The 72,089-nt window shown below is 44.0% G+C and overlaps 1 protein-coding gene across 5 annotated transcripts; it reads left to right on the top strand.

Annotated features, from left to right (window-relative positions):
* The first annotated feature begins 30,227 nt into the window (after positions 1 to 30,227).
* Positions 30,228 to 64,640, top strand: MAPK6 (mitogen-activated protein kinase 6). 5 transcript variants are annotated; one of them, XM_083411997.1, is made up of 7 exons: positions 30,273 to 30,474; positions 49,775 to 49,868; positions 57,375 to 58,537; positions 58,837 to 58,981; positions 59,983 to 60,147; positions 61,047 to 61,248; positions 62,275 to 64,640. In XM_083411997.1, exons 3-7 carry the CDS (start codon positions 57,983 to 57,985, stop codon positions 63,365 to 63,367), a joined length of 2,160 nt encoding a protein of 719 aa, XP_083268123.1. In that variant the 5' UTR covers positions 30,273 to 30,474; positions 49,775 to 49,868; positions 57,375 to 57,982; the 3' UTR covers positions 63,368 to 64,640. The 5 variants fall into 5 exon arrangements, with proteins under 5 accessions (XP_083268122.1, XP_083268123.1, XP_083268124.1 ...); XM_083411996.1 differs by lacking the exon at positions 49,775 to 49,868 and having other exon boundaries at positions 30,228 to 30,474; XM_083411998.1 differs by lacking the exons at positions 30,273 to 30,474; positions 49,775 to 49,868 and adding an exon at positions 49,597 to 49,699.
* Positions 64,641 to 72,089: the final 7,449 nt, after the last annotated feature.

The following is a 72,089-nucleotide window of genomic DNA, read 5'->3' as shown; positions in this document are numbered from 1 at the left end:
ACAAAACATGTCTCTCCCGTATCGGTCTCTACAACCACAGCAGGCACTGTAATGCTCCAACAGTTCATTTTCACCTGCGAAGGCACGCTCCTCCATTATCTCCCGAGACGGACGGATGCCAACTAAGATAAAATGCCAGACATGTTTTTTAAAGCCAAAAATTCAGGGAATGGGCCTGGAATATCGGTGATGGAGCCAGAATCTCACAACTTCCCCCTGGCTGCAACCTTGCCTTTGATTGAATTCAGAGAGCTTGAACGGGACCAGCCATAACTCAAATGGCGCTCGAGGCAGGAAATGACTTTGGCACCTCCTCCATTTGTTCAACATTGAATGCCTTGTTTCCCCCCTGTTTCACAACTTTGATGCATGATTTGCATGTGTGATCTATCCATGTCATAAAAGACTATATATTTGCATACGGGGATCTCTGCACCTGTATTTATTCATGCTATATGAACAGTTTCTGCTGTTAGTTTCTGCTGTTGAGTTGATAGGATGTGCTTGCATGACGACACCGACCTAAATCAACACACAAACACACCTGAGCTCAGCACCCTCGCAAATTGGCAACCCATGCATATCTCACAGCAGTTGTGTTATATGCTGGCAAGGCCTCACTCCTCTCAACAGTTGTGCTGCAATATTTGGCACTAACTGCAGCTTCCAGATCAGGCACGAGGGAAGCCCCACACTGCAGTAATCCAGTCTTGAAGTACCCAATAACTTGTGTACACGCAGTCCCTGACATTGTCTGTTGTTCAAGTCCTCAATAAACACATACACCTGTCTGTGTTTACCAAACACGTGAATAACAGACAATTTATGGAAGAATAGAAGCCTTTTTTGGATTATTTTGTGGGGGCAAATGAAATCGCGGGCAGGATTTGAAATTTGAGCAATGGGAAGTAATGATAATAGAGGAATCTATATGAGATGAAATGTGTGATATAAATACAGTGGTGCCTCACAAGATGAAATTAATTCGTTCTGCGAGTTTTTTCGTCTTGTGAATTTTTTCGTCTTGCGAAGCACCACTGTGCATCGACGGTTTCCCATAGGAATGCATTGACGGTTTTAAGAAAAAGGCGCAAGACGTTTTCGTCTTGTGAAGCAAGTCAAAAAATGAAAAACTCTTTCGTCTTGCGAGTTTTTCGTCTTGCGAGGCATTCGTCTTGCGAGGTACCACTGTAGAGGAATTTGAATTAGGTGAAAAGTGTGATATTATGCAGTATGTAAAAAGGGAGGGGTATAAGGACAGCATAGAAGGGAAGACGAGAAGGCAAATTATAAGACAGATGTATGACATACGGTATTTGAAGTGTGGATAATTCAGATGGAAATTCCCAGCTGCCCAAAAAAAGGTTATTTTTGTATGCCACTACTGTGGCCCATGTTTTGTCAGCCAAAAAATGGAAAATGAGCGAAGTCCCAACTAAAGAAGAATGGCAACTGAAACTGATGGAATATGCGCAGCTTGTGGGTCTAACGTATAGAATAAGAGAACAAGAAGAACATACGTTTAAATAAAATTGGAAAATGCTTATTGATTATATGGGGGGGGGATTGTGTACACTTGAAAACTTTGGCAGTATTAAGATAAATTCAAAAGTGTAAATAAGTTTTGATGGATGTAATAATGGAACACTGAATGGTTTAGTTTATGTAAAATATGCAGGGATTCATATTATGCAAAATGAACCATGGAAAGAGAAGATGGGAAGTCATTGATATTTTAAGGTTGTTTAAATTAATTTTCTAAAATGTAAAACAAAAAATTTAATAAAAATTACGGGGGGGAAACAAATTTGAAGTGTGAAATTAATTGGTTAAAATTATGAAAATCTAATAAAATTTTTGATTAAAAAAATGGCACACACATGCACTTGTCTGATTTCCCCCTTTCTTCCCCTCCACCTTTCACATCATCAGCTTTCCAACTGCACAAAATTTGTGGCCACTTGCACTCTAAAAACACACACATTGTGCATTTAAAACTGGTAAGAGTCTTAAGAACATAAGATGAGCCTGGTGGAGCAGGCCGATGGCCAATCAGGTCCAGCTTCCTGTTCTTACAGTGGCCAATCAGGTGCCTGTGGGAAGCCCAAGAGCCCTCTGCCCTCCTGCATTTTCCAGCGGCTGGTATTCAGAAGTGTGGAGGCAGAGCACAGCCATCATGGCTAGTAGCCACTAAGAGCCTTTATCCTCCAGGAATTCATCTAATCCCAGTGGTGTCCAAACTTTTTTCAAAGAGGGCCAGATTTGATGAAGTGAAGGGCCCTGAGAGCCAACCAAAGGGCCAACTTTTTTTAGGATTGAAGTTGTTGAGGTTTTTTTAGGGTTTTACCCCAGGAAATAAACTGCCACAGGTCGGATTAAACTGACCAGCAAGCCGGATTAGGCCCCCAAAACGAACTTTGGACATGCCTGATTCTAATCCTCTTTCAGAGCCATCCAAATTGCTGGCCATCCCACTGCTTCCTGTGAGAGTGAGTTCCGTAGTTTAACGATACGCTGGGTAGAGAACTGTCAGGTATCTTCCGACAAATCTACCCCACCTCAGTTTTCTAAGACTTCTCACCCACACAATGTTCTTTGGAAAGAGAAGAAACAGAAAGGGGATTTTATGGCATCTAGTTCCTGTTGTTACACACCAGCCAGATGTGTAGTTGCAGGACTGTGCGTTCTGTATGCACGTTTCTCCTACACATGTTCCTACACATTGCGGTTTGTGCCGCAATGACACCACAGTGTTCTTGGCAACACAATAGGCAAAGATTGTGATCTATAGACCAGTTACACCAGAAGTCTTAAGTCTGTGCTAACATGCAGCATGTTGAACCCATGTCTACTCAGAAGTAAGCCCCACTGGGTTCAAAGGAGTTTACTCCCTATAATGGAGCAATAAGGAGCACAATTTCTTGGAAGTAAAACCCACTGTATTTAATGGGACTTACTCCCAGGTAAGCACATATATAGGATTGCATAGAGTTAATTCCATTGAACTCAAGAGGATTTATTTATGGAGAGAATTGCATAGGATTGCATTGTTTGTGTGTGTAGGTCCACACTCCACACATTCTGTATATTGACATCCTATGGACTTTTAAAATGTGTTTTTTTTGGGGGGGGGGCGTTATTGGGTTGTTTTTATATATTTTGTGGTTTCCTGTTCTGGTTTTGTTCTGTGAGCCGCCCTCAGACCTTTGGGTATGGGGTGGAACATTTGTTGTTGTTGTTGTTTAGTTGTTTAGTCGTGTCCAACTCTTCATGACCCCATGGACCAGAGCACGCCAGGCACTCCTGTCTTCCACTGCCTCCCGCAGTTTGGTCAAACTCAAGCTGGTAGCTTTGAAAACCCTGTCCAGCCATCTCGTCCTCTGCCGTCCCCTTCTCCTTGTGCCCTCCATCTTTCCCAACATCAGGGTCTTTTCCAGAGAGTCTTCTCTTTTCATGAGGTGGCCAAAGTATTGGAGCCTCAGCTTCATGATCTGTCCTTCCAGGTGGAACATATATTCAATAAATAAATAAATATACTGGAAGTAAGGCCCATTGAACACAACTGGGCTTGCTTCTGAACAGCTGCATATAGAATCACTTGATGGAAATGAAAGCCAGGCCCAATGCATCTGTTTAAACAGCAGTGGGGCTGAGGAGGGACTTGTCTCACTGTCTTGTAGTAGGCACAATTATATGCCAAGGAAACATGCCAGGGGTGAGCAGTTCTGTTCTGCTTCTTAGGGAAATTCCAATTGTCCCCCGTTCTTATTAGACTAGAACAGCTTGCTGTTTGTCCCTGCGGGCGTATACTGTGGTGTATTTAAGTAATTTAAGACTCAGGACCTAATGGACTTACCATGGAGGTACTCTTTAGATCAGGGAGTAGAGAACATCTTGGCCATGGGCCATATATGCAAGGGCATTTCCTCTCAAACTGCCCCCAGCTGCCCCACACCTGACATCATAGGTGACTTCAGGTGTGGGGCAGGTAGAGGTGCAGCTAGACTGGCTGCACAACTGAGTTCATTGTGGATCTCAGTTGCAGAAAGCAGGGGCGAAGTCACACCCACCCCTCAGTGGATGGTTGGTGAGGTCACCTTAGAGAACCAGTATAGGGCTGGCAGAGCCCCTCACACTGCAACTTTGAACAGCTTTGGTAAGGGGCTTCAGCAGATGGGTGGGGAAGTTCACATGTGAATCATCTGGCATCATAAGGACATTGGGTGGTTGACAAGGTGAGGTGTCCTGCCCACCTGTCAAATTTGGTCTCTGCGGTTGTTGTTGTTTAGTCGTGTCCGCCTCTTCGTGACCCCATGGACCAGAGCATGCCAGGCACTCCTGTCTTCCACTGTCTCCCGCAGTTTGGTCAGGCTCATGTTTGTAGCTTCGAGAACACTGTCCAACCATCTTGTCCTCTGTCGCCCCCTTCTCCTTGTGCCCTCCATCTTTCCCAGCACCAGGGTCTTTTCCAGGGAGTCTTCTCTTCTCATGAGGTGGCCAAAGCACTGGAGCCTCAGCTTCAGGATCTGTCCTTCCAGTGAGCACTCAGGGCTGATTTCCTTAAGAATGGATAGGTTTGATCTTCTTGCAGTCCATGGGACTCTCAAGAGTCTCCTCCAGCACCATAATTCAGAACCATAACTCCAGCACCATAATTCTCTGGGGTTAGGGGCAGATAATGATCGGGCCTGCCCAGCCTGGTGGCATCGGTGGTGAAGGCTGGGCTAGACTGGCACAGTGAGTTCTATTGGCTCTCTGTGCCCTGCCCTTGCCCGGCGTACGCATCCCGGGTGCCGAAAAAGGATGCAACACCTCTGAGCCAATGATGGTCCCCTCCTCCTTGAAGACCATTCTGCAGCATGTTACTATCTTAAGAGGGAGAGGGAGGGAGGGAGTTCTAATTAGGTTAGAGACGATGCTTGATGCCAAAGCTAAATTGCAGGAAGGCACGCCAGGACAAAGAAGCGATGGCCTACTTCGAAGGAGGTGCGTTTAACTTTGCAGAGCCCTGAATATAAGCATCCACTCAAGTCTTATGGCTTAATTGATTGGTAGATCAGGGCAGACGACTGCAAAGCTGTTCGCGCTCCGCCATAAAGTTTCCAGGTCGACTTCGTATGGAAAGTTTTAGAGTGCCTTTATTGAAGCAGGGCAGAGTGAAGAACATTTGTGTGCATTCACACCTAGGTCAAAAAACGAAGCACACCCTTTAACGACGTTTAATTTTAGTCCTGGAACATTGACATCTACCTCCCTGAGAGAGGGAGACAAAGGGACAAGTTGAGAGAGAGAACATTAAAGCTCAGCATTGATCTGAAGCCAAGCGCTTCCAAGTACCACTGATTTTAATGGGAAGGACTGAGGCACATCCTTCATTCTCTCTGCTCGATTTACAAGCATACATTTGGGTCACGCTCAGATATTTTGGGCCCCTCCCCATGGGCAGAGCCAGGATTTATGTTGGAAGGGCGGGTAGTCAGGATTTGTTTTGGGGGGGGGGCAGAACACCCACCTGTCATCATCCTCTGTCTGGCTCTGTCTTGCAGAATTGGGATGAAATGTCTCAGCAATAGTTGTTTTTGATTACTTTCATTCGACCCCAAGTGCTCAGAAAAACCTGTCAAAATCTTTCTACAATTTCTACTTTTAGTTAAGTATTTTTATGTATTTATTTGATTTCGGGGGGCAACTGCCCCACCCCCTGGCTATGCCATAGCTGTCAACGTTTCCCTTTTCTTGCGAGGAATCCTATTCGGAATAAGGGAATTTCCCTTTAAAAAAGGGAAACGTTGACAGCTATGGGCTACGCCCATGCCCCTCCAAACTGGGGGGAATGTTGATGGGTGCGTTCTGCAACATTTCACTGATACAGTACAAATGATGGATTTATCCTGGGGTGTCCACACTTCATTCCAATTGACTAAGTTGTTCTACGGTGCTTTCCTGGTATTGCCGCATTATTGCCAAATGCACTACAACACAATGAAATCAAGACAAAAAAATCCCCAGAACATTTCTGCTAAGAAAAGTTACAGAATTTCAGCAGGAAACTTGGGGACATGCACCGTTTGGAAATGAGGCAGTATTATTATATTGTTGCTGTTGTTGCTGTTGCTGCTGCTGCTGCTGCTGCTGCTGCTGTTGTTGTTGTTGTTGTTGATATCCCACCTTTTCGTCCAAGGAGCTCAAGCTGGCACAAATGGCGAATCAGGTAAGTTTGCATTAAAATCCTAACCAAACCCAATTTCTACCCCATCTCTTGTCTCCGGTGTCCTGCAACCAACCCTGAGACAGAGACTGCTGTCATTGACTTAGTAGCTCTTTGACCTCTGGCGGGAAGCCATGGTGTCCATTTCCCTGGCTTCAGAAGTCCCAAGGCAACTAGCAATGGGAGCAGAGAGTGTTCCTTCTTGTAGGAAAAGAGAAATAGACCTCCCAGCATCTCCTCCTTCTCTGGCTGCTGGGTGGAGCCACCCTGGTCTCCTAGATGTCCCATGAAGCCAGGGGTACAACTTCTCAGTCCCTCGGCTGGTGGCAGACGGAGGTCAGCATTTGCTTCTGCTCTGCTCTCCGGTCCCAGAGCAATTTCCACTGTTCCTGTGAAAAACAGAGAATCAAGGCAGCTAACAAAAGTAACATAACATCTCTGCCCCCCACCCCCCAAGTTACTAATGTGGGTTAAAATTAGGCCATATCCAACGTTTCTCTCTCTGCTGGCCAAAAACCTTTGTGCCAGTGAATGGCAGAGTTTAAAGGTGTTGTAACAAAACAGGCCAGCACAACAGTTGTGCTAGCAGAAGCTTGTCGTGCGAGAGCTGATTCTTGGTATATATACTCGGAGTCAAGAGTGGATTTCATGCTCTTTATTCAGCTCATAGTGGTGAGGAGGAATGGAAGTTCCCCCAGAATGTCTGCTTTACATACATTATTTACACAATGGGCCCCACGTGATTGGCTAATTCCGGGATTCTCCTGTAGGCCAATCAGGTTGCAGATTCACTTCCACCTGGAACTGGATTGGGTGGCTCCTGTGGACGAATCAGACTGCTGCATTCTGAATCCAATTGTTTTAGGACCAATCAGACTGCTGCATTCTGAATCCTATTGTTCTAGGGCCAAACAGACTGCTGCTTTCTGAATCCTATTCAACTCAGTACATAACAGTAACGTACCTCTGTTTTCACTTTTGCAGCAATGTTTCCCCAGCAGAACAAGTGTGCTGCTAAATGACTTTAACTTAGCACTGCATTGAATACAACCCAACCGATCCCCCCCTTTTTTTGTTCTGCTAATCTTTTTGCCAAGGCTTTAAATGCTAGTTTTAAATTGCTTTATAAATGGGAAGAAAGAAAGAAAGAAAGAAAGAAAGAAAGAAAGAAAGAGAAATGTGGCATTGCTGCAGGAGGAGAGACCTATGTGGAAAAAGTAGCAACCATCCATTTCTTACACACACAGTTGGACACTGTGCTCATTTCCCACAGGAACCAGGAAGCTGGCAACCATCGCAGGTAGCAGGTGAATTGTTCATTACAGTCAGCCCACGTCCCTTGGACTCTGTATCAAGCCTCAATGACATCTGCAGCATTCATTCATGGCTAAGGAAAAGCTGGAGGAACCGGAAATGTGTAGGTGTGTGTCGTGCGGCAAGAAATATTTCCTGCCACTTCCTGGGGAAGAAGGAGAAATCCAGACCGCTGGTGCATTGTCCTCCTTTTGTTCTTAGATGAGATCGGGTAGAAATGTTTGCACTGGTGCCTTGTTTTGATGAGGCTGTTTCTGGTGCCCTGCTGTAATATGCCTGCCCTCAGTGGTGCCCTTGGATAAAAACGGAATCACTGATTTTTCCATGGGTGGAATGCCTTTATTCTCCTTAAGTGCCACTGGTGATGCTCAAATCCAAGCAAAAGAAAACAAAACCTAAGCGCTCCTGCGGATGATCTGTAGAGTGGTACCTCGGAAGTTGAACGGAATCCGTTCCGGAAGTCCGTTCGACTTCCAAAACATTCGGAAACCAAGGCGCGACTTCTGATTGGCTGCAGGAGCTTCCTGCAGCCAATCGGAAGCTGCGGAAGCCCCGTCAGACGTTCGGGTTCCAAAGGACGTTCACAAACCGGAACGCTCACTTCTGGGTTTGCAGCGTTCGGGAGCCAAAACGTTCAACTCGCAAGACGTTCAGGATCCAAGGTAACTATATGATTTATTATTTGATTATTAAATTGATATCCAACCCTTCTTCCCAGGGCATTCGTCCTGATTTGCTTGCACAAACCTAAAGCAGAGGCTAGATTATGTCAGGTCTATCCCAATTTGTTTACTGGGAGGTTATACGGCAATGAGCATTCATCCTGAATTGTTTGTGCAGTCCTTAAAGGTAAAGGGACCCCTGACTATCAGGTCCAGTCATGCCCGACTCTGGGGTTGCGGCGCTCATCTCGGTTTATTGGCTGAGGGAGCCGGCGTACAGCTTCCGGGTCATGTGGCCAGCATGACTACGCCGCTTCTGGCGAACCAGAGCAGCGCATGGAAACGCCGTTTACCTTCCCGCCGGAGTGGTACCTATTTATCTACTTGTACTTTGACATGTCTTCAAACTGCTAGGTAGGCAGGAGCAGGGACCGAGCAACAGGAGCTCACTCCATTGCGGGGATTCGAACTGCCGACCTTCCGATCGGCAAGTCCTAGGCTCTGTGGTGTAACCCACAGCACCACCCGTGTCCCTTGTGCAGTGCTTATGCATCCTCTAACACATCCTTCATTCATCCCACACTTTTCAGCGCATTTGCCCGCCGCTTCCCTAACCACCAAAAATCCTTTAAAAGGAGAAGCATGAGCCTGAATCCTTGCCACCAAATTCTGTCAGTCTGAAGTGGATCCAAAATTAAGCTCCATGCCAAAAAAAGAACATGACTAATAATCTCCCTGCTGGGGTGTGTGTGTGGGTACACAGGTGGCTCCTTCTTTAACTAGCATTATTCTGGTTTGTGGGGTTTTTGGGTATTGCAAGATGATGTTTTTTGTGATATGGAGCACGTAGAAGGTAGCATCTTTGCTTATCCCTTTCACGAATGTTCTGACTGGACCTGACGACTCTCCTTCTTCAACCACAATTCTAGTCCTTCCTCTGCGATATTTAAAGTATAACCTTTGTTATTATTTGGTTCCTTTTTTTGTTAGATGGATATATTAGTGAAAATAACACACACACATATCCAGTATGGTAGAGGGAACTGCATGCAAAAAAAGGTATAATAATCAGTCAAAACTACAGTGGTACCTCAGGTTAAGTACTTAATTCGTTCCAGAGGTCCGTTCTTAACCTGAAACTGTTCTTAACCTGAAGCACCACTTTAGCTAATGGGGCCTCCTGCTGCTGCTGCACCGCCGGAGCCCGATTTCTGTTCTTATCCTGAAGCAAAGTTCTTAACCTGAAGCACTATTTCTGGGTTAGCACAGTGTGTAACCTGAAGCGTATGTAACCCGAGGTACCACTGTACATGCAAAAATGTGCTGTTGTTTAAAGGAGAAATTTGCAATAGGACGCTGACCATTTTTTCATGAAAAATGCAGATTGCTGGAGAAATGAGGAAAACTGAATTTAAGAGTGGGTAAAGAGAGACCGGGGGGAATGGAAATGGACAGATCTGTGTATTCTGTACTCCTGTAAAGGCAGTGACTAAGCAAGAACCTTCGTCCTGGTGAAATGAACTCTCTTGGCCTCCTAAACCCATTTAACTACTTGAGTCTTTGGTGGCTATTCAATCGGTTTGATAGCCGAGAGAGTACATTTGTGCCATCATAAATGGTCAAATTCCAGCTTCATCACTCAACATTTTATTGTTTAACTGCAAAGCAATCCTAATACATATATGCCACTGACCTCCTTACCTGACTTGACTCTTTGGCTGGTACACATTTCTGTGATGTCGACAAAAGTAAATGAACCAGTAACACGATATGTGAAGTCAAATGCCAACATTTTCAAGTCCCCCCCCCCCCCGCCCTCTGATTAAGAACAGCTTGGATATAAATTCTGTATCAGGATATTCAGTGCCCATAATATTTGAGCGCAGATTTAAGCATGGCTAAGAAAAATTAAATGATGGATCAGTTAGATCAATCAGTTAAAACAACAACAACCCACTAAGAAGTTCCCTAAATTAATTTTATAGGTATAGGCAGTGGTGTAGCGTGGGGGGTGCAGGGGGGGCCGGCCGCACCGGGCGCAACATCTGGGGGTTAGGGTTAGGGGTGCAAATCCACGGGTTAGGGGGCGCAAGTCCACGGGTTAGAGGGCGCAAATTACTTGCCTTGCCCCGGATGCTGACAACCCATGCTACGCCACTGGGTATAGGTTTACCTCCTTGGGGAAGAACAGTGGCTGAGTGACAGGGGATCTTCTTTTCCATGCAGAAGGCATTTAGTTCAATCCCTAGCACCCCCTGGGAATCTCCCTGGCCTTAAATTCTAGACAGTTGCTGCCAATACTGACCTAGATGGGCTGCTGCTCTGACTTGGTATAAGGCAGCGTTCTATGTTGTGATTCGAGGACCCGATCCCCGCTTGGGAATAATAAAGACATGTGGACACAGTATATAAGGTAAATGGGCTGGAAAAGGCCACAACTTTATTGATTACAGTATGTGAGAGGTATTGGCTTATTCATTGGACAACAGCAAATTTTGACTCCACCCACTCGGAGAGAGGTGAGTCTGACTAGGGTTATCCACCAGTAAGGGGGAGCCTGTTGATGCAAATACAACTATAAGCTCTCCCCTGATGTCACCGGGGGTTGTGCCATGGCCCCCAGCCACACAGGGCATCGGACAGGATCCACGACTGCTGGATTCTTTTAACGGAATACCCATAAGTGAAGGGGTAGGCGATGGCCACACCTTGCCCTTCCATACACCAGCAACACATGCCAATGCTTAACTGCAAATACCGAGAAAGTTGTGACGATTGCTACAAGGTAGGTGAAAGAAATCCGGCAGTGCAATGGAGGGGAGAGCTGACGCGGCCGCATTTGAGCGGCCAAGCCACGCCCCTGAGCTGCCCTCTGATTGGGGGCCATTCGGGCCGGAACGCCCCCTGCACAGCTCGGGAATCAGTTTCCCATTCACAACCCCTCCCCTCCGGGAGGAGGAGAGACTTTCTTAACAAATTTGAAATACAATGAATTATGAAAACTGGAGATGGCAAGCACTATCTTAAAGGTCTTCTATTAGGCCACGGAACACCCAGAAAGTGCTTTAGAAAATGAATTACCGGTGTTGGTGAATTGAAAACAGGGAAGCATGCCAGTTCAATTGTACACAAAGTGACAAAGGGAATGTGGGTGGCTGCCATCCTCAAAAATGACCTGGGAGGTCCTTTTCAAGGTCACATATCACTAGGCTAGGCTATTTTGGGGGGGAAATGTCAGACGTCTGAAAATAATTAACGGATTTTGACATGTTATGCACGTTATGTCACTTGAGACTTTGTAGCGTATCACCTGCCAAAGATAGATTTGCACTGCTATTATATGCTTGGTAACAGAGCTCCTTAATTTGATTTTTGTGTATAGTATGTCCAAATCTGCTCATAATTATTTTCAGAGCTCTGACATTTGCAGAGGGTTGGACTAGATGACCCTTTGGGACCTACAATTCTATGATTCTCACCCCCCCCCCAAGCAACAGAACCCATAAAACAGCAATATAAACCAGAATTATATTTAAAAACAGCAATCCAGAAATATAAAAATAACAAAAATTGGAAATTACAAGCAGTTCAGCAGCCAATTATCTCTCAACCAGCATCATAGGCTTGTGAACACAGGTAGGTCTTCAACAGACAATGGAAAGCAATTAGTGTGAGCAATATTAAAGTGCCGTATTTTTCGCTCTATAAGACGCACCAGACCACAAGACGCACCTAGTTTTTGGAGGAGGAAAACAAGAAAAAAAATATTCTGAATCTCAGAAGCCAGAACAGCAAGAGGGATCACTGCGCAGTGAAAGCAGCAATCCCTCTTGCTGTTCTGGCTTCTGGGATAGCTGCGCAGCCTGCATTCGCTCCATAAGACGCGCACACATTTCCCCTTACTTTTTAGGAGGGAAAAAGTGAGTCTTATAGAGCAAAAAATACGGTAGCTGCATGCTCAGTTGATCTTGTGCATTGCTCATGGCTGGCTGGCTATGGGCAAGGACCCAAGATGCATGTAGGGACTGTGCTGTAATTTCATGAGCTACTGTGTGCTGAGTGGTCGTGTGAGGCAACCTTTATTGACTGATCATGAAAACGACAGCTTGAAGGGTATGGCTGGGTGAGGCTACCGGCAGGTATTTCTGAGTGGGTGAGATCCTTCTGGGACTCGGGAGGGTTGCGTCACGCATTCCGAAAAAACTAAATGTTTTCAGCATCCCAGAAATTAATTATTATATGAATATCAACAGCAGGTTGTTATTTTGAAAGGATTTCCATTAAAATATTGTAGGAACCATGCTGTTCCAAAAAGTTCGTTTGACTTCTTCAAGCCAAAAACACAGAAACATGAAATTATTACACTTAGTGCGGTTGCCCGAAATTATTTATCTATCCCTAATCCAAACAACATCACTTACTTTCCTCCCATTTCTACTATATTTAGAATTGTTCTTAACAACTTTGACATTTTTACCAACATGAAAATGGGCTGATGCTAAGAGAGCCTAATTTCTTTGGAAGAGACCAAATATCCTTGAGTTCAGCTCCTTACTCAGAGGCAAGACGATTTCTGCCTCCATCCCAGTACAGTGGTGCCCCGCAAGACAAATGCCTCGCAAGACGGAAAACCCGCTAGACGAAAGGGTTTTCCGTTTTTCAATGCGCTTCGCAGGACGAATTTCCCTATGGGCTTGCTTCGCAAGACGAAAATGTCTTGCGAGTCTTGAGATTTTTTTTCGCTCCCCACCCCCTTTTTCTAAGCTGCTAAACCGCTAATAGCCTTTTAGCAGCTAATCCGCTAATCCCTTAAGCCGCTAATAGCCGCTAATAGCCGCTAAACCGCTAATAGCACTAATCCGCTAATAGGGTTGCTTTGCAAGACAAAAAAACCGCTAGACGAAGAGACTCGCGGAACGAATTAATTTCGTCTTGTGAGGCACCACTGTATTTTTATATCCATCTTCCCAGCCTGGATCAGTTGCTGGGCAGACATTAAGCTTGCAGTATCCAATATGTTCACCAACCAGAGCCACGTACTGTACAAAACAGTGCCAGAGGCGGAGCCGGGTGCAAGACAGGATGGAGTCACTGGAAACCATTGTTTCCCATGACTACCCCTTGGGATAACTTTAATATGCAGGTTATCAATCTACATCTGGCTTACTGCAGATCAAGGATTCAAACACAGAACTCTAAACTGAACATCAGCATTGCACAATTTCATGATTCAATGGTAAGCAGCACAGAAGCCCTTCTAGCCTGTCGCTGTTTTGCTGGCAGGATTCAATCACGTGCCAGCAGATTCAGACTGGGCATGTAAGGTTTGGTGCTCTTCTGCAAGCAAATCTGCTTCTTATGTTTAAAAAATGGGCTTAGTGGTAAGGAAAGTGATGGGGAAAATGCTGGGAGGTGTAAGGATACCATTTGCTCACGTTAGATATTACCTCCCGGCAAACAAATCAGAATGAACTCTCAATAAACAGAAAGTGCTGAATAACCTCCCCATAAACTTTTTTGCAAACAAACCAGGGTAAATGAATGCTAAAAAGAAAATCAGTTCATCTCAAAGCTACTTGAGATTGAGAGATAAGTGACTGGCATAGGCTGTTTTCGGGGTGGGGTTAAAAAAGAAAGAAAGCAACTTTGCAGTTTTACTTACTATTGTTAGGTTGTTTTTTACACTAGTGCCCAGCATTTCTTCCAAGAAGCTCAGTGTGCATTGTTTTCCCCCAGCAGTGGTGCACGGGGGGGGGGGGGGAGCTCTTGTGCGTAACATCACCGACACTTTGTTTGATCAAACTTACCTTTGTTGATATCTACTGGAGGCTGGCTAAAGTTAACTTTAAAGACTGAATCTTCCTTTTGGACACAATTTGAATGAGTTTTCTGTTTGTGGCTTCTGTAGTAGATCTTGTACATAGCTCTCTCAATTTTTGGATTATGAATATAAGATTTAGTACGTAGAATGGTTTGATAGTGTTTTGTGTGCCGCTTATGTGCTGCTTACTTTATACCGGTCTACTATGAGAATTGGCAGCATCGGTTCATTTCTTCATTACTTGTATTTCCATTCCTAACCTGGCAAGCAGAAATACTGGACTGGTGGGAGGGTGCCCCTCTACTCCATCACCACCCACAAGCTGCCGCCATTCTCCCTTTTTATCTTCGCAACACCCTGCGAGGGAAGTTAAGCTCCCTGAGAGAGTGACTGGCCCATGGCTTCATAGCTGAGAGAGGATCTGAACCCAGGCCTCTTCAGGACACACTATGAAGCCCATTCAAAGCATGCTCTTTCCATCAAAGAATTCTGGGGACAGAGTTACAGTTCCTAGCAACTCTTGACAAACTATTCTTTGATGGGGGGGCGGGAACATACGAAGGCCTAGTCCAAGGATCTAACCCATGGGTAGGCAAACTAAGGCCTGGGGGCTGAATCTGGCCCAATCGCCTTCTAAATCCAGCCTGCCGATGGTCCAGGAATCAGCGTGTTTTTACATGAATAGAACGTGCCCTTTTATTTAAAATGCATCTCTGGGTTATTTGTGGGGCCTGCCTGGTGTTTTTACATGAGTAGAATGTGTGCTTTTATTTAAAATGCATCTCTGGCTTATTTGTGGGGCCTGCCTGGTGTTTTTACATGAATAGAACGTGCCCTTTTATTTAAAATGCACCTCTGGGTTATTTGTGGGGCCTGCCTGGTGTTTTTACATGAGTAGAATGTGTGTTTTTATTTAAAATGCATCTCTGGCTTATTTGTGGGGCATAGAAATTCGTTCATTTTTTTCCCTTCAAAATATAGTCCGGCCCTCCACAAGGTCTGAGGGACAGTGGACCGGCCCCCTGCTGAAAAAGTTTGCTGACCCCTGAACCACTACACCACACTGGCTCTCTGGAATTCAGAAACATTTACCAATCTACCACAAATCACTCAGAAATCTGCCTTCTGCCCAATCTTGGCACCGTGTGTGAATCAAGAGAACAAAAAGCTCCAAACGACCCCAAAGAAATTCATAGCCACAGGCTAAAGAGAAAGGGAAGGACGTGGGGGGAAATCACCTCCCAGCGCCCCTTGGCACTGAGCCCATGAGCATCCCCTCCAGGGTTGCGATGGCATACCAAATAGCGACTTCTGCTTGCCTTGAACAATTTGTCCATTGCATAACTGGTCCCCCTAAGCACAGCGCAGCCCAGTTCAAAGGAAATTCAGCCGGCTGCGTTCACAGCAGTGAGGCACGTGGGCTCTGAGCCAGGCAGATAAATAGGAAATGTGGTATTCCCATTGAGTACAGGAAGAAAGCTTTTCTGCATCTGCTCCCACACAGAGAAGGAAATTACAACTGCTCTGGGCTTCCGTGGGAAGAGAGCGTCAGCTCCTTCCGTCTGATCTCATTGGCCCAACGGCCTTTGTTCTTGCAAACTCGCTAAAAGGGATAAGCCTTGGCAGGGGCGGGGGGGGGGCAATCTCTTGGGAAACTGCCCTGCAAAAGGCCAAGTGTAATAAATAGAAGACCACAATGTTCAAAAGCAAATGTGCAATACATGGTAAATGTGTACCTGAGAGCAGGGGATGGCGTCAGGTTTGAGGGGACCCCCCTCCCACCTCCATCCTCTTGTTTGTAGATCTGCAGGCTTACCGGGTGGCAGTGCCAGGATCTAAAAAGATGCCCACCACTTTAAAATGCCCCCAAATGATGCAATGTTGGGAGCTCCGGGGAAATGTGGTTATGCCAGGTGCTTTTCCGGGGTTAGCAGCTGTTGCGTGATAAGAAGAATGAGCAGGCCTTATGTAGATGGGCCCAAGACCTCCCTGTCAGGGTGGGGGAGGGATGTCCCCGAGCAGGGATGGGGAATAAATTTAGGTCTGTTTTTATGTAACGGTGAACCAACCTGATTTGCACTTCTCAAAGCCACACACAAAGCGAAACACAACTGTCCTTTGAATTTTGCCCTTCTCCAGATTTTGCAATGCCGTTCTCCAGCCAGGTAATGCGTTCAGAAATGCACCTGCCAGCAAACTATAGCTGTCAACTTTTCCCTTTTCTTTCAAGGAATCCTATTCGGAATATGGGAATTTCCCTTTAAAAAAGGGAAACGTTGACAGCTATGCAGCAAACCTTTTGGGGAGCGGTACTTACAGAATTACAAGGGATGCAGGTGGCGCTGTGGGTTAAACCACAGAACCTAGGACTTGCCGATCAAAAGGTCGGCGGTTCGAATCCCCACGACGGGGTGAGCTCCTGTTGTTCGGTCCTTATCCTGCCAACCTAGCAGTTTGAAAGCATGTCAAAGTGCAAGTAGATAAATAGGTACCGCTCCGGCAGGGAGGCAAACGGCGTTTCTGTGCGCTGCTCTGGTTCGCCAGAAGCGGCTTAGTCATGTTGGCCACATGACCTGGAAGCTGTACGCCGGCTCCCTTGGCCAATAAAGCAAGATGAGGGCAGCAACCCCAGAGTCGGTCACGACTGGACCTAATGGTCAGGGGTCCCTTTACCTTTACTTACTGAATTAGATGGACTCAGGTGGCACTGTGGTCTAAACCACTGAGCCTCTTGGGCTTGCCAATCAGAAGGTCGGTGCTTCGAATCCCCGCGACAGGATGAGCTCTGTCCCAGCTTCTGTCAACCTAGCAGTTTGAAAGCACACCTAAAAAGTGCCCATAGATAAATAGGTCGTGCTCTGGTGGGAAGCTAAACAGTGTTTTTGTGCACTGCTCTGGTTTTGGTGTTCTGTTGCGCCAGAAGTGGCTTAGTCCTGCTGGCCACATGACCCGGAAAAACTGCGGACGAACGCCGGCTCCTTCGGCCTGTAAAGCAAGATGAGCGCCGCAACCCCAGAGTCGTCTGTCACTGGACTTAACTCTCAGTGGTCCTTTACCTTTTTTTTAACCTACTGAATTGGCCCATGTAAGACGTGAAATGATTTGAATCAGTAGCACAGTTATCTCTGTTAGCAGCATTTGGAGGACAGAGCAATGATATAAACAAAGAACTTCCTAACGTTTCTGTTAGTTTCAGCAAGATTGTCCATAGCTCAGAAAGGAGGTGGCAGGCACTGCCTGCAGTTCTGCTGCGCGTGTTTTATCTTGGCAGGGATTGTTTCTCTCACTTTGCAGAGACAGTTAGTTTAGGAGAGGATCTTCTGCCAAAAAAAAAGGTTAGCCAAGTAAATAGATCAGATGTGTGTGACCAAATATGACAAGGCTCAGGGCCAGAGCTGTTAGGGTCAGAGTTCAGAGCTGTGAGAAGCGACATACGTCACAGCAAAAGAGCAAGGGTGTAAATAAAAATAGTCTAATGGATTTTTAAGTATTTTATGACTTGGTAATCGAAATGTAAAAAGGAGGTTCAAGTGCTTCTGAATCACTCGATTCTGAAAGACAGCAGGACTTTTACTTAACAGAGCTGTTGAGTAAAATAGTCACACTTTCCTCATACAACTTATTATGAAATAATAATTTTATTATTTGTACCCCACCCATCGGACTGGGTTCCTCGGCCACTCTAGGCAGCTTCCCACAAATACAAAAGCATAATAAAACATCAAACATTAAAACTTCCTTATAGAGGGCTGCCTTCAGATATATTCTAAAAGTTACTTATCTCCTTGACATCTGATGGGAGGGCGTTTCACTGGGTGGGTGCCACTACTGAGAAGGCCCTCCACCTGGTTCCCTGCAACTTCATCTTCATAAGCAAGAGACCATGGGTTCCTCTGGATTGCCTGTTTATCAGTGGCGTAGCGTGGGGGGTGTAGGGGGGGCCGGCCGCACCGGGCGCAACATGTGGGGGGGGGCGCGCTCGCACTTGCAGCTTTCTGCCCCTACCTGGCTCACTCACTCTAGGGGGCGCAAATTACTTGCCTTGCCCCCGGTGCTGACAACCCACGCTACACCACTGCTGTTTATTGCTCTTGAATGGAGGTGAGACCATGTTTGGTCTTTACTGAACATTTATTCTGCCTTTTTTATGGGGAAGTTAGGTGACAATGAGCAGTGACAATGAGCGCCCATCCTGATTGCTTGTGTTGTGTTCATACGTTCTCCCATGTTCCCACATTTCTGCCCATCACTTTTCTAACCACTTTAGGTCTGCCATTGTTTCAAAGCGTTGCATTGTGCAAGGGCAAAGTCGTGTTTTACTCCACAAAGAGCAGAGTGGCATAATGGGAGGGCCAGAGACCTTGACTTTTTAAATTTTACCAATTTTCCTGGTAAATTTTGTGACTTAACAGGAAAGGAAGAGACTGAATCTTCCCACCCCCCACCCCCTTCTCGTTTTCCTTACTGTGTAAATGCTTTGTAACATAATATTGAGCGTCTGGTTGCCGCAATGAAAACGAATGTCTATTTTTAAAACTGGGTCATTTGTGGGTCAGGGAAGCAACAAGCTGGGTAGCCAGCAAGTCATGAGATACGTTTTAATGGGCAAGCAGAGCATGCAAGCAGAGAGCACAGAGAGAGGGGTCTTGCCTGCAGATACTGTCAACGTTCTGTATGGGGACTGCAATGGGACTAGCAATCTTTGGTTAAAGATGGGAAGGAGTTTTGATGGAGTCAGGGGGTGGCATTCAATTAGCCTTCTCCATAAAGAACCACTGTATCTCGGCACCTTGAAAAAGTCTTGTTTGTTTGTTTTAAGGACTTCAAGCCCGGGCCGGCTCTACCATAGGGCAGAGTGGAGCAGTTGCCTCTTGGAATCAATGGGTTGTATCCAACTAAGCTATTCTTAGAATAGACCATTTGAAATTAATGGACCCTGATTTTTAAATTATTACTATTATGATGGTTAAGCACCTTTCTTTCTTTCTTTCTTTCTTTCTTTCTTTCTTTCTTTCTTTCTCTCTTCTTTCTTTCTTTCTTTCTTTCTTTCTTTCTTTCTTTCTTCACAAACAAAAAAATGGAAAATAAAAGTTAGGAATTAATGGGCCTAAATTAGTAATGTCCTTTACCTTCAGTGGGTCTCCTCTGAGCAGGACATAGCTGGATAGAACCCTCAGGCCGCAGATCTAGGGTTTCATGACAGGGCAACAAACAGTAGTTAAACTTACTACAATTATACTTTTATTGCCAAGGACTGGGAGAGGAGATTTTAGGATTTGCTCTGACTCAGGCAACAAAATTTATTGGCTGGCCCTGTTCCTAACTTACCTCAGGGCAGCTTATATGACATCTTACAGCATCCTTAGCACAAACTTATGCATACATGTACCCCAGCCAGCAAGTGATGAGAGGTTTCAGGTGTTCCAGTACATGATCCGGAGTTGATTTCCTTTGAATGAGATCACTGGAGACTTCTTGTCTTGCTACGAGATACAGTTTTATTTACAAAGAGAGAGAGAGAGAGAGAGAGAGAGAGATGATAGATAGTAGGTAGATAGGTAGATAGATGATAGATTGATATAGACAGATAGATGATAGATAGATAGATAGATAGATAGATAGATGATAGATAGATAGATAGATAGATAGATAGATAGATAGATAGATAGATAGATGATAGATGATAGATAGATGATTATGATAGATAGATGATAGATAGATAGATAGATAGATAGATATAGATAGATAGATAGATAGATAGATAGATAGATAGATAGATGATAGATGATAGATAGATAGATGATAGATAGATAGATAGATAGATAGATGATAGATATAGATAGATAGATGATAGATAGATGATAGATGATAGATGATAGGCTGAGCATCACATGAGGGATCACAGTATTAACACCCCAAGAGATCCTGCTGCCCCATTAAGTTACCAGGGGATCCCCTGTGTCACAGCACTCAGGTCAGGCCCACCCATGAGGCAAGGTGAAGCTACCGCCTCAGGTGACAGGATTCACAGGGGCTGCAGAATGCATCACTGCCTGCTTCTGCTGCTGCTGTAGTGGCAGTGACCCTGCTGCCTGAGGTAAATCTCCTCCATTTTGTGGTTCATCTCAGGTACCAAAATGCATTGCGCCAGCCCTGACAGCACTAAATTCATCACAGAGAGCAATCCGGGCCTCTATGCTTTTCTTAGACTCGGGTTGCTTCCAGATGACTTGTTTACGGAGCGGTTATCCTGATTTGTCTGCACAAAGTTTGCAGCGAGGTGAGACAGCGAGGTGGCTGTTAATTTGAGCATTCATTTGTCTGCGAGAGGGCTTAGCCGACGTCACATCAGAAATTGTTATCCTACACTTCCTTGTCACTTTCCTTACTGCAAACAGTCTAGTGGATTTCTTAAGGAAAGTGGGTTTGTGGCAGAAAAGCACCGAATCAACTTTGGCAGTGTCCCCTGGATTTGCCAGTAGGTGATTGAATCCCATGCGAAAACAGTGACAGTCTGGAAGCCACACATTTCTAGGACCATAGCTTATTGTTCTCTTTCACACAGGTTACCCTTGGTGACATCCTCAGAAGCCATGGGAGCTGGGAACAAAGGCTTGCCCTCTTTCGTCAGGTTGGCTATTATTACCTCCCTGAAGTGTCTCCAGATATTTATTGTCCCAAACTTAGATTACAAAAGGAGATACTTAACAGACTTGGTCAGGGCTATTGACTCCCAAAAGAAACTGGTTTGACCTACCCTCTTTTTACAGGGCTGGAGGGGACAGAAAAAAGCCCTCCACATTTCCACATACAAGGGGGTTGGGGGGGAGAAATGGGGTGTTTGGGGGGGGGAGTCCAATAAAAATTCATTCATATTTTAGAGTCCTTGACTGCTAATACATTATACACATTCTTGCATGCATTTTTGCCAAAGACAGACATTTTTACAAGCAATTCCCCCTAACACAGTGTGTTTTTTGCATGTTATCACTCTAATAATAATAACAATAACAATAATAATAATAATAATAATTTATTTATACCCCACCCATCGCCACTCTGGGCGGCTTCCAAGAGAATATTAAAATACAATAACCTATTAAACATTAATATATGCATTTCAAGGCACACTTAGTTTATGCAGTTTTTGCACACATTATTTGGCTGGAAAGTTGCATTGCAAAATTTGGAAAAGTGCAAATTTCAAGAGCTAGCTAGGTTTCAGTTGCTTCCTGCTCTTTCAGGAAGTCAGAATGAGGTAGCATCACCTTGAAATGTGAGCTGAATAGAATTTGTTCCCTATTTGTACTCACAATGCAAACAGTGCCCCCCCACCACACACTTGTATTAGCACCGCTGCATCTGAACACAATAATTTAAGAAGATCAACTTTAAAAGAGAATTATATGAAAATGATGTATCAATTGTATTTAACTCCTCTCAAACTGGCAAAAATGTATAGAACAAGTGCTAATAAGTGCTGGAAGTGTAAAGAGAATGAAGGCACATTTTATCACATGTGGTGGAACTGTAATTAAAAGTTATTGGGAAATGATATATAACGAACTGAAGAAGATGTTTAAAATAACCTTTGTTAAAAAACCAGAAGCTTTTCTGTTGGGTTTAATAGGACAGGAACTACCAAAAGAGCGGAAGAAGTTGTTCATGTATGCTACAACAGCGGCTCGGATTCTACTAGCGGAAAAATGGAAGGACGACAAGAAACCAACGAAAGAAGAATGGCAAGTCAAGCTTATGGAATATGCAGAAATGACAAAACTGACGGAAAGAATGAGAGACAATGATAATGAAGAATTTTTAAAAGACTGGGAACCTTTTATGTTGTATTTATGGAAATACTGTAAAGATATGGACTCACTAGCAGGCTTTGATTAAACACTCACAAGTAAGAAAATAAGATCAAAGGTTAAGTCAGGACAACATGGAATGAAATTGACTGTAAGATGTAATCATGAAGGAAGATTTGGTATAAAACTGATAAGAAAATAAGAGTAATAAGGTGTAAGATTATAAAAATAAGATAATAATTAAGCAGAAGTAGTAAATATTTAAAGAACCAGAAGGGAAAGTCATGAGAAGAGTCTGGCTGTTGGATCAGGCCAGCTGCTGGATCTCTTCCAACATTCTGTTCCCAGTCTCCAACCAGATCCCCATGGGAAGCCCACAAGATCTCAGCACAATAGGAGCCCCAGCTCCTGGGGCTTCCAGCATTGGACCCCTTTAGTCAATGGACCCTTTGGCAATGGACCATTTGAGTCCAGGATTTCTAAGACTAGTTTTATTGTGACCCTTTTCCCAGTTGTAGCATTTTAGTTATGCCTTTCTTCTCATTTGCTGCTAAGTCATGGAATTATCACCATAGTTGGTGGGAGTGTCTTAGAACCAGCAGAACTGGCTGGGCTATTTTTTTCCCCTCCACCTTCCTCCCTTTCCCTGTTGACTTTTAACCCTGGGCATTTGGGAGTGGTGAAGGAAGTATCTGTCGTTTGATTTCACTTGTGAAGTTTATTTAATTAAAAAAAACCATACTGAATGCACACTTGCGCACCAGAGCACCTGTGCATAAGGTCAAAGCCCATTATTTCCTTCAACGGTATAGTTGTTGGAGGAGCTGAATAGTGTATATTCATTATTATTAATTTCCATTTAGGGGGCTGTACATAGCAGAACCCATGAATCTCTGGACCATTACTGTCCAAACCATTTATTGATATGAGAAGAAGCATTACTAGGGGGTCACTGAAGCATTATTTGTCACCTGTAATTATAGGATGATAATAGCACAATGTGCATTAATGCACCACTTCACCTCCTGCCCCCATCAAAAAACACAATTTCCATTATCACAGTTTTATTTTAACACACACACCATACCACAATCACATGTTTTATTTGCATTTTTTGTTTCCTTGAAACATTATTTCCTCAAGGGCATATTTAACTGTTTCTCCAGCTTCACAACTCATCTGTCTAGTGAAATCACCAGACCGGTATGGGGTGGTGGTGGTGGTTACAGTGTGGGACTCGGACTTGGAAGACCAGAGTTCGAATCCCAACCCAGTCATGATGCTGAGCCACAAAACATCCAACCAGCCATGAAATCCACTCCTTGAAGACCCATATAGGTGCAACAGAACCTATACAGGTCCTGGATGTTCAGCAGAGCAAAAATCCATCCCTGTAAATGATCCAAAACTGTTGCAGCAAATGTAGCACACACAGACACACAAACTCCTCAGTACAAGAATTTATTGGCCATCCTTTGAATAGGGCGGGACACTGGCTACAGGTTCATTATGTGCAATAGATGAGCATAGTGCTAAGAGAACGTTGCTGGGGTTTTATTGGCTGGAAAGGCCCTAAAGCATTTTGCAAGGGTGCACTTCACAATAATAAAACCTGCCTTGTGGAATACAAAAAGAGATGAGATGGCCGCAGGGACGACTGCTTTCCCACAGTCCTTTTGGAGAAAGCAGTCCTTTGAGGTCATATTTGCTTGGTGTCCTTTCTCAGAGCCTACTAGAATGGCTTAGCATTCACTGCACAGCTCTTAATTGCTTGTTACAACAACTTATTATTGTGAAGACCAGCTGGAAGGAGGTCAGCACTTGTGTGGGACACTAAGATGTTCCAAAGAAAGGCTCTTCTGTAGCATATTCATAAGCCTGAAATGAGAGAGTGGGGATTTGCATGCGAGGTGAAGAACAAAGAGTTGGCTTCAATTCATGGTTGTGGAGAGGAAGATGTCAGGCTGACATCCAAGATCAAATCAACCTAATAGCTTGCTGCACTTCTGAGATGGAAGGAAACAACTGTATGTGGAACTTGTCCACGCTGCAGCTCAGATTTGCTTGCAAGGATCGGTGCCTCGCCTTGGTAGCATCTTAACAACTGCAGAGTTGGAAATCGATGGGTATAAGACAGGCATAGGCAAACTCAGCCCTCCAGATGTTCTACCCGGACACTGAGGTCCAGTGCCGAGGGCATTCTGGCGGTTCCCTCACTGCGAGAAGCCAAGTTACAGGGAACCAGGCAGAGGGCCTTCTCGGTAGTGGCGCGTGCCCTATGGAATGCCCTCCCACCAGATGTCAAAGAGAACAACAACTGTCAGACTTTTAGAAGACATCTGAAGGCAGCCCTGTTTAGGGAAGCTTTTAATGTTTGATGTATTGCAGTATTTAAATATTTTTTTTGGAAGCCGCCCAGAGTGGCTGGGGAAGCCCAGCCAGATGGGTGGGATATAAATAATAAATTATTATTATTATTATTATTATTATTATTATTATTATTCGAAAACCAAGGCACGGCTTCTACAATCCCATCATCCCTGACCATTGGTCCTGTTAGCTAGGGATGATGGGAGTTGTAGTCCCAAAATATCTGGAGTTTGCCTATGCCTGGTCTAAGAACATAAGAAGAGCCTTGCAGGATCAGGCCAAAGGCCCAGCATCCTGTTCCCGGCTATGGGGATCCTACAACAAAGGAGGTTGTCCACATGAGTACAATAGCACTTTACCTGGAAATGATGTCATATGTATCCAAAATGGCATTCCCAGGCAGTGTGTCTCTGGACCACCATGGAGAAAATGTCAATTTCAGGGGGAGCTTTCCCCCAAAAAAATTAGGGAAATAGCATGGGGAAAATGAGTCCTTCTATCCTCCCAGGACTGCAGTCTCAATCTGATTCTCCCAACCCCTGTGTGACTACTATTAAATTTGAGGCTTCTTGTGCCATTTGGCCCTCCAGTGGCAAGTGTGTAAAAAGATAAAGGTAAAGGACCCCTGACTGTTAGGTCCAGTCGTGGACGACTCTGGGGTTGCGGAGCTCATCTCGCTTTACTGGCCGAGGAAGCCAACGTTTGTCCACAGACAGTTTTTCTGGGTCACGTGGCCAGCATGACTAAGCCGCTTCTGGCGAACCAGAGCAGCACACGGAAACACCGTTTACCTTCCCACCGGAGCGGTACCTATTTATCTTGTGTGTGTGTGGCCCTCCACAATTCTGTCTTCTTCTTTTTAAGAAAAAAAATGGTGTTAGGCTGCATACACACTTCACCTTTAAAGCACATTCCAAGTGCATTCTTCTGGGCACTGTAATTTGTGGGCAGGTGCTGGGAATTGTACCTCTGCTGTTATGTACTGAGTTGAATAGGATCCAAAAGGCAGCAGTCTGATTTGTCCTAAAACAATAGGATTCAGAATGCAGCAGTCTGATTGGTCCTAGAAAAATAGGATTCAGAATGCAGCAGTCTGATTGGTCCTAGAAAAATAGGATTCAGAATGCAGCAGTCTGATTGACCCTAGAACAATAGGATCCAGAATGCAGCAGTCTGATTGGTCCTAGAAAAATAGGATTCAGAATGCAGCAGTCTGATTGGTCCTAGAAAAATAGGATTCAGAATGCAGCAGTCTGATTGACCCTAGAACAATAGTATTCAGAATGCAGCAGTCTGATTGGTCTACAGGAGCCACCCAATCCAGCTCCAGGTGGAAGGGAATCCGCAACCTGATTGGCCTACAGGAGAATCCCAGAATTAGCCAATCACATGGGGCCCATTGTGTAAATAATGTATATAAGGCAGACATTCTGGGGGAACTTCCATTCCTCCTCACCACTCTGAGCTGAATAAAGAGCATGAAATCCACTCTCGACTCCGAGTATATTTCATCTGCAATGGGTGCCCAGAATTCTTTGAAGGAAATAATGAGCTTTGTGAGGCTGGGGTTGAAGGGCACGTGGTTGTTGTGTGCTCCTCATCCCATCCACTGGTGTTGGGGGGATTTGCCCACCAAAGGCTGTGTTGGCCAGCTGGCCTCTCCCCCTGCACAGACCTGCACAGCCCTGTTTGGCTGGGGGGGGGGCACTCCAGCGCCGATGGCAGTGAGGGCTGAGCTGGTGCAGCAGGCTCCTTCACCCTCCATGCCCTGCCCACCCCCCACCCCAGTGCACACGAGCGTGTGCCCGCCGCAGACACCAGCAAACCATGCTACACCACTGCACAAAATTAATAAAAAATATATACATGGGAAATAGGAGCTTGTTCTTTTCATCGGCAGCAGCTGATGTTGGCCTCCTTGCAGCTGCTTCATTCTCACCTACTGGCATGCAGAATGGGCAGGGATGTGGCAGTGAGGTCAGGGAAGTTTACACGCACCAGGGGAACCAAGGCAGGCCTCCTGATGGTGTCCTTGAACCACACCAACCTCACCACTGCCCTGCGCCGCCCCCCCCCCCCCCCAGTATGGCCAGGTCTGTGCTGGCAACCCTTCCCAGCAGCTGCTCCTAATTTATTCCCTCTGGATTTTGTCTTTCCCTGGAATTATAGCTCTGTGAGGGGGCAAACTACAGTTCTCAGGTTTGGGGTGGGGTGTCATGTGTTTTAAATGCACGGTGTGTACTGCAGCCCTGCACTAGCACTTTGCCTGTGCCGTTTGCAGTTTGACAGAGAGGAGAATCTTCACATCCCCAGGGGGGGAGAAAGAACCCTCCTTTCCCAAACATTAGAGGCACAGGAAGCCAGTTTGCTTTTCTGCATCAAGGCCACCCAAAGTGCGTTCACAGCAGCCCCTGTGTGAAGTTGATTTAAACAGGTTTGGCACGGCGTGTTCTGTTGTTGTTCCGCGGTTATGAGCACTTATCAGACCTCTGCAATGGTACATGTTTCCCTTTCCCCTTTTAAAAAGGTAAAGAAAAGCAGCATATTGCTACACCTCTGCTTAGGGATGCCTTGGCAACGTCATTTTCTTGAGCAAAACAAGAAGAATCTGTACCAACACAGAATCGGTGGTGGGCGGTACCATTTACGCAGAGCAGCCGAATAAAATTATGCAATCCTATAAATGGCTCAATATGGTCAGGTTTACTTTCTTCAACAGGCACAGTACCTATATTTGTCTCCTTCCCTTTGGCATCGTTTATCCCCCTGGCTCGGCACTGATTTTTCCACTGTTAAGAGAGAAATCCGAGGGCTCCCTTGGACAAAAAACAAGGACACCAACCAGGAATACCAGAGCAAAACAGCAGCCAGTAGGCTTGGTCTTTATTGAAAACTGTCGCGACAGGACTCCCACCTGCCACCAGGTGAAACAAAATGGAAGCCCAGAAAAAAAGAAGACCCCAACTTTTATTAGTTACTAATCCCCCAAGCTGCACCCCTAGAACTACATCACAACTGCATCATGACTACATCATTGACACATCACAAAAAGGAGGGGTTGAGGGACGAGTTGTGGAGGTAACCTGAATATCTTGTCACCTGGCTGGTTCCTCCTTTCCCGCTCCCCATGAGTCATTTCCAGAAGACAAAGGGGAGTTGGCAGTTTCCTGCCCCCAGAGGGAAGAGCTGATCATTGTCCTTTGTTCCAGTCCGTGTTGAATCCACTCCCGTATGCAAGTCCTTTGTGACCTTGATGGTCTTCTGTCTAGGACCATCAGGGTTGGCATAGCAACTGGGCAGGGCTCCTGTGTATGTGCTGGTATGCTCAAGGGATTATGGCTGCCCTGTATCAAACCTTCCCCATTTTGTAGTCCTTCCTTCATGGAGTAAAATAAAAGGGGAACGGTGCAGATCCGATGTATGGTTGATTTTCTATGAATTTATAACAGAAGTGTAGCGTATGTCGTGTGTGTGTGTGTGTGAGAGAGAGAGAGAGAGAGAGAGAGAGAGTGGAGTTTGTAAAAAATGAATGATGGGGGGGGGGATTGTTGAACACCCAAGCTCAGAGAAGAGGGTTTTCTCTCTGACTATCTTCTGTGGGCCCCGTCAGGACGTGGCTTGGTTTGGCAGTCACAGATGGAAGAGAAGGTGGAGGAGGAGGAAGGAGGAGGAGGAGATGGGGGCTGGAAGGCTTGTGCTAGAGCTGGAGGGGGGAGGTCATTCCTCTTTGCCCCTCCCCTGCCCCTACTATGGAGCACAGAGCCTCACCAAAGAGGATGGGTGCCTCTGATCAGACAGATGGAGGAGCTGGCTGAAGAGGAGTGGGTGGCTTTGGAGCTGGAGGCAGAGAGGCAGGAGACAGCCTTGTCGTGAGATCCAGGCAAGAGGCGATCTTCCAAATTTCAGCAGCGCCCTGCGCGAGCCCCAAATTTGGCACTCCCACCTCTCGCCTTCTGTTCTGCGCATGTACTGTGTCATAGCTGTGAAGCCCTCCATTGCCCCCCTCAGTTTGACAACCAGTGAGGGGAAACTGGTCACGCTGCCCTAGATCTGCCTCTGACCACCTTTGTAGGTGGGATCAGATACACTAGGCATGTCCAAAGTCCGTTTTGGGGGCCTAATCCGACCCCCCAGCTGGTTTTATCCAGCCCCTGTGGCAGTTTATTTATTGGGGTCAAATCCTTAAAAAAAAACACCTCAAAACTTCAATCCTAAAGAAAGCTAAAAAACTTTGGGGTAAAATCGTAAAAAATGGTTGGATCTCATGCATGTTCACTTCATCAAATCTGGCCCTCTTTGAGAAAAGATTGGGCACCCCTGAGATACACCCCCCCCACACACACGCATGCATGAGCGCAGCAGGACTGTAGAGGGAGAGAGTCTTTAAAAGCTTGGCTGGAGGGACGTATCACCTATTGGGACATTCTACTAGTTCCCCCTTGGATCTGAACTTCTTGCCTTGCTCCTGTATCTGAGAACCTTGGCTTCTGGCCCATGCAATTGCTGCTGAGCCTGTATTGTTATTAGCCTGAATAAAGATCCTTCCTTTCAAGCAAGGGGCACCATCGCCATGTTTTGAAGGGTGGGAGTCTGTCACAATCACTGATATCCCAAATAAAGACTTACCACAAGTAAAAGTGTGGCGCAGTGGTTGGAGTGTTGGACTATGACCCGGGGAGACCAGAGTTCGAATGCCCACTCGGCAATGAAGCTCACCGTGTGACCTTGAGCCAGTCACACACTCACAACCTAACCTACAGTACAGTGCTACCTTGAATTACAAATGCTTCAGGTTACAAACTCCGCTAACCTGGAAGAGTTACCAAGAGTTGAGAACTTTGCCCCAGGATGAGAACGGAAATTGTGTGCTGGCGGCGCAGCGGCAGCAAGAGGCCCCATTAGCAAAAGCACACCTCAGGTTAAGAACTGTTTCAGGTTAAGAACGGACCTCCGAAATGAATTAACTTCGTAACTAGAGGTACCACTGTACCTCACAGGTTTGTTGTGAGGATAAAATGGGGAGTGGGAGACCTACGTACACCTTTTGAGGAAAAGTGGGATATAAATGCAAAAAATAAATAAGTAAGCATATTAGGGGAAATTTTCTAGTTAAGCCCTACTGTGTTCATTTCTGTTTTGCAACAAATCTTTCATCCAGAGGGGGCGCTCGGAAGAGCCTCCCCTCCCACTGCAATCTGCCATCTTATTCCCACTGCCCCATTCTGCTAGACATGCTACTTGGAAGTATGTCTTGTTGAATTCTATAGGAGATTTTGTAGTAAGCATGAATAGGCAAAGGGTTGGCTATTAATTTCAGTGTGTTTTTTCTGGGGGGACACAGGGGGACACGTACCCCTAAACATTTTGTGAATCTAAGGTTGGCCTCATTGAGGAGCAGTATTTCGATATGAGTAGGAAAATGAGAGTACCCCTAAACATTTTTTTAGGGGGAAAAGCACTGAGTAATTTCAGTGAGTCTACTCTGAGTACAACTTAGTTGGCCAAAACCCTCAGGTTGCATAATGGAGGGCATGTCACTCATGTCATTTGGGCACCAGCCAAAGACCTCTTCTGTTTGCCTAGAACATTTTCAACACTGGATCTAATTTGCCTGGATTATGGTTTTTAATCTTCCATTAAATGTATGGCTTTGATTTAACTGCTGCGCATGCATGTGTGTATTTGTGCGTTTAAAGAATTGCTGGTTTTATTCTTTCATTACCTGTGGCAGAGAAACCTTGCAAATTAAGAAGCAAACCTCAACTGACCAACAATAAGCACCCTATTCATTCTAGATGTAATTTAATTAAGGTTTGAGGAAATGAATAACTGTGGATTAATTTAGCCCACTGTGTCTGCCTCTCAGTAGGATGGATCCCTGAACAGAAATATAGGATCGTGTTGGTTATTTGTGGCTCTGTTCTGAAAACTGCAGCTTTGATTTGCTCAGATTGATTTCTACTCACTTTTTGGGATTGGTTTGAGTTTGCTCTGTGTAAGATCTGGGAGGAACCTAAACAGTCAAATGGCCGCTCCTCCTCTCTCATTTAAATATTATGATGAATGACTGCTAGTATAACAGCTGTAGACTAGCAGGGCTCATATCACAGCAATATAACTTTCCTCTCCTCTTCTAGATCACTTCTATTTTTGACCGGCAATCTTTTGGTTGAAGATTTCATTTGCTCAGGGTGCCTGCTTTAAAAATTCACTTCCAGTTCAAATCATTTCTTTTTTAACTCTAGGAAGTCGAAATGCAATCCAAGAGCTTGCAGGATAATCGCAATAATGGTAAGGAGGCGTGCATGCTTTTTTCTTTCAAAAGCCAAAAGAAGAACTGTCTGGGTGGGAGGTTCATAGTTGTTATGACTTGCAAAGCTTAAATCAGCTAAAATTAAACTTATATAGGGAATTGTTGAAATGTGTCAAATGTACCAGTGTGCTGAAATAGCTCTAAGACTCATTTTCTGGCATGTGGGAATTGGCAGTTAGTTCACCAGTGTCTCTTTAGCATGATATCAATGGGAAAGGATATACTGCTTAATTATTTGAGGGCTTTTATTCATGAAATAAAATGGGGGGGGGGGTGTTCTGAAGTCAAGCCAGTAGCATTTTATTGCCAAGACCTGTCAAAGTATGAAGGAAAAACTGTGTATGTTAAAATGTGCATGATGCATTTGGAAGCTACTACATATGATTACATATGACATGTAATCTGACATTACTCTCGTCGCTCCTGTGGCAATTAGCCCACTCAGTGCTGTGGCACTGGAACTTGCAAGACTTGAGAGGATCCCATATTATTCCAAATTAGTTTGCTTATCTGAGACAATATGCAAAGAGATATCATGTTATCTAGCATTATCATGTTTTAAACCGAATTTAATATTGTATTTATAAACTGCTGAAACCTGCCCTAGGATCATATGGTGAAGGGTGGGAAATAATAATAATTATTATTATTTCAACACATTGAAAAAGATTTTTTAAAAAAAGATTTCTGGGCAGAATCCTGTCCTGTGCATTGTACTGAGATATATACATATGCAACCCCCACTGAACCCATTGAGACTTACTCCCAGGTAAGCACATATAGGATTGCAGCCCTGGTTATTTTTATTTGCATGCCTTCGTTTTAATGTGTCTCTTAATCTCGCCCCCACCACAATGTGGCTATTACATTCTGTTGAAAGCTTCCCATTTAAACTGAGCTTACATCATCAGGATGTACTTAATGCAAGTAGTAACGCAGTATAATCTCTCTTCCGGGGTTGGATCTTAAGGTCAAAACATATGATGCAAGAGATCTCTGTTTGGATCTCTCTCTTTTTAAACAGCCAATGGGGGCGGGGGGGAGCTCTGTGCGTGTTTAACCCTTTTGCTTCATCTGTTATTCCTCATTGAAAATCCCAGGTCTTGCATTGGTGTTATTGGCCACCCACAATTTCCACCTTGATTAATTCTACCTTATTGTAACTCCATAAATTATAGGGAGTCTGGCCCTGCAACTCATTCCACCTGTATTCCACCTGACTTTGACCTCTTCCCAAAGCAGAGTCAATAAATAGCTGCATTAAGTGGGTGGTTTTGATTGGGAAAACTGGGAAACTCTCCCTTTCCCTGGTGCCACTGATTCAGTCATGATGGAAGCCCTCGCTGGCTGCTTTAATGTTGCTGTTTTAAATTAGGTGCAGTGTGGTGCAATGGTTAGGGTGTTGGTCTAAGACCTGGAAGACCAAGGTTCAAATTCCCAGTCAGCCAATAAACTCATTGGGTGACCTTGGGCCAGACATTATCTCTCAGCCTAACCTACCTCACAGGTTGTTTCAAGGATAGCATGAAGAGGGAGAGTGCCACGAATGCCATATTGAGCTCCCTGACAGGAAAGGTGGGATATAAAAGCAAAAATAGACAATACATCTGGATAAACATCCAACCGTGGATCTCCTGGGTCATGCACCTGTTTTCAGCATGATTTATTTAGGACTCTGGCTAGATAAGGGCCAGACCAAGACATTTTGCTGCCTGAGGCAAAGGAGAAGATGGTGGCCCTCCCACTTCCTATCCATGAAACAGACTTTCACTGCACCCGAGGACAGCATGCTAGCTTGGGTGGGTGTGTGCAGCGCATACCATGCAGCTCACACAGCTCTACCCACTCTCAACCTTTCAACATCTGCTGCCTAAGGTGGCTGCTGCACTCCTGCTAATGGTAGGACCGGCTGCAGTGTAAAGTTCAGACATTGTTTAGATGCAAAAGAGGAGAACCATTATACTCCTGCTGAAATTACCTGCTTAATAACAAGTGTGGATCATCTTCTCATTCCTTCAGGCCTAGCTGTACCTACTGATGTTACACATTCCCGTGCCAATTGTGTCTTCCTGTTAGGTGTAATCTTTTCTTTTTGCCCTTCCTCCACTGACATTTCTTTTATCTTCAGGATAACAAATGGGACCTGTGGTACAATGCTGAAATGTGTCCTCCCTGTTTAATAAGAGCGCTGTGGTTCAAGGTTCTGGCCAGTCTAGAGTACTTCCTTCCATCCTTCCATACAAACCCACACACCACAGTTTTCCAACTAGTACTTGACATTCTGTGACTCATTTGGGCTGGGTTTTTCTTCAGTTTGTTGCCCTATTAGGGTTTGGGGTTTTGTTTTTGTTTTTAAAGTGTTTTCATAGCTTTAAAAACCTCAAAGTTACCCTGAGTCTGCGGATAGCTTCCCTCTAGTTTCTCAGTTGACCCCACTTTGACTCTATTTCAGTTGACCCTCCGCACCCAAGTTCATTATTAGAGGGAACTACAGTCTGAGTGGGACGCGGGTAGTGATGTAGGTTAAACCACAGAGCCTAGGACTTGCCGATCAAAAGTTCAGCGGTTCGAATCCCCGTGAAGGGGTGAGCTTCCGTTGCTCGGTCCCGGCTCCTGCCAACCTAGCAGTTCGAAAGCACGTCAAAGTGCAAGTAGATAAATAGGTACCGCTCTGGCGTGAAGGTAAACGGCGTTTCCGTGCGCTGCTCTGGTTCGCCAGAAGCGGCTTAGTCATGCTGGCCACATGACCCGGAAGCTGTAGGCCAGCTCCCTCGGCCAATAAAGCAAGATGAGCACCGCAACCCCAGAATCGGCCACGACTGGACCTAATGGTCAGGGGTCCCTTTACCTTTACAGTCTGAGCATGATCAGTGCATGCAGAAGCTGCCTACAAAACCCCACTGCTGGAAGTCAAAGCCGTGCACATTCTCTGTGCATTGCTAGTGCCGCAAAGGACCCTGGAGCATGTTCTGAAACTTGCTGCTCCTTTTTTTTAACTGAAAATAAAGTTTAGTTGCAGCAGTGCACCAGATGAAAATCAACGTACTTAAAAAAAAAAAAGGAAAACAAATCTTTACTTTGGAAAGCTCAGACGTCAGTGTTTCAGCATGCGTATCCTCAAAGTTGAACTCCCAAATCGGGTCAGGTGATTATCTGCTGAAATTGCAAATCAGCCTTGTAACAAAAAACCTGCAGTATCTTTTCTGGTGATCAGAAGAGAAGTTTGCACTTAGAACTACAAATAAATTTATGTAACCCATTTTAAAGCTCTCACAAAATGTTCTGCTGCTGCTAAGCGGATTGCTCTACTTAACACATTTGATGAAATACCTTCTCCAGGGTCAGGAACACTTAACAGATAGATCTCCAGAAAAGACAAATGGCCACAAACAACAAAAGCTTCTTAAGTGAACAAGGCTGGTGGATTTTTATTTTTACTTTAGACTTGCTTTGAACTTGCCATTCTTCACAAAGGCTCGGCTTGATCTGCAGAAAGAGATGAAAATCCATACATGAGGTTCATTTTGCCTTGACTTTGATACTATCTACAAAAGTAAACAAACCTTTTAACAAACTTTTGTGACTTTAAAAGAGAAATAGACAAAATTAGACAAATTATTGGAGGATAAAGCGGATCTACCATGAAACTAATAAAGTTTAAGCTTTGGGGCCCCGAGTCCCAGAGGGCCCCCAGAAGTGACTTCATTGCTCAAAAATTTGGGGTCTAGGAGACTCAGTTTGAGTCGAACAACCCAAAAACTATAAGGCATGGGAAATTTTTATTCACACCAGTGACTTTGACATGTGGGATAATCCAGTACAGTGGTACCTCGGGTTAAGTATTTAATTTGTTCCGGAGGTCCGTTCTTAACCTGAGACTGTTCTTAACCTGAAGCACCACTTTAGCTAATGGGGCCTCCTGCTGCTGCCGTGCCGCCAGAGCACAATTTCTGTTCTCATCCTGAAGCAAAGTTCTTAACCTGAAGCACCATTTCTGGGTTAACGGAGTCTGTAACCTGAAGCGTATGTAACCGGAAGCATATGTAACCCGAGGTACCACTGTACAACAATTTAAACCAAAATCTGATATGTAGTAGTTTTTTGTTTGTTTTTCTAAAATGTGATGCTCTGTTGTGGAACAACCCCAAAGAAGAAGATTACAGTGGTTACCCAGATCTCATTACTGGTTGTGAAGGGGCCCCCATAACTGTTCAAGCTTCAGGGCCACAAAAATGTGTGTCAGCCACTGGATAAGCCTACTAGCCATGATGGCTATGATCTGTCTCCATCACTGGAGGCAATATGACCCTGAATGTCAGCTTCTGAGCGGGTGCTGTTGTGCTCATGTCTAGGCTCCTCATACGAAACCGGTTGGCCACTGAGAGAACGATAACCCCCTTAACTGTCCCAATAAAACCAAGACATCCCATTTTCTCTCACGAGAGCACAGCACCATGATCTCACCCCCCAAAATAGTGCTTTTGGGGGGACAGCACTCTTTTGTGGTGCCCCAAAAGGCACACATTTGGGCACCGTGCTCATGAGAAAAGCACCTCTTTTGGGGCCACAATCTCGCACAGGTCACAGTCCCGCACATGAAAGTGGCCCTGGAAGACATGCATCCTGGGTTTTTTGCTTTGACGTGCTGGAGGGTATGGAAGAAGATGCTGCACTAGATAGAAGAAGAAGAAGAAGAAGAAGAAGAAGAAGAAGAAGAAGAAGAAGAAGAGGAGGAGTTTGGATTTGATATTCCGCCTTTCACTTCCTTTAAGGAGTCTCAAAGCGGCTAACATTCTCCTTTCCCTTCCTCCCCCACAACAAACACTCTGTGAGGTGAGTGGAGCTGAGAGACTTCAGAGAAGTGTGACTGGCCCAAGGTCACCCAGCAGCTGCATGTGGAGGAGCGGAGACGCGAACCCGGTTCCCCAGGTTATGAGACTACCGCTCTTAACCACTACACCACACTGGCTCTCAGATAGGCCAGGATCTTTGTATGTTCTTAACTAGATGGGTCTTTGGTCTTCTTTGATATGCTGGGTTGATACCGTTCTTCTGGGATGCCACAGAGCATAGTACAGTGATACCTCGGATTAAGAATTTACCGTAATTCGTTCTGGAGGTCCGTTCTTAACCTGAAACTGTTCTTAACCTGAGGCACCACTTTAGCTAATGGAGCCTCCTGTTGCCACTGTGCTGCCACCACACGATTTCTGTTCTCATCCTGAAGCAAAGTTCTTCACCCGAGGTACTATTTCTGGGTTAGCGGAGTCTGTAACCTGAAGTGTCTGTAACCTGAAGCATCTGTAACCTGAGGTACCACTGTACTATGTTTAGTGCTCTGTGGCGCCACAGTTTTATTCCAGTTCCCACTAAGCAATGCTGTGGCACCAAGGAAGTACCTAGTGTGAAAGAAGCACAATTCTCAGAACAATATTGCATGTCCCAGAAGTTTATTTTTGCCACTCAAAGCCCTCCAATATGCTCCAATCTCTAAACTTTGCATCCCCTTCGTCCGCCCCACTTCTGGCTGATGGGTGTGACATAATTCCAGTAGCCACCAACCATGAAAGATTCAAATGGTCGGAATCAGTGGCAGGCTAGGAAAGTACTTTGAGAGAAATTGATGACATCAGTGCATTTGCAGGAAAGTAATCCACAGATGGGAATGAGTCGCCTTCTGGGTATTCAGTATGGTTAAGGAAAAAAAGAGCTAAAGCAAGAGGAGTGATTTTGTGGGAACTCCTACTATGGGAAGTGTGGTTTTATCAGCTGAGCATCAGTTTGCAGGAAGGCTAGTGGAGAACAGCCAGCATCAACTTCTAGGACAGGCATCCACAACCTTTGGCCCTCCAGATGTTTTGGACTACAATTCCCATCATCCCTGACCACTGGTCCTGTTAGCTAGGGATCATGGGAGTTGTAGGCCAAAACATCTGGAGGGCTGAAGGTTGGGGATGGCTGTTCAAGGATGTCCAGCCTTCTCCTGAAGGGATCCAGGTACCAGCTCAAGCACCCTGCCTTATCTCCAAAATCCCAAACCTGCCCTACAGTTGGCTCTGGAGCATCAGTTAGGTATTGCGTTGAATGTTCACCTGATGACCATGTGGGGTCCGAACTCTTTTTCCAGACTTGCATTTCTCCCTTCATACCTTATTTGCAGCTTATTTAACTGGGGTGATTTACTGACTATTACTTCACCTCCATTTTTTTTTTTTTTTTTTGTTACTTCACCCTGATTTCTTTTTGCTGTCATCAGTAACATTACATAAAGGTAAAGGTAAAGGGAACCCTGACCATTAGGTCTAGTCATGGCCGACTCTGGGGTTGCGGCGCTCGTCTTGCTTTATTGGCCGAGGGAGGCGGCGTACAGCTTCCGGGTCATGTGGCCAGCATGACTAAGCCGCTTTTGACGAACCAGAGCAGCACACAGAAACGCTGTTTACTTTCCCGCTGGAGTGGTACCTATTTATCTACTTGCACTTTGACATGCTTTTGAACTGCTAGGTTGGCAGGAGCTGGGACCGAACTTATTTTACAATTTTCATACCTCCCTTCAATAAATATTTCTAGAGCAGTTTACAGTGTGTGTGTGGTAGGAGGGAAGTCTCAGTGACAATATCACTGAGGACCAATTAAGCTAAGTCAGAGTGAGGGCAAGGTGATGCAGGAATTGTTTTCATCCCTCTGAATGTGCAAAAAAACTTGCCCGGAATAAAGCATTTTATAGGCCAGGCTTTTACTTCCATAGTGGCAAAGACTGTTTAAAGTAAACTCTACCTAGTAATATTTTAATAACTTTTTTTAAAACAGCAAATGTTTATAACTTTGCTTCTTGTAAACCAATTCCAGGAATGGGCCCATAACCATTTCAGATCAAAGTCCACACTTTGCTTTTTTAGAAATTATCATTTGCCAGTGCAATATAATTCGAATGCCAAGTTGTAAATCAGGGACAGTGTTTGAGAAATGCCTCGTCATGCAGGGTAATTTAAATTAAGAAGCTGTAGTAAGTGCTGTAATGTGAGATACGATAGCAAAAAGGGGAATGGAAATTTCTCTCACTCAAGGCACACGGGCAGAGGAGATTGTTTTACTGACGGCTTATAGCAGCATAGCGCAAGATAAGGCAGGTCCAAAACCTATGATGACAAATGGACTGGATGGCATCTCTGAAGCAAAGGTTTACAAAGCACAAGGGGAAGTGAAGTTTTCGGGGAGGCATGATCAGTTGCTAAGGGAGAATCAAAATTCTACAGCCTACACCTACAATCTGAAGTGGTACAGTCTGTTTTGCTAATTCTGCTGTAGGGAGTCATAGAAAGACCTACATTGGCTCCCAGTACATTTCTGAGCACAATTCAAAGTGTTGGTGCTGACCTTTAAAGCCATAAATGGCCTTGGCCCAGTATACCTGAAAGAGCGTCTCCACCCCCATCATTGCTTTGAGCAATGTATTATGCTGCCCAGAGCACAAATATAAGGCCTGAGACCATTTTGGCTTGCACTTTCTGATTTCATCATTTGTCTGGGTAGTAACAAGTAGAGATAATTTATTTCTGTTTCAGATACAAACCCAGAATTTCCTCCAGGGCTTAAGCTCATGCAATAACTTCAGGAAGAAATGTTTGAAAGTGTAACCGCTGCCTGAATTTCTTCAGTAACTACCGTATTTTTTGCTCCATAAGACGCACTTTTCCCCTCCTAAAATGTAAGGGGAAATGTGTGTGCATCTTATGGAGCGAATGCAGGGGGGAGGCAGGCAGGAAAAGCCCCCACGGCTCTTGCGGGCTTTTCCCCAGGAGGGAGAAGGGATTGATGTGGCCAGTCGGTCCCTTCTCCCTCCTCGTAGAAAAGCCCGCAGGAGCCGTGCACTCCTAAAAGGGTGTGCGGCTCCTGTGGGCTTTTCTACGAGGTGGGGGAATTCCCCCACCTTGTAGAAAAGCCAGTAGAAGCCGCAAACCCATTAAAGAGTGCACGGCTTTTGCGGGAGGTGGGGGAATTCTAGGTGCGCCCTATGGTCAGGTGCGCCTTATGGAGCGAAAAATACGGTAAATCTATCACTGCCTTTTTCAAGAGAGTACAGTGCTGCAGACAGTAAGGACATAATGAACTGACGAAGTAAAGTAGAAGCATCTTCCTGCAGGAATTACATTTCTGCAGTTCCCTTTGTGTTTGTGATCTTTAGCATATACACTAGAATTAGGGTGTTTGGGGCTAGCCTGGGGAGTCTGAACCCCAGATCTTTTGTGCTGAATGGGGTGAATGTGCACCTAAAGGACGAAATGCACAGTCTGGGAGTCATTTTGGACTCACAGTTGTCCATGGAGGCACAGGTCAATTCTGTGTCCAGGGCAGCTGTCTACCAGCTCCATCTGGTATGCCAGCAGAGACCCTGCCTGCCTCCACAGTGTCTTGCCAGAGTGGTAAATGCTCTGGTTATCTCCCGCTTGGACTACTGCAATGCGCTCTGTGTGGGGCTACCTTTGAAGATGACTCAGAAACAACTAATCCAGAATGTGGCTTATTCACCACATTCATTGTACTGGGACCAGAAAATCCTATTGTTGCCCCCACAGCTCAGAGTAAGTCCTGATAGCCAGAGCTGGTTTTCCTCTTCTGAAATTTGCAAAAAAAAACCCATATGCATCTATACATATAAATTAGCATGTGCTCTTTTAACTGGCCTATGCTTTGAGCCTTTTGCATTTCTATCAATACCCCTGCACCAAATGCCAATTTCCAGATGATTTCAAAATGGCTTATTTCCCCTGAACAGAGCTTTTAGCTTGTAAACTGCAATCTGTCAGATTTTCAAGTAAGAGTTTTCTGGTAGAGGTTCTTTCTACATAATTCAAACTGACAGTAATTAAGCTGAAACTTATTGTAGAGTAGGGACGTGGGTGGCGCTGTGGGTTAAACAACAGAGCCTAGGACTTGCCGATCAGAAGGTCGGTGGTTCGAATCCCCGCGACGGGGTGAGCTCCCGTTGCTCGGTCCCTGCTCCTGCCAACCTAGCAGTTCGAAAGCATGTCAAAGTGCAAGTAGATAAATAGGTACTGCTCCAGCGGGAAGGTAAACGGCGTTTCCATGTGCTGCTCTGGTTCGCCAGAAGCGGCTTAGTCATGCTGGCCACATGACCCGGAAGCTGTCTGTGGACAAACGCCAGCTGCCTCGGCCTATAGAGCGAGATGAGCACACAACCCCAGAGTCAGTCACAACTGAACTTAATGGCCAGGGGTCCCTTTACCTTTTACCTTTATTGTACACTGGTACCTCAGTTTTCGAACATAATCCGTTCTGGAAGACTGTTCGAGTTCTGAAACGTTCAAAAACTGGAAACTCAATAGCCGACAGGTAGGCCTCAGGATCTTGCACTCAGTGGAAGCCCCATGGCATATTCAATTTCCAAGTCATGTTCGAAACCAAAGCATTTACTTCCAGGTTTACGGCATTTGAAAACTGAAATGTTCATCAACGGAGACGTTCGAAAACCAAGGTACCACTGTATATGTTCAGCAGAAGGAGGTATGTTCATTCTTCCAGGATACTAGATATTGCATCTATAAAATTACAGCAAAGTTGATAAATAGCTGCAGTTAAGTATGTTTATCATTAGCAGTAATCTCTCTCTCCATTTTAGTAATTATCTCTGTACAGTGATATCATGCAACTAGTGCAATCACAGTCCAGTCACCTTTACAATCAATGTACCGTAAATATTATGGATTTTAATAACTGAGTAACTTCTTGGACAGATTACTGGGACAAAAATTGTAGCATGGCAAATTTCCTTTTTGTGAATGAAAGAGAGGTTTTAGTTCTCATGAAACAGTGGTCTAGTACAGTAGTACCTCAGGTTAAGTACTTAATTCGTTCCAGAGGTCCGTTCTTAACCTGAAACTGTTCTTAACCTGAAGCACCACTTTAGCTAATGGGGCCTCCTGCTGCTGCCATGCTGCCAGAGCACGATTTCTGTTCTCATCCTGAAGCAAAGTTCTTAACCTGAAGCACTATTTCTGGGTTAGCGGAGGCTGTAACCTGAAGCGTATGTAACCTGAAGCATATGTAACCTGAGGTACCACTGTAGTTGGTATGAAGCCAAGAAGATGGTCCTCACTCAGTCATTAAGCTTCTGGATAGACTGGAGCAGTCTCTGTCAGGCTTCCCTACCTTACAAGGTTGTTGTGAGGATAAAATAGAATTGGGGACCATGTAGGCTGACCTTAGCTTCTTACAAGAGCATAAAGATCTAATCACTGCCCAAATGCCAAGATGATTAAATTAGCCTTCCCCACCCTGCTGCCTGCCAAATGTTTTAAGACTACAACTCCCATCGGCCCTAGCTAGCACGGGGAGTTATAGTTCAGAACATCTGGAGGAAAACAGGTTGGGGAAGGTTGCTGGCTTTAGAGAATGTATCCAGTCAAATTCTAATGATTGGTTCAGTTGGAGAACGTTAGCAAAACACCAGTCCTTCTTGGCAAACTTTACAACTTAAATATTTTCCTTAGCTCTTGGTTACTGAATGCGAAAGGGTTTGTTTTAATGGGTGGAGTTAAAGGCAGATATTTAACACGCGGTTTATGCCAAAGTTGAGCCTTGCACAAATTAATCAGCAGTTAAATTCTTCCCTGCTTCTATGGATTACACTACTATGTATTATTTTATAATACGAAAATTGACATGGAACATGCAAAATAAGCAACCAGATGCAAAGGAACGCAAAGCTCTCTTACCTTTAGGTCAGAAGTGACTGATATTGCTTTCCTTACAACAAACTGCTTGAGAAATATACAATTGCTTAAGTTTTATGCAAGAATCCGGGGTCATTAGGTTAAAAATGACAAAAGAGGCATCGTTTTCATAGGTACCTGTAGTGCTGAGACTTTTTGCGTACATCATCAAAAAAAGAGGAAATGCGTCATCAAAAAGAGGCGTTGTAAAAAGATCCACAGTCAATGGTTTATTCATAAAATGCTTAAAAAGCCCAGGTGATACTGAAGAAAATTCAGATTATGTCAAAGAGTTGTTATGACATATTGCTGGGAGCACTATAAAAACCTTCCAGCAAAGGAAAAAAGTCTAGTCCTTGTCAGCCTGTGAGCACGTGGGGGTAAAAATAGTAAAAAATAAAAGCTGGCAATTCACCAAATTTTGGAGAAAAAGGAACTGTAATACTACTTGACAGCATCCAAAATGTACATGGCTGGGACATGTTCTATTGAGTATGTGTATGAGAGCATTAGCTGTATAAGGTTGGGAAACTTGTGGCTCTCTAGATTATTATTGATTTCAACTGCCATTGGCCCAGGTCAGGAATGACGGGAGTTGGAGTCCAAAAAAACACCTGAATACAGACAGATTCCCAATCTCTGGGTTATAGAGTAGCATGGAAAATTAGGTAATAAATACTTAATGGTCAGCTCTACTGATTTTAGTGGAACTAGCTATCAGGTAAGCATATATCAGATTACAACTGCACTGGGTATAGACTATTTTGCTCAAACTTTTGAAAAGGTATTCTAAGTTCTTTAACACTGAGAGATCTTTTTGCTTTACTGTTTTGTTAGTTTTTAAATAGAGGACATTGGCAGGTCCAAACTGCAATCTTGTGTGCGCCAACTTCTTTTGAGTAAGCGACATGGAACACAGTGAGTCTTGCGTCTGAGTAACCATGTCGTAAGAGAATTTGCATGCTCAAGAGAGATTCATGTAGAAAGCAGTATGCAAAGGAAGGTCTGGTTTTTTAAAATGTATTTTTATTAAAGGTTTTCTTGATTTACAAAAATATGTGCAATGTCTCTCTCGTCCCCCCCCCCCAGTAACATTTTTTACAGATCTGTTTCATTTGTTGAGACATTAGGAAGAAAAGGGGGGAGGGGGGGAGATGAGTGGGGGTGGGGTCGGGTGGCGATGTTTCTATTTTACTTAATATATGTGGGGTTTTGTGTCAGCATCGCTTGTGCAGGTTCTCTGCTATTAACTTGTGGTTTCTTTGGTGGTGAGAGAGGTTGGGGTTGGCTTAGGGTGTGGTTGTTTGTGGTTGGCTGTGGTCAGTGGCGTAGCGTGGGTTGTCAGCACCCGGGGCAAGGCAAGTAATTTGCGCCCCCTAACCCTAACCCCCAGATGTTGCGCCCGGTGCGGCCGGCCCCCCCTGCACCCCCCACGCTACGCCACTGACTGTGGTGGTCTTTGTTTTCATGTGTGAGTGGGGTGGGTGGGTGTTTTGGATCAGGTGAGCCATATTGATTTGTATGTTGTTGGTGGATTTTTGTCATTGTCTTGTTGGGCTGTGTATGTGATAAAGGGGAGCCATACTGAGGTGAAGGCGTCTATTTGTCCCCATGTCAGTTTCAGTTTATTGGTTAATTTTTCTAGTAAGGCTGTTTCCCATACTATTTGGTACCATTGGGCCATGCTTACTCCTGACAGATCTCTCCAGTGTCTGGTTATGATGTTTCTGGCTGCTGAAAGTAGGTGGAAGGTGCTGGTTGATGCAGGAGGTGAAAGGGGTGAAAGGGGCATCAGGGTCAACAGACAGACACACCATGGGAGAAACGGAAAAAGTGAGTCACATGGAAAAAAACTATGTTTGAAGAAGCTTCTGGTTGCACAAGAAAACCCTTAAACCTGTCAGTTTCCATTCTAAGTGTCTTTTAATCGCTCAGGGTGCCGCCTAACATCAACCCCCTCACCCCACCCTGGGTCAAATGAGTCTTGGACCAAATCTGTTGTCTGTTTAAAGCAGATGCACCTTTAACCAGACATGGGGCTTGTCCAAACTTTTGCTTGTCCCGTGCCTAAAAAGCATGGGTCTGAGTGGTTTTCTGCTTGCCCCGTGCTTTCCAGGTATGGGTCCAAGCAGTTGTGCCTTTGTCCTGCCGCTTTCCCCAGAAAAGCTGCTCTTTAGTGCTAAATCAGAAAAAATGTCAATCCAGATTGACATTTGCTCCAATTCAGTGGTAAAGATTGGGTTTTCCTGGGGAAAGCGGAAGTGTGGATGAGCCCTAAGTACAAACAGCTAACTTCTGCCAGTTTCTTCAGCCAGCTTGAGCTTAGTTCATACTGATTGTTGTGAAGTGGTTAAATGGATAGCCTAGGAGTGGGGAACCTGTGTCCCTACAGAATATTAGAGATGAAGGAGAAAATCACTTCAGTTCACATCTAAAGGCAAACCTACGTCATCTGCACTTTTTGAAACAATACACAAACAATACGCAGACATATTTCAAAATCTGCACTTTTCCAGATTTTTCAGTGCAGTTCTCCAGGCAAATAATGTGTACAAAAATGCATATTCTAGAATAGATGGTGCATAATAATGCATATATTAGTGAAGGCAACTTTTTAAAAATGCATTACATTAGGCAAGATTGCTTTTCAAAAATGTGTTTATTAGAAGACATGAGCACTAAAATGCTGATGAATCTTCATTACAATTTTTAAAAAACCCCTCAAATTTATGTGGAAATGTGGAGGACTGAATTTAAGATTAGACAAATGAGAAGTTGAGAGAAAACAAAATTGAAAGACTTGCTGCTCACGACTCCTGGCCATTATTCTACTAGTGCCTTTTATCAGCTTTAGCAAGGGTGGCAGCTGCAACCATTCATAGACAGGGATAGCTTTAGCACAATAGGCCAGGCATTGGTGACCAATCCGGGATTATTGCAAGGCACTCTTGTGTGGAGCTTCTCTTACTGCTGGTCTAGAAACAACAGTTAGTTCAGAATGCTGCAGCACAAGTGTTGACAGGAATGAGATCCTATCAGCGTATTACAGCTTTGCTCAAAGAAGTGCAGGGGCTGCTGATTTGCTCCCAGACCAAGTTCAAGGTTTTACAGTTAATATATAAAACCCTTAACATCTTGGGATTAGTTTACTTGAACTATCACCTTGTCCCCTACATGCCTATTCGACCACTTAGATCTGTGGAACTTGTACTTTATATGTGCTCCATCGACCCGAGGGGGTCAATACTTTAATGTGTCAGTATCAACATTGGCCAGGCACCCTTGCCTGTTTTAGATGCCTCTTAAAATGTTGTTTATTTCAGAGACAGCATATATACTTGGTTTTTTGAATTTAGCTGATTTGATGTCTGTGTTGTTGATAACTACTTTGTAGTAGTTTATGTACACTACTTAGAGGTGTTTTTTTATATTAAGTGGTTTATGTTGTTGTTTAGTCGTGTCCGACTCTTCGTGACCCCATGGACCAGAGCACGCCAGGCACTCCTGTCTTCCACTGACTCCTACAGTTTGGTCAAACTCATGCCGGTAACTTCAAGAACACTGTCCAACCAACTTGTCCTCTGCCGTCCCCTTCTCCTTGTGCCCTCAATCTTTCCCAACATCAGGGTCTTTTCCAGGGAGTCTTCTCTTCTCATGAGGTGGCCAAAGTATTGAAGCCTCAGCTTCACGATCTGTCCTTCCAGTGAGCACTCAGGGCTGATTTCCTTAAGAATGGATAGGTTTGATCTTCTTGCAGTCCGGGGGACTTTCAGGAGTCTCCTCCAGCACCATAATTCAAAAGCATCAATTCTTCGTCAATCAGCCTTCTTTATGGTCCAGCTCTCACTTCCACACATCACTACTGGGAAAACCATAGCTTTAACTATACGGACCTTTGTTGGCAAGGTGATGTCTCTGCTTTTTAAGATGCTGTCTATAGTGGTTTATAGCTTTTCCTAAATCAATAAATGCTGTCAGAGGCTAGTGGGAGGTGGTGTTCAACAACATCTGAAGTGCCATGAGTTACAAATATCTGGTAGAGCCCATAGGTCTTCACTGTGTGTCAATATATGCTGAAAAAAATGGGAACGCTCCCCTCTGCACATGTGAGTTTGGGGATGAATTATCATTCATCCCACCTCTCCCTCGTGTCATTTGCAGTCTGATGCCACCAAACTTGACCCTGACATTTATTGCTCCATATCAATCTCTTATCCCATTAACTCTGTCTTCAAGCCATTACCAAGTGTGGTGGTTGACATGATAACCCCCAAGAGCACAGCTCATTCAGTTCCTTGATTAACCAGGAAGACATGATCATGACTTGAATGAAGGTGGCAGAAAACTTTAAAGCACATCCAAAGCACTTTCCCCCTCTCAAAGAATTATGGGCAGTGTAGTCTGCAAAGGATTGCTGAAAATTGGAACTCCATTATGAGTAAACTACAGTTCCCAGAAGTCTTTGAGAGGTGTGTGTTCTTCAAACAAGCTTTAAAGGTGTAGTGGGGTATAGTTGCTTCCTCTGTGGCAGTGGCAGTTAGCAAAGAAACAATACTCACCATTCGTATCCATGCAGTGCTATTCAGTAGGCCTTTCTTGGGCTTCCCCATTCTAACTAGTGGGATGGTGCTGTCGATCAATCAGTGGCAAAGTGAGTCTTCTTTACTATTATAAAGCTGTCCACATCCTTCTTGGTTCAGCTGGGTCACCAGGAAGGCTTTTGCCCAGCTTAGACTGTTAAAATAGCTGTTAACAGTTTCTGGGAAATGCAGATCTCACCATGGTGACACACATGGAGGTTACATTAAAATTGGATTACTATACTCTGTGGACCTTCCTTTGAAAAATATTCAGAAACTTCAGCTGGTTCAAAACTCAGCAGCTAAACCTTTGGTCACAGTCAGTTTTGAGGAGCATGTATATCCCCTTTTACATCACCTTCATTGTCTAATGGTCTATTTCCGGGCCCAGTCAAAGTTCTGCTCAGGACTTTAAAATCCTTTAACTGCTTAATGGATCCTAAGACCAAATCATTTGACATACGGTAAACTTGCCTACTCTCTGAGATCAACCAGGGATTGTTTCCTTCTGTAGAGAGAGAGATGGTGGTAGTCAGCTCATTTTTACTCAGAGTAGACCCACTGAAATTAATGAAGTTTGGTCCACTGTGCATTAAACTTAGTTGAATACCACCCAGCCTCAATTTCTGTCACTAATTTTTCAAAGCCTCTCGTTGATATGTCTCTATTCAGAGAACATGAGGGGGAGATTTGCCTGGCATTTTCCAATAAGCTCACGATTAGAAATCTCAGGCCTTGTCTCTGTTGCTATGTTGAAGGCCAGCTACAATGCAACAAAAGGAATTCACACCTGCCATATGATAAGAGACCAGCTATGAGCACCTGCTATTATCCTTCCTTTCCCGGAACCCAAGCACTGTCCCAAGAATAATCAAAGTTATGCAATATCATGCATTTAATTGTTCCAGCCCTCAAACAAGCCTACAATGGCCAAAATGAACCCACTCATGTCAAAATGGGTGTGATCAAAGTGTAAAAGTGAGTGTGGTCAATTTATTTATTTTTTTTCAGAGCAAGGAAAACTTTCAGGGGATGACAAAAAACACACACAACCTTTTGGCTTCACAAAATCATAGTAGAAGACCCATGGGAGTGATCAGTTTCAATAATTCTTGGGTTGCATTCAACTAGGTTTAACTGAGAGAAGATCTATTAAAAGTAATGAACCTAAATTAGCCATGTCCATTACATTCAATGGGTCTGCTTTGAGTAAGACTAGCACTGGATACATTACTGTTTAAAAAATTATGAAATTTGGAGGGAGAGACAAAAAAAAAAAAGACAACTTTTGGTATCACAGTGGGGTGTGAGAGCAATACATATGTGTGTGTGTGTGTGTGTATGAATGGACAAATGGACAAATTTGGAGGGTCTTGAAGGGCCACTAAAAACTTTTAACGGGATCTGTGGGAGCAACAATAATTTTTACAATTTTTTTTCTATAAAAAGTAACCATTTGGGGAGCTGGATGTGACCTCTCTTTGACCTAAAGTTTGCTGAAAGTAGGATGCTTCATACAATTTTGGAGTTCTTTTCTGTGTCTCGCCCCTCCTTCCCAAGGTCTTTCCTATATCCCAGAGCTGCATCTGCTGAAATGTGCTTTTTTACACAACAAAGGTATTAGAGCCTTGTCCTCTTTTTCACCTGGGCCAACTAATTCTACTAGCTTAAATAGGCAGCCTCCAGTGTGAGGTATAGTTCCTAACTGGTATATGTGAGGAGTGGTTTTACAGTGCTTCCAAAAGATACAGAGGCTCATGTTCAGGCAAGTCTCTAGGGAAAGGGAGTTCCCCACTGAGACAGCTGCTGAGAATACAATTTATTGTCTGAACTTGGCAGAAGCGTGATAGATGCAAGATAGTACTTGGTTGATCTTACAGATCATAACTGTAGCCCTGTTCGCACATCTATGTCCTGATAATTCCTGATAATGCATAAGGCTGGGGTTCCTAAATTGTGGTGGTCCACAAACTTCATGCAGGTGGCTTGCAGTATACCCATGTTAAATATTCATTGTGATGTTTAACTCCATTTTATTGCTTCATTTATTTTTTTTATATTGCATGTTCTTGAGTAACAATTCGAATTATATGGAAGTGCAAATAGTGAATACAATACAAGAAATAAAAGCAACAATAAAAGGACAATAAAAATCAGACAGCATCACGCATTACAATTGCTACAACAAACAGAAAAACCACTTAGTCGTCCGGCAAGACCATCAGCAATTTTCAAGTGGGGGGAGGGGACTTTGGGAGAGGACCACTGAAATAGGACATTCATGTGAAAAAGAGGGCAGAACTGATTTAATGCATTGCACACGATGCCTACTGATAGGCTTTCTTGCATGCTACTATTAAAGTGCAGAGTTCTTGCCCCCCCCCCCCTTTTTCATCCAGTCCCCCTAATCATGGTCTTGGGCAGTGTTTTTTTCTAGGAAAAATAGGTACCAGTAATCACCAGGTTCATGACAATCTGCATGGGCATAGCTGGGGGGGGGTAGCTGCCCCCCCAATCAAGTAAATAAAAATAATAATTAACTGACCAATTACCTTACAGAGAACTCGGTCCTGCCCCCCTAACATAAAGCCTGCCCCCCTAAAATAAATCCTGGCTACACCCATGTTGATCTGCCACTCTTTTCACAGGTGTTATCGCGGGACCACCCGAAATGTCCACTGTCTGATGAGCCAGCAAGCCAGCTGCCTGCCCTGTCCCATCCCCTCAAAGCTCTGATCTTGTGTCATAGCTCCTCAAAACGTAATGTTCACACTTTCCCACGGTGAAGAATGGTCATCAATCTACCTCCCTGCCCAACAACTCATTTTAGCAGGTTCCTTTTTGAATTAAGCAAAGCTGAAGGACCAACAAAGGATGGCTGCATCTGGCCTAGAAGGTCACATCCCATTCCCCTATCACGGAGCTATCCAATGAATCACCGAAGACAGAATGCTTCAACAGGTGAAGCAATTCTCCATCATGCCAGGGAGCACTTCACCTGTTACTTTTCAGTCTGTCATGCATGAGTCCTGCTAGGAAAAAACAGAGGTACAATTCCCAGAGTCCCCCTGGGAAGTGGGATTGATTGTTAAACCACTTTGGGAATTGTAGCTCTGTGAGGGAAATAGGGTCTCCTAATAACTCTCATCACCCTTAACAAAACTAGTTCCCAGGATTATTTGGGTAAAGCTATGACATGGGTGGCGCTAAAGGGACGCAGGTGGCGCTGTGGTCTAAACCACAGAGCCTAGGGCTTGCTGATCAGAAGGTTGGCGGTTCGAATCCCCACGACAGGGTGAGCTCTTGTTGCTCGGTCCCTGCTCCTGCCAACCTAGCAGTTTGAAAGCACGTCAAAGTGCAAGTAGATAAATAGGTACTGCTCCGGCGGGAAGGTAAATGGCATTTCCGTGCGCTGCTCTGGTTCGTCAGAAGCGGCTTAGTCATGCTGGCCATGCTGGTCTGCGGACAAATGCCGGTTCCTTGGCCTATAGAGCGAAATGAGCGCTGCAACCCCAAAGTCGGCCGCAACTGGACCTAACGGTCAGGGGTACCTTTACCTTTATGATTGTTAAACCGGTACAGTAATAATTTACATATATGTTTTGGTTATGGCCATAGTTACTCCAGATTTAACCGCCTTTCGTCAAGGTTATGGCTCATACCCAGATACCTTTTTATTGACCTCACAATCAGGGTGATAGAAAGATTGGAGTTTTAGCCCATTGATCCCCATACAGGTTGACTGCTGCATAATAAGATCACACCCTTGAACTCTGCATTATGATGCCATGTTATTGTGCCATACATAGTTCTCTCCATCAGCCTGGCTGGGACCAACTGCCATTTGACTCCTCCCTTCCCAGAACTGTCTTTGCCACTGGGGCCATTATGTAACAATTTACGCATTTATTTATTTACTGTACTTTACTTGTTTAACCTACTGTCTTTCTGCTGGTGCGCTTCAGGTGGTCTGTCATTCAAAATAATGACATACAATCTAATAGATGGGATTCAAAAAGAAAAAGGGTCAGGAGGGAAGAGGATAATAAGCAGATTCAGGTACCAACTCTTCTTCTTACTTATTTTCCTCTTCCCATCTCTTTTATTCTAGGTCTAACAGATTTTCCACCATTATGGCAGATCATTCATTCTGCTCTTGGCACAGTGTTTTGGGGTATTTGAAGGAGGCAATACTAAATAGCCTCCTCCTAACTTCTAATAAGATGTGTCTACAGCATGCATTGAAAGAGGAGTAAAAACCAAACTTGTTTTCAAGGAGTAAATTTATCTGTGTTGATTCATGTAATGGCATACTGTACTGGTTTTAAAATCAAGCTTCAATGAGGTTTGAGTGCCAGATGGAGATTGCTGTAAATGGTTTTAAACTCCATAAAATCCCTAGACTTGGTTCAAGTCTCCTTCAGATTAAATAATCCAGACTATAAAGGGTTCGAAGCTTTGTGAAATAGTCCCAATTTATGTATAGCACCATCTATCTCTGTACTCTGTCTCTGCACAGAGAACAAGTCCCTGCCCCTAGCGGCTTACAAATAAAAACTGATACCGGTTAGGGAACAGAGGAAGGAGATGAAAATGAAGGCTGTAGTTAAAATTGTAGGAATTTTTTTTCAATTTTTCATGTATTTAGGCTTAAACTCCCTAAGAAAGGATGCCTCATTAGCGAATACAGTTGGTTCTTACTTATGAGACTGGATTGCAGATAAAAGTGGGCCTGGAGATGAAGGATCCTTCAGAGAAGGCAGATGTTTCCTAATCTGTCCAGACATGATTTAGGTCAGGCATAGGCAAACTCAGCCCTTCAGATATTTTGGGACTACAACTCCCACCATCCCTAGCTAACAGGACCAGTAGTCAGGGATGATGGGAGTTGTAGTCCCAAAAACATCTGGCGGGCCAAGTTTGCCTACGCCTGATTTCTGCACTTAATTCCGTTTTAGGGTCACTATGCTTCGTGCGAGCTCCCCTCATCCACATCCAGAATAGAGAAAGGCATCCTTTTCCCCCAATTTCTTTTCTTCTCGCGCTTCATTATCATGTGGCCTTTTAACATATCATCACCCTTCCGTCGCCGTCGTCATGTTATTTTTATTATTATGTATGACAGTCATGCCATGACCCGGCTGTCGTCGTCCGCTTCTGCTGTTTTGTGCGGCGAGCGGTCGGCGCGAGCCTCTCAGGCGCAGATTCCCCTCAGTGGGGACAAGGCCGCGCGCCGCCGCCGCCGCCTTGACCTCAACCGCCACGTTTCCCCGTCCTGGCGAGGCGGAGCCGCCTCAGCTCGGCCCGCCCGCCGCTCCACCCGAAGGCGGAGCTTCTCCGCTTCGCCCGCCCGCCGCTTTCTCTTGTCCTCGTAGCCGGGTTACATGGCAAGTAGCCGCCGCTGGAGCAGGGCTTCTGCTGCTGGCGCCGAGACCCTTCCGCCAAGGCCCGGCGGCGGAGCTCCGAGGCTTCTCTCTCCTTTCTCCATGAGCCTGGGCAGCGCCGTGAGTTGCGGGAAAGCGGCGGGCGGTGGGTCCGGCATGGGAGGCGGAGACGGAGGGTCGAGAGCAGCGGCGAGGCTCGGGCCGCAGTGCGAGCGGTCTCGCTCCTGCCGCCACTGCACAAAGGCGCTTTGTTCTGGCGCCTCTCGCGCGCCCTGCCGGGGCCTCTGCCCGGCGGGGGAAGCCCGGCCAGGCCTTCCGCAGTGCGGCGGAGCCTCCCCGGCGGCCGGCGCTCCGTGCCCGAGGAGGACCGGAGGGTTGAGGAGTGGAGGGTGGGAAAGAGAGAAGAGAAACCCTGGGGCCGGCTCGTGGCGGCCCTTCCCGCCTCTGAGAAGCGAGGTGGAGGAGGAGAAGGAGGCTTCGGGGAAAGGGCAAAAGCCCGCCGTCTCCCGTTTCCTCGCCCCCAGCCCGGGACAATGGAGGCCGGCGAGGGGAGACGGCGGGCGGTCCCGCGTGGCGGCCATTCACGCCGCCCCCACGAGGCCTCTCGCAGCGCCCCGATCCCAGGCACGCGTTTGTTTTTGTTACTCGCGCGGAAGCCCCGCTGAGTTCGGCGGGACTTTCTCCCCCGTGAGGAGGCGAAGGCCGGGTGGCATTTCGCCAGGGGCCCTTTCGCACCCGTGTCCGAGTAGACCCCCGCAAAGGGGCCGCTCTCTTCTCCTTGGATCCGGGATCATAACCCTCCAGCGTGGGTTTAACGCGCGAACGGAGCTTACTTCCGTGTAAAAAAAAAAAGCCGCATAGGGTTGCGTTGTGAAAGCTGGCGACCCTGGGCATGCTTTGCTTGGGAATGGGCGAGCCTTACTTCCGAGTAAACACGCAGAGAGCTGCCTGGCCGACCTTTTTTGTTTGTTTTTAAAGTGGACGGAAAAGGGGTTTTCTGATCACCACGAGGGCGGATCAGTGACGCGCTCGCGGATTTCTTCATCTCTGGAGTGGGAAGGATGCGTTAGGCGGGTGTCGCCTGACGTGGAAGTCTCCGTTGCGAAACAAAATTTTCTGCCCAAAAGGGGCCTGTCCCCGTCTGCTCTTTTCCCCCTTTCCCACATGTGGCCACCAGGCACTGCGGCACTTGCGGCTTCCCTCTCGCCCTTAGGACACTCTTCATTCATTTCCCGGCCTCCATCCTCCTGCTCTGCGCCTTTAAAAGCAACTGCTGCAGTGTTTCTTTTCATCCAGAGGAACTAGAGAACCCGACTGCCCTTTTATCTTATGGGCACTTGCCTCCTCTATTTAAAAACTGCCCCAGGAAAGCAGCAACTTGTGGTGTGAAAAGCAGTTGCGGTATAATAACGACAGAGGTTTTAAGGGGGGCCCTGCGGTTGAATGGAACTGTGGATTTTTTCAGAATCTTTTCTCTTTCTCTCGTTCTCCCCCATCACCCCTTTGTGGCAACTGAAAGACATCTGAAGGTAGATTTTTCTGTGACAGTGGCATCCAAGACCGTGTTTAAAGTATCAGGCCCACCCAACTAGTAGAGGGTTTAATAATAGTTGTGTGTAACAGTGACATGGAGGAGGAAAATATCCATTGTGGCAAAGAGGCTGTGGCAGAAGGATTGTTAGGAGACAAAATAATTGCAGGCAAGTGAACTTTTTTTACCAGTGGTTTTCCAGGATTGCTACATGCAGGAGCTGTTCTGGTTCCCTGTCTCTTATTGGGAGGGCCCAGGATCACTTTCCAGTTTGTGTGGTTCAGTCAGAAGGAGCCCTGTATATAGCTTTTCTCTAGAAAGCACATAGAGGCATGAGAGTAGGTCCTACTAAGCTCTATTGGAAGTCTCTTTTTGAAGAAAATTAAATTCTTTAATTAACAAGTAACTGCAGGATACTGTTATGCATTTTTACTCAGAAGTATGTCCCAGCAATGGAACTTAGAAGCATGCGCAAAGGATTGTAGGCTAAATGAAAGAAAATGAGCCTGCATTGGGCCATACCAGAGGGGCCCATAATCTCAGATTAACTATTGAAACTTCATGGTGATAGTGCTGAAGGCAGTTTGGGGTGGCTAAAATCACTTGCCTTTAATCCAGGTTAATTACTTAATTATTTACTAGCATAGAAAATGAAAAGGTAGTGGGTTATATCAACATTCAAGTAGAAGTAGTAATTTCTATTATGTGCTACCATCTACTTTTTGTGAACTGTCTTATGTGCTGGTTGGTGGGGGTCTTTCCCTTCAGCAGTTCATTCTTGTAAAAACTGCAATAACTTTGGGAAGCAAATCAAGACAAGGATTAAACAGTATACAATTTTTAAAGGAGTGGTTTATTTAATGATGTGAATTACTGATCCCTTGTTTCTGGTGGGAAAGTGCTGTGTCTTCATATATTCATTTTGAGCATATGTAAGTTAACAATTTTGGAGTGTGTGGAGACTCGGTGGGAGGTTTGAGGAAAAAGAGCTGCAGTTTCATGAGTTCTTATGATGACTCACTCCCTACAGTGTGCAACGTGGCTGAGATAAAAAAGAATCCACATAAGCACTTGTATAGTTACATATATGGAGATTGGACTTCTATCCCCTTGTATAACAGCTTTCTTTTAACACTTGCAGATTCTTACTTGTAATAAAAATAGGAGTTGCTATTATGACCTGATCATCAGTGAGTTGTGTAACTGTCATTACAAAATGCTAGCCTTACTAGGAGCTCTTATTGTGAAATTGACAAAAAATAGTGTAATGCACAATGGTGATCAGTGGAATGCAATATTCCTTGTAAAGGTAGGCTAGTATATTCTTTTTTAATGGGTATCTGTTTGAAAGGGTTATGTTGCCAACAGTATTGAGGTAGCAGTCTCCGTGCATGTGTTGCCACTAACAGAAAATCTATATTCAGAACCTAAATAACATTATTTTCTATGTAACTCATAGTTCTCTGGTAAACCAGGAACACTGTTGTGGGGCTGGTAGTTGGGTTCTGCATAATATTCCTATTGTTCTAAAAAAGCCCAGCTAAGTAATTTTTGCTCCTTGAATACAATAAGGTACGATTACAGTGACCCGGGGGGAAAGACTCACTTGCCTTTTCTTTCTGTTTCAATCATGACATCGTGTAAAATTATTTTTCCTTCAGCACTTGTTGCACTACAGATGTTTTGTTGAGGGCCAGCTAGATGTGGAATAGAAGATTCTAATTCAGCTTCTAATTCTTGGCTTGGTGGTAAAACTTTCTGGGTGGCCCTTAAGCCTATTGTGCCTCTAAAGGTTATTGTAGGTGTAAATGCGGTGAAAATGGCAAAGCCCTACAGAAATGATTAATACTCTTACTTCCTGTAGAGTACTCTCCCCTCCCCTGTCATTTCAAGGAAGGCAGCTGTGACTGATCCTAAAACTTAGGGCTGATACTGATGTGTCATAAGAAGCTCTTGGCAATTTTGAATATTTGCATGTGGAAGATCCAGAAAGCTACTTTGAATATTTCATTATTATTATTATTATTATTATTGGTACTAATAATATGAATGGGCAGAAAAGTGTGCCTAATGAGTTAATTTTAATAGCATCCCTTTGTTTGAAGCATGCAACTGTGACTCAGAAGTGCCATTTTGATTTTCTGCCCTGTGGTCTTCTGACAAAGCACCATTCTGTATTTAATAGTTTAAATTTCAGCCACGACTTGAAAGATGACGAGCTCTAAGATTGTAGCCATAATTGCTTAACTGCTATGGGAAGCTGGGTGAAAAAATGCAGAAAAGCTGAGAACTGAAGCCTTAAGTTGTCACAAGCCTAAACCAAATGAATCATGGGTAGTTCTACAGAACTACAAGCCAATATTTTGCTGGGCTCCTTTGGTTTTTCGGTTGGATTATCTGCATAGCAATGGAAACAGGAATCAAGTTGTTTGTAAGCGAAGGACATGTTTCATCTTTATTATGAAAAAATTGTAGCAAATATTACCTTTCCTTCCAACACTGAGTGATCAGTTTTACTCTTGGTGATAGTTTGAACAAATTCTCATGCTAGAAGCTACAAACTGTTGAGAGACAGTTTCTCTTGTGTTGCCAAAAACAGTTTCAGCATTTCACTCTTGAGATAATCAAACATTTCTTTAAGTCTGCTATCCTCAGATGTATTTCTTCAAAGTACAGTCATACCTCAGGTTAAATATGCTTCAGGTTGAGCATTTTCAAGTTATGCTGCGTGGCGACAAGGAAGTAACGGAGCACGTTACTTCCGGGTTTCGCCGCATGCGCAGACACTCAAAATGACGTCACATGCATACGCGGAAGCGGCGAATCGCAACCCGCACACATGCAGACGTGCAGTCGCGGGTTGTGTTCTACTCAGGATGTGAATGGAGCTCCGGAACGGATCCCGTTCGCATCCAGGGGTACCACTGTAATTTTGTAGGCCTCAAATGGACGTCAGTGAGAGCGTTTCAAAATATGTACTTTTGAGGACTGTAGCTGGATGCAAAAACTCTGGACATAAAGAGAAATAGGCACCTACTTGATAATACTGAAACACAATTTAAAGATTTCCAAAATAATATCATTTCTATATGAAGTGATTTCACAATCATCAAGCTAGGTTGTGAGAAGCTGTGTGCCTAACCTGAAAGGTCAATATACCTTAAAGTAGGGCAGCCTTACTGCCCCCAAGAGGTTGCTGTGGCCCCTCAAATTTATCACTAAAAAAAAAAGATGTTTAAAACTGGTACTTTTGGTGTCCCACTGTGATGTCACAATGCCAAAAAAAAACCCTTTGTGGCCCCATATTTTTTTAAAAAAATATGTTAACTTTTAAAAATGTTTTTGGTTTTTTTACTGGCTATTCCCATAGGTTCCCAGCTGTGATGCTGTGGTGTTAATTTTTGTGTGGCCTCCCCCCACCCCAACTTCCAAAATATGACCATTTTTATACTTTGGCCATGCACACTTCAACATACACAGAGGGTTGACCATGGGTCATTCTGGTCCTCAGCTCAAGGACATTTAGTCACCCCTGGCTTAAAGGGTGAACTTATTTGTGTAAGAGAATAGTGGGGGGAGGGGCTAATATTTCACTCAAGCATAACCCACTTAGTTTGAAATTTAGTAAAATAAATAAAAGTTCTTTCTAGACACAGCAATACTTCCAAGTAATATGGCCTCTTCACATAGCATAGCTTATAGTTACTGTACTTTATCTTAATGTTCATATTTCCTGCAAGCTTCTGCCACCATATAGCAGCACTATAAATATCATAAACAGTGTAAAATTTGCTCCATTCTAGGGTGAGACCACATAGATGTTTTAACCAAGATTCTATATTTTATGTTGGATACATCATAAAGCATATGGATACATAACTTAATGAATCAACAGCAAATTGAAGAATTTGAATTTTTTTGCTTCTTGTATCCCATGTTTAGTTTTTAGATTTATTTCCAGACTTTATCTTCAAGTATGAAATGCTCCTCCCCTCCATAGAGGCGCAAGTTTCCTTTAAGTACATGCACCACTTTGGTAGTTCAATAGCTTTTCTTAAACTTCCCTTTCAAAAACACACACCAGTGAGCTGAAGCCTCAACTCTAAGCTCTTACCAGATACAGTGGTACCTCCGGTTGTGGACGGGAACCGTTCTGGAGCTCCGGTTGGATCCCGAGGTTTTCACAACCAGAGGTGCTTGTTCTGCGCATGCGTGTGGCGCAATAGAGCGCTTCTGTGCATGCGCGCATGGCGAAACCCAGAAAAATACTTCCGGGTTTGTCGTTTGCGTATCCCGAAGGATACATAACGAGAGGTGCGTGTAAGTAGAGATACCACTGTAGTTGAATATCAACTTGCTTGTAGAGAAGAAATTTGAGAACTTTACCAACTAAGAGCCTCTCTTTACTGTGTGTGGGGTGGAGAATTCTTGATGAACCAGAAGCAACTTGTTCATAAGGAGATGAGCCTTGCTTCTGGTTTCTCCAGTAGATCAAAAGATTCATAATGCCTAGTTCTGCCCCTGTATTTTACATTCTGGTGCACAGCAAGCAATTATGAAAGAGTGCACTGTTAAACACTCTTTGTTTGAAAAGCATGTATGGTTTGGGAGTGCTGATATATGGCTTTTCTTTTTCTTTTTTTTCTTCAGGTTTTCACAGAACAAGATGGATGGTAGCTTTGATTGTGATTGTGGTGAGCTGGAGCCACCTGATCATTAACTAACAGCCTCTTTTGTAAGCTGCCTCTTCCTTGACGAACTAAACAAAAGAAAAGAAGAAAGGAAGAGGAGAGAAAAGTGCTTATTTAACACCATAGAATGAAGCTGCTCAGGACCAGTCCAACACTGAATGTATCTGCACTGTGAGGAGGATGTTAATAGAAGCCTATTACGTGCATATTTATTCACATTTTCGTTAAATGCAGTTTAGCACAGTAGAGTGGAGTCTATAGTATGTCACTTCATTCCGTTTGATTTCCTTGTATTTCCTTTTAATGTCTGCGGATATGCTGCACCTTCCTTGAACTATGAATGCTGCAACCTCTCTATCTTTGCTCAAGTTCTAATTATAACGGGGATACAACGGGCCTGACTGGCAATGCAATGAGAGTGTCAGAAAACTATCGTGCATTCAACCTGAAATTTTTCTTCTCCTTTTCTGCAAGACCCTTCATATACCAGTGGAAGCATCTGTACATGTTTGCAGAAGCTTAGTAGTTTTAAAAGGAAAAAAAACAACACAAAAGAATTTCAACATAATGGCAGAGAAGTTTGAAAGCCTAATGAACATTCATGGTTTCGATGTAGGTTCTCGGTATATGGACTTGAAACCTCTGGGCTGTGGTGGCAATGGCTTAGTTTTTTCTGCTGTCGATAATGACTGTGACAAACGAGTGGCTGTCAAGAAAATTGTGCTTACAGATCCTCAGAGCGTTAAACATGCTCTGCGTGAGATCAAAATTATTAGAAGACTTGACCATGATAACATTGTTAAAGTGTTTGAAATCCTTGGTCCCAACGGAAGTCAACTGACAGATGATGTAGGCTCTCTTACAGAACAGAACTGTGTTTACATTGTTCAAGAATACATGGAGACAGATCTGGCTAACCTGCTAGAGCAGGGGCCATTACTGGAAGAACATGCCAGACTCTTCATGTACCAGCTGCTACGTGGGCTCAAATATATTCACTCTGCAAACGTTCTGCACAGAGATCTCAAGCCAGCTAACCTGTTCATTAATACTGAAGATTTGGTGCTGAAAATTGGTGACTTTGGCCTTGCACGGATCATGGATCCTCATTATTCTCACAAGGTACGTAAAGATGGGCAATACAACACAGGCATAAATAAGAAACAAAAGATCCATCAGAATAAAACCAAAGTAAAAGCCAGCAACACCTTGGTGGTGCCAAAGATCTACAAATTTCCTACAAAGGAGCTGCTTGGAGATGTTTACAAAGGGCTTTCAAACCTCTCCATGCTGCTCTTTGACCTTCCAGAGTTGAGAGGTGAAAATGAAATCACCCCAAATATGTTGCCCTGAGCTGCTTGGAGGAAGGGCAGGCTACAAATGTGATAAATCAAATGCAAGTAAAATTTCTCTTTCTGTAGGGCCATCTTTCCGAAGGATTGGTTACTAAATGGTACAGATCACCTCGCCTCTTGCTATCGCCCAACAACTATACTAAAGCCATTGATATGTGGGCTGCAGGTTGCATCTTTGCTGAAATGCTCACAGGAAAAACTCTCTTTGCAGGTTGGTGGAGAAGGATGGGTGCAAACCTGTCATCTTAAGTATAAGACCTCTGTGCGTTATATTGATGTAGGCAGTAAAACTTCAGTTTGGAAAAGCAAAGAGCTTATTGGAATGAAAGTGGCCAATGCTTTTAATCCATTCATGAATGTTAGTGCCTAGAGGTGTGACATATTAACAGCTGTTTTGAAATCCATAGCAGTTCCATCTTGGAACATTTTAATAGCAAATAAGTATATATCGAGATGACCAATAGGTTAGTTGGTACCTGTTTGATACTACAGATTGAGAAATGTACAGAAAATGATTCAGATCTTTTTCATGATTTCATGTATTGTTTGAATTAATGACTGACAAGGAAATGTTGGAAAGGAATGGGGTGTTACAGGGTGGTGTTTCTGTTTGCTTTGGGGGCATTTTAATTTGGAAAATGATAACACACCACTAAGGTAGAGGAACCTGTTTTTAAGTCAGGAGCTAAACCTAATGGCCAACTAGAGTCTGTAACTAATTAATGGCAGGAAGAGGTAACTTTGATAGCATTTTCTGGAGTTTGCATGGGAAACGTCTATTAACTCTTTCTAAGGGTGGGAAATGAGAGTCCTGTAAGTAGAGGCTGCAACAAAATGTTCCAGTTTGGGGTGTTGCTGTTTAGGATTCCAGGCATTCCACTGCTTCTTGCTCCCAAGTCAGTCAACTATAGTTCTGTGGCGACTGAGCATGTTCAGCCCCCATTGGGCTGTTTCTGGGGATCTTGCCCACCTATTTAAGCCTCCCCCCCCCCCAATGTATGGTGTACTACTTCTATACTTGGTATTCTTCTATGCCTGTGATGTGTGTGAGTACTGCTACTTTGACTACCTAACTAACTACACTCTCCCTCTGAAGCCTGGGTTTAGTACATAGAGGGAACGATTATGGCATTATAAGGAATTTCTTAGCTGTGTTGATGAATAAATGGGTGTCTGGAACAGGACTGATGTGCTTTTTGCCTTCACATTTAGGTGCCCATGAACTTGAACAGATGCAGCTGATTTTAGAATCAATTCCTGTTGTGCACGAGGAAGATCGTCAGGAACTTCTTAGCGTAATCCCAGTTTACATTAAAAATGATATGACTGAGCCACACAAACCTTTAACTCAGCTCCTCCCAGGCATTAGCCCTGAAGGTAATTTGGCTTCTTCTTTCCTCTCCCCCTTCTTTTTGTCATCAGAGAGCTGGTTTGGCAAGAGCGGCATCTACATTTCAGGCTGTTAGTGCATGCCATGAACACTGCCTTCCACACATGTTGGGGGCAAGACAATCTCCGGTGAATTGTGGATTGAGTTGTTTTTGTGTATGTCTTATTATACCAGTTCCTGAGTCCTCTTGGGAAAGGGCTGTGTTCTGTGGGAATATCATTTTCCCCCTTGAGCTGTCTGATTTGCTGAGTTAAACAGAAACTCAGTATTCCGTGGAGAATCAGACCAGGCAGTTCAAGGCTGAATGCTTAGTCCCCTAGTGAATTGCGCTGGTTGGGGAAAAATGTATAATCATGGTAGGTAGTAGAAACAGTTGATGGCTGCTACTGTGGACACTATGTATTTTGTCCAAACAAGTCCACAAAAGTGTATAATCCTAAGAAGCTTTTCTTGTGTTCCCTCATGGGGAAGTACTAGTGATTTGTGCCCTAAAAGAGACAAAAGAGCTGTCCTTCATAAAGTTTACCTATGTAGCTGCTAGGATGTAACTCTTTGTTCTCATACTGAACCAGGTGCAAGTAGCTACAGTATTTACAAGCCTGGCATATTTACACCCACCCCACTTATTTCTGTTGTCTCTATCAGATTCATTGCTGCTTGTAGAAGTGAGCTAAAAACACTACAGTGCTTTCTTTTTGCAATTGTACAAATCATATAGTCTTCTACAAGCGGCTACTAAATATTTGGTTCTAGTGCTCAGAAAATTGAAATAATTAAGACCTGTCCACAAATAATGTAAGCATTGTTTTTGCATTTCATACTTTATCTTACTAGAGAATGACTAAAAAACAAACAAACAGCCAGCTATTCATTTTGCCCTCTTTAGCACTGGACTTCCTGGAACAAATACTGACGTTTAGTCCCATGGATCGATTGACAGCAGAAGAAGCTTTGTCCCATCCTTATATGAGTATTTACTCCTTTCCAACTGATGAGCCCATTTCAAGCCATCCTTTCCACATTGAGGACGAGGTGGACGATATTTTGCTCATGGACGAAAGTCACAGCCACATCTATAATTGGGAAAGGTAAACAGCTTCAAAATCATTCTGTTTGCATGTTGCAACTGTGCCTGAAACACCAGCTGGTTTCTTCTTTTAACAGTGATGGAATGCTCTGAGGTGGAAGAAGCATTTCTATGAGGAGGAGGAAAAGGATCTTGGAGCATAAATTCTTCTCAACCGCCCCGTCCCCATAAATTAGATTAGAATTTTCTCCATTCTAATTATTATAATTAATTGCTACCATTTGCATGGTGTCCCAAACCACTTACCCCATTAGCTTCAGCTGACCAGCTAAGGGGATAAAAGTCCATGTGCACTGGGTGTTCTGTAGCTAGTTTTGCAACAGAATGATGAGCAGCATCTTGTACATTCATTCCAATGCAAAATATGTATTGGGAAAATAATGTGACTTTCCAGAATAGTGGCATCTTTGTTAATGTACTTCCCCAAATACATTGACTTCCATTTTATAACCAAGATGTGAATACCCCAGTGGGGAGGAAACCTTCTGTGAGCATTTAGTAAAATTAACATTGTACTCACTGAAGCATCACAAATTCGTTATCATAAGAGTTTGCACTTTATAACTCTGATTGTTGACACCAGCCAATATTTGGAACCATTTTCTAAATGTGTAATTTTGAAACAGTTCTCAAACTGTTGCAGTTTCAGGTTAAAGCTAAATGCAGCAGTTAAAACAAAAAAACCAATTTTTAAAATATGATTGTTGGGAGTAAAGGTTCCTCTTCTCCCTTCTGCTAAGAAATCTGCAACTGAAATAGGACACTGAAATGTTAACATCACCTTAAATGAAGATGCAATCCTTTCGCAAATTGTATGCTAAGGAATGAGTTCTGCTGTCACTGAGAAAAGCTTCAAAATTAAAGCTTTCTGAAGAGTGTGGAAAGTTGCCAGTTGACTTGCCATACCATTGAGTCTAAAATGAGTGGCTATTCATAGTTTTCATAGCTGTTATCTGTCTTGACTCTTCTGCACTATGTAAGCAAGTGGATGCCTGCAATTTACTAACATAAGCTGTTAATATTACAGATATCATGACAGTCAATTTTCAGACCATGACTGGCCTAGTCATAACAATTTTGAAGCTGATGAAGTTCAGCGTGATCCAAAGGCTCTTTCTGATGGGACTGATGAGGAAGAAGTACAAGTAGACCCTCGCAAATATTTGGATGGCGATCGTGAAAAGTACCTAGAGGACCCAGCGTTTGATACCCACTTTTCCACTGAGCCTTGCTGGCAGTATCCAGATCATCATGAAAACAAGTACTGTGATCTGGAATGTAGCCACACTTGTAATTACAAAATGAGGTCCTCTTCATACCTAGATAATCTGGTCTGGAGAGAGAGTGAAGTGAACCATTACTATGAGCCCAAGCTTATCATAGATCTTTCCAACTGGAAGGAGCAGAGCAAAGAGAAGTCAGATAAGAAAGGCAAGTCCAAATGTGAAAGGAATGGATTGGTGAAAGCTCAGATAGCTCTTGAGGAAGCCTCGCAGCTTGCAGAAAAAGAGAAGGAGAAGAATCAAGGGTTTGATTTTGATTCGTTTATTGCAGGAACTATTCAGCTTAGTTTGCAGCACGAGTCAACTGATATTGACAAATTAAATGACTTGAATAGCTCAGTGTCCCACCTAGAGTCGAAAGGCATATCCAAGTCAGTAAGCAGAGAGAAGCAGGAGAAAGGAATGGCCAACTTGGCCCAATTGGAAGCTCTTTACCAAAATTCATGGGATGGGCAGCTCGTAAATGGTGGGGAGGAATGTTTCCTCATAGACCAGTTTTGTTGCGAAGTCAGAAAGGATGAGCAGATTGAGAAGGAGAATCCGTACACCAGTTACCTGGACAGGTTTTTTAGCAAGAAGGAAGATGCTGAGATGCTAGAAACTGAGCCAGTAGAAGATGGGAAGCTTGGGGAGAAAGAAAGAGAGGGGAGCTTTTTAAGCAATAGTGGGGAATTTCTCTTTAACAAGCACCTTGAAGCGATAGGTATTCCTCAGTTTCACAGCCCCGTTGGGTCACCACTTAAATCCATACAGGCCACGCTAACGCCGTCTGCTATGAAATCATCTCCTCAGATTCCCCACAAAACATACAGCAGCATTCTGAAACACCTAAACTAAACGGCAGACATTTCTTTTTGTATTCATGAAATGTGTGTTCTTTTTTATTGTAAGTAATTTTTTTACTTGAAATCAGATAATGTTAACTTTGGTATGAATTTCCTTAGTTTTCTGTTTACCATTGTTTTTACAATCCAGAATTACTTTATTTACATGACAATTCTTTTTTTAAAAACTGGCATGTCATTTGCACACAAAAGTAAAGAACAGAGCAAAACAATGCACATTGCAGGAGGAAACAAGAAGAAAATGCACTAAACCAAGTAGAAACACTCTTCAGTTTAAACAGTTCATGCTTTGCAGAGGAAAAATAAGAATCTTGCCTTGAAAATTACACAGTGAGACTATACATATTTGCATGAAAATATCTATTTTTCCCTGAAACATTTTCATTCATATGTATTTTAGAATTTTTCATACTGTACACACTTCTTAGACACATGATACCAGCAGCAACTGAAAAATAAATGCAGAATTTGGTACGCATGTGTTATCTACCTCAAGGTAACAGCAGTATGTGGCAAAACATTAACCACCCATAGTGCTTTTCATAATGCACTTCTATTTAGCCAACATTATTGTAGTAGGTGGTATGGAGAAATCATTCAATATTTATAAATATTCTGGTATGCCTTCTTTATAGTGGAAATGTTAATATGCAGCGTTTTATTTATTTTAGCAAATTATATTTTCTGTCATGATAGAAAGTAAAAAAAAATTGAACTTGCTTTACAGATAAAGTTCTTGTTAGCACTGTGGTTTATTGCCTACATAGCTGAAATAGAGATGAAATAACATCCCCTTATTCTGAGGTGATCCATATGAGTTTTTAAAGAGATTTCACTTCAAGTAAGGCACTCACTGTGTATAGGAATTTGCAATTTGGAGGTGCTTGATCTCTCTCTACAAAGAAATTAGGAATTGTTTTATTATAAAATGCTCCTAGAAGTCTTAATTGTGTTAATTTTTTAAGAACAATTTTTGTAATGTTAGTTGTGTGCATGGAAGCAATTAAGGTACAACATTACTGTAGGTTGAAAGTTCTATATGGCCAGACATTTTGTTTTTACTGTATGTTTTTACTGAATGATGCCCTTTGTCTCATCCCCAAAGCAAGCATGAGTATAATTAGGTTAAATGTAGCATGTAGCATCTCGGTCTTCTGACAGTTTGTTTTGCCTTCTGGGTTTTTGTTGTTTTTGTTTTTGGGAAACTATGTATCATTGGCACCCCTGTTTTAAAGAGAAACAAATAAAAACATGGCCAGCAAAAATTATTCTTTTGTCTTGACATGGGAGTGCTTCAGATAGCCTTGAGTAATTGCAAGACATGAGCATTAATCAGTTTCAAGCTTGTTCCCAGGTCTAGGAAATGACAATTGTAGCGGGGTAAGGAATTAAAATGGAAACATTTTCCCCTTGTGTGTGCTGTTTTTCATACAAAGCATTTCAGGCAAAGCATGCCATTTCCAGCATTGTCTGAAGGAGGAGAACGGTCTGACCTTCCTACTTGTGACTCTTTCATTCTAATCTTAAACCAAAAAAATGACAGTATATTCAAAATTGGGATAGCTATGTAATGCATAGCCACCTGCATTGCAAAAGCAAAATAACTGGAGACTTGTTTCATACAAGTAAAAAGTTATCCATCTTGCCATTACTTCACCTTTTATTTTCAACGTGCTTGTGAAGTTGCATGGATTTTGCTCCAGAGCAATTGGTGCAGGGAGCGGGTGTCCTCCTACAGCTATAATGAAACAGATTGATTGAAGGTACAGTGTTGTAAAACCTGTTAACAGTTCCCCTGAGTTATTTATGTAATGATTTTCCTTTCTAGTTTGTGTCTGATCAAGACGTTAGTAAAAGCAGACGATTTTTTTTTTTATTTCTTTGGGGTCCGTGCTAACACTGTATTTACTGATTGGTTCCAGTTAATGCTAAAGTGCTTGGCCCATGCCATGAGAATGCATGTGATATATTATTGGCTTTGGTGTGTGAAGTGTGCAGTTTCCTGGTCCTCGACATAAGTAGTAATCAGAAACCACTGGAGTCTGTTTCCCAGTTCTGCTTGGCATCTGACCAGAAGCTTACATTTTAATAATTCTGAGCATGAGAAGAATGTGTGAGAATATTCTTCAGCAAGGTTCGGAACAATAGGCTTTTAGCCATTTCACACAGTTCCTCTTCTGGTCACTGAAGAGTTCATTTTTATGAAGCAACATTACTTGGACCTTTGACATAATGCTGTTTGGGGAGACAGCATGCCATGTCTAACATAAGATATGGTTTAAGTGCCCTGGTAAACCAAAATCCATCCCAAGGGTGTGGCCAGAAAACTACTGGTTTGGCTGGCTTCCTGTGGCAAATGAGCTAAATACCCTGTGTATTGCACCCCTAGCAATAACCTCTTTTCAACATTATTTTCGCACCGGCATAGCATGCTCACTTTCTCCATTCTAACTTACTAAGACTTAGATTTTGCTTGCAAAAGATGACTGACATTTCCACCAGTCTCCCTTTCCGCTGATCAGAGGAAAAAGTGGTAACAGTCTTTTCTACAAACCTTTAAAGCAACTTTGATGTTACACCATTTCTGAAAGGTTGATTGTGTGTTTGCCAGATCTTCGCTCTGGTGTAATGATAACAGCCTTTGTATAAACCCTCCCGGTCCCCAAAGTAGAAGATAAAGTTGAGAATCATTTAGAGCAGGGCTACTTACGTAACAGAATGTATTCATTACAAAAGAGATACTGACCTTTCTATCTCTTGGAGCTGTTGAGAGAAGGAACTTTAGAACAAAGTAACTAGCATACTTAAATGTCCATGGAAACTTAATATTCTTGATGCAATGAATGCCATGCAATCAGTATGGCTCCTACTAGGAAATCCTTATTTTTTTCTTTGTTTTAGAAACAAGACCAGTACAGTAATGGTAAAAGCCACCTATGGTGTGCCATGAAGTGTGCGGTTTGCCCACAAACTTGCACTTCTCACACATAATCCTCACACCCCTTTTCGGATCTTCTGACATCGAGACCTGGATGCGCACAATTTGGTAGCCCAAGAGTTAACAAGGGCATCAAACATAAACATAAATTTTCATGTAGCAAAACAGAATTGGGATATTAATTAAATAGAACCAGTAAGCAGCACACTTAACTGCTAATTTTCATAGAGTTAAAAACTAATTATATTCTTAAAAGCACACATTAAAACTAGGATGCATGCAGTAAGAATTTGGACAAGAAATGGGAGAGGATGTTTGCTAAATGGAGGGAAGGAGGAGATCTGGCTGAAGGGGATATCAGAAGGAAAACGCTGATTTTTATGAAGCTATAGGAAAGCTTTTGGCTAAGAATCAGAAGGAATTAGGTGGGAGGCTTGGGTGCAATGATCTGAGTGCTCCAGTTCTGGGTTGGTTTGTTTTTTCAGTGGATGGTTATAAGTAGTGGGGGGAAAGAATCAAAGATATTGGGTAAGAAAGAGAGGGCAGCAGCCAAGGGAAAGAATTGATCATCCCAAGATAGAGGGAGCTGATAACACTTGAAAGCAGAAGAGGAACTTGGGATGGGGGAGAGATGGGATAAAGATTGGCTGAGCCCTAAGGGGACTGGAATTAAGAATAAAGGACAAAGGGGCAAAAGGGACCAAGCAATAAATGATAAGATGCCTGGGAATGTGGGGTGAGCTGTTTTCAGGGCTTCAGTCAAAAAGCAGGATGCAAATCCAGTAGACACATAAAACACATTATAATAATTTTTAAAAAATTAAAAACAGCAACACACTAATCTCTAAAGGCAGCTGTCTTTTTTTTTAAAAAAAAAAAAAAGCCTCTTCCAATATGAACTAGTCTGAAAAATGCCTGCCATGTGCTTGACAGCACCAAAGAATTGCTTCAACTGTGTTTTCCTTTGCACTTCACTAATTATAGTTTTGGTGTGACCAAAATCATATGAAAAGACTAACAGATTTATTATGACTCACGTGTTGATTTAAGCGAAGATTTACGCAGGGTGTGCTTTTGCAAACTGGTACGGCAGCATTTTCGGAAATAATTCGGAAGCAGATGGGTTTGTTTGCTTAAGTTTTGCTGACGGTCTGTCACACTCATTCAGTGACGGTTTGAGTGGATTTCAGGGCGTCTTATTTATTGCCTCCTGATTTCCTCTCTGCTGTTTGCCAAAAGATCAAAATGAGGCAAAAGTCTTCTGTGGAATTTGCATTTTGGTCCACCACCCAAGGGAGAGAAGGAGGCTGAGTGGATGGAAGGGAATGAGCTGGCAGGCAGGCTCAAATCTAGGAGGAAATGTCTCCACTGTGTCAACAAGGGTTTTTTGGGCTCTTTATTATGTTTAAAACCCATCTTCTGTCCCCACATTAGCTCCCAAAGCACTTAATATGGGGCGAGGAACCTATTTTACCCAGAGGGCCAAATTCCCTTCTGGAATGCCAATGGTGGGTGGAGTCAGGGGCAAAGGTGGGTGGAGCAATGAATGTAAATTTTACCTTTGTACAGTAAGCTAGTTTCTGCACACTCTCTCACACACCCCTCTATCTCCCATCCAGGTAATTAAAAAGCACTATCAGAGTTCAGGCAAAAAAATACTCAAAAGGGGGTGCAAATCATGGCTGGTGGAGAATGTGGCTTGGGAGGTTTGTGACCTGAGGGAAGTTCCAACGGCCCAAAGAGAGAAGCCTGGAGGAGCTTCATTAACTGAGAACCTCAAAATTTTGGATCCCTTCCAAGCCGGCTGTTCCAATCAAACATGCTACATTTGCTTGCCCCAGTTACTTAATTTTTCTGTGTTATAACCAGAAATAACCAGAATATCAGCTACCCAGTTTGGAGGCTCTAAAAATGGGGGGTTTGTGCTACAAAGCCCTACAGAGGTTTTAGCACTGGTTTGGAGGGGTTCCACAATTTTGGGCCTCATACTTCCTGAAGCTGCCTGGAGGGCCTGAGGTTCCGCAACTCCTGATCTAATGTTTAAAGTCCACACAGACGTACACTATAATGAGAGATATGTTGATATGTGCGTGGTAAACCTGGGCATTTTGTGGTACAGCTGAGCTTCAAGGCTGGGTTTTGTTTTTTTACAAGGCTCACTTGTATGTTTGGACTGTATGTGTTGCCCTGCCACTGAGTCACCGCAGTCAGCTCTTTCAGGGCTCAAATTAGGGCGGCTGGAGGAGAGAGATGCTGGCTCAAAGGACATTGGTTCCAGGTAGCCTTGAGCTGCGGTGTAGGTGAGTTCATAATCTGCTCATCAGTCCTGAACTCTGGTTCACTTCCATTACTTGGCTAAGACCACGGGGAATCAGGAGATCATGCCGTGATGAAACCGGCTGCATGTGGAAGAGCAGCCGATCTTGAAAAGCGAGTGACGAGAGAGTAGCCTGAGGCTGGCTGCAGCAGAGAGGTGAAAGATAACAGCCTTGGGGGGCATTGGCCTGTAACCGGTGCGTCAAGATTCAAAACAGGGTCAGGGACAACTGCAGGATAGAAATGTACCAAGCACACAACCGCCATTGTCTTTTAAGGAGGAGATGCTGGGTGAGGCTGATGGGAGTTGCTATCCCACAACATCTGGAGGGGCACATATTCACCACCCCACCCCTATTCTAAAGTGAAACCTTGGGAGCTTCCCTGTCCCTGTACGGCGAGAGTGAAATAGGTCACTGCCTGCCTTCTAGAGGCTGACCTTTTCCAGAAGTCTCAGGTGGCTGTTCCAAGTGTCACATCCACAGGTTGAGTCATCCTTAGAAGTTGCTAAATATATTTCCTTAGTCACAGCAAGCTTTCAGCATTTGCGGATCTGCTGGCTGAGCGAGCTCTCCTCCTGCCGCAGGTGAGTGGGAAAAGATGCTGGGTGTTGCAGACGAAAAATTAAAATAGTGTTTAGTGGGGGTGGAATAGCAGAGTTATAGCATATCCCTTGGAACACATCCACATCCATTAAAAGCACATTCGGTGCACATATAAAACACATGACTTCCCCCAAAGAATCCTGGGAAATCCTGGTTTCCTCCTCACTGAGTTACAATTCCCAGCATTCTTCACAAACTATACAGTTCGCAGGATTCTCTGGGAGAAGTTATATGCTTTCAATGTTTGTTAAATGTGCTTTAAATACGGGGCCTGAATCTGCTCTGTGACTCCCCCTGTGTGGCTTTGAGTATAACCCAGCACAGTGACATATAATCTGAATAGCTCAGTTCTAAAGGCCTCAGGCCATTCATCAGGGACCAGATTGATTCATTGACACTTACATTGAGTACTCCATAGCAACTAGGGCGCTCAGGCCTAAGAATAACAGTGAATAATAAGTCATTGATTTATCATTGCAGCTTAAATGTCACTTTTAGAAGACACAGGGCTGCACTTCTTAAAAAGAGAGAGATTTCAAATTTATTCATGTAGGCGTTTCTAATTTAAGCAACTTTCTCCAAAATATATCGTTTCCAACTTTATGTTGCTGCTCCTTCTTTATCATGACCAACCTATATTGGGGAAAGGGTGACACACCACAGAGTTATTCACACACACACACACACACACACACACACACACACACACACAATCCAGGGTGGGAGGAGAAGCTTTTTACCTTACAGATGTTGTTAGACTCCAACTTTGGTTCCATGATGGAAGAAAGGCAGGACAGAAATATAAGAAAATAAACAAACCTTCACCAGACCCAACTGGCAAGGCCAATGATCAGGGATAGTGGAAACCAGGCCAGCCCACCCATGAGGCAAGGTGAGGGAGTTGCCTCAGGTGGCAGATCTCACCATCTCATCCTTCGTCACAGTCACCTCTGCGCCTGGTGGCTGCAGGTAAACACAAAGAAGGCGACTGCAGCCATAGGTGGACACAGAAGAGGAGGCCACAGCTGTGGGTAGCAGCAGATGAAGGCAGGAAGAGGGGGGGTGGCATTTTCTGAAGCAGCAAAACATCCTGAGGCAGTCCTGGTGAAAACCAGTCCAGCAACACCTGGAGGCCCATGTTGTTGTTTGTTGTTTAGTCGTGCCCGACTCTTCGTGACCCCGTGGACCAGAGCACGCCAGGCACTCCTGTCTTCCACTGCCTCCCACAGTTTGTTCAAACTCATGCTGGTAGCTTCGAGAACACTGTCCAACCATCTCGTCCTCTGTCGTCCCCTTCTCCTTGTGCCCTCCATCTTTCCCAACATCAGGGTCTTTTCCAGGTAGTCTTCTCTTCTCATGAGGTGGCCAAAGTATTGGAGCCTCCGCTTCAGGACCTGTCCTTCCAGTGAGCACTCAGGGCTGATTTCCTTCAGAATGGATAGGTTTGATCTTCTTGCAGTCCATGGGACTCTCAAAAGGCTCCTCCTCCGTCAAAAGCATCAATTCTTCGTCAATCAGCCATCTTTATGGTCCAGCTCTCACTTCTATACATCACTACTGGGAGGCCCATAGGTTCCCTTAATTCAAAATCACACTCAAAAACTCCTTCACTACCAATCCAGCTCATTGCCTGCCTACTGCCACTGGCCATCTGAAGTGGTCTCCAATGTGAATCTATGCCTCTGTCTGATGTACATAACAGAGAGGTTTCTCCTTGTTCAAACACTTGATGCTACTATCATTTTATTCTTTCTGAATTGGGCCAGGGCTGGCCCAAGATATTTAGGCGCCTGAGGCAAACCCCAAAATGCCGCCGCTCCACCCACCCCCCATTGACAGGGAAGAAGGGGTGAGTGAATATCTGCATCAGGAACAAGGGGGGGGATAAAGAGTGACTTCAGAATCTGTTGCCCCTGTGTATTCTGCTGCCTGAGGCAGTTGCCTCACCTTGCCTCATGGGTGGACCAGTGCTGCCTCAGACCAAGCACCACCATTTGGTCCCATGCTTTCTTTTACCAAGACATTGTTCCTGTTTTTATCATGCATGATTCCCTCTCAGCAAGTTTTGGAAGAAAGCTGATGCATTCCACCCATGCTAAAGAATAGCATATTCTCTGGGTGAACAGCCACCATATATGTACTCATACAGATTCTCCACACGACACTCATCTCACAGATTGTCACCATTTTGACAGAGACAAGTTAAATTACATGTTGCATCAACCGTTAGCAGTTTTACTGCTCATGAATTGCCAGCCTGTCATCTTCGATTCTCCGGGATGGGGTGAAGATCCTTTTCCCTCCAGTTATTTGCTGAACCACAACTCCCATCAGCCTCGGACAGCAGGACCAATGGTGAAGGATGATGGGAGCTGTAGTTGCAGTAACATCTGGAAAGCCAAAGGTCCCTTGCCCTTACTTTGGAAAACTGCATTGCAAGCTGCCTAAATATTTTTTTATTAAAAGCAAGGCCAAAGTTTTTGTTCTAACCTCATAACTGTGGCACTGTTGGGCATTTTGACAAGATGGGTTATCTATGTGTCCTTGATGAGGTCAGAGGGCAGATATGACTTCTGGATTTAAAAATAACCCAGGCATTCTAAAAACATCAGCAATGAAAATACAGCGGAGCTTCAGACGACTGAAGGTACTTATTTGCAATACAAAAATACAAAGTGAAACCCCTATTAAAATTCACATCAATGTCTGTTTTCCACAAGACCGCAAAGGGCAACTAGCCATTCTTAAAAGCACCAGAGCACCATTTCACCTTCGGAGAGCCTGACAAATCTGTTCAATGACATCGCTTCATCAACATGTTTGGTCTTTGATGATTCCTTTAATGGGAATGGTGG

This window comes from Podarcis tiliguerta (genome assembly GCF_965153285.1).
Source record: "Podarcis tiliguerta genome assembly, chromosome: 14".
In the NCBI taxonomy this organism is placed as follows: domain Eukaryota; kingdom Metazoa; phylum Chordata; class Lepidosauria; order Squamata; family Lacertidae; genus Podarcis; species Podarcis tiliguerta.
This window is presented reverse-complemented; position numbering and strand designations above follow the sequence as displayed.

Bases quoted from the DNA above. Each gene is read 5' to 3' on its own strand.
- MAPK6 (XM_083411996.1), top strand. From the start codon at position 57,983: ATGGCAGAGAAGTTTGAAAGCCTAATGAACATTCATGGTTTCGATGTA. The intron at 58,538-58,836 runs GTACGTAAAGAT...CTCTTTCTGTAG, and splicing joins ATCCTCATTATTCTCACAAG to GGCCATCTTTCCGAAGGATT. The intron at 60,148-61,046 runs GTAATTTGGCTT...TGCCCTCTTTAG, and splicing joins CCCAGGCATTAGCCCTGAAG to CACTGGACTTCCTGGAACAA.